Genomic DNA, 72,089 nt, shown 5'->3' with positions numbered 1-72,089 from the left:
TAGTCCGGCTGCTCCCGCTGTCTCTTAAGAGTTTTGCCGGTTCGCTTTCACGTTCTCAACTGCATTCACAGAAATTTTTCATCATCCTTATGTGATTACACAATGTCGTACATAATACCTCTTAGTATTGTCTTTCACAATTTTTCAGAACAAAGTGAGACTTAAGTTTTTTTTAAATAAAAAAATTAGATGAATCGACAATATAAAATAAAATTTAAATGACTTGACAATGTAAAAAAATAAAAGTGAAATGACTTGACAGTATAAAAATAAAAATTTAAATGAACTGACGATATAATATTTAAATCCACATCACTAATGTGGTTCACTTACGCTTTAATAAATCAAATGCTATTTATTAATTCACTAAAATGAATAGGATTATGTCTTGTGCAAGTATAGGTCAGGACAGCATAGGGTTCACATGTTATTTACACACACATACATGCACACCTGTTGTCTATTCTACAAACTAACTACCCATAAACATGCATTACTCAATATTCTACTTCTATCCACTACTAGTTAACCCAATAAGCTACTTCAATGCTATTTCAACACCGTGTATATACCACTACAACATTGTTCTAATTCGTCCTCTTCTTGACGCTCGCGGCATACGTCTTGTCACATGATAAATATGGAGAACTTTCCTTAAACATACACATTAAAAAGAACAATGGTTATTTACACGCCAAAACATTTATACCAGTTCGCACACCTGAAAGGAGACTCGCAATTATACATTTATCATACTCATATATTCACACATAAAACAGTAAGAAAATTTCACCTAAAATTACGTTATCACAACAATTAATCACGCAGATGACTCTGAGAAGGTTAAAAATATTTGCATTATACAGGTTATATTACATTTTCTTACCCATTTTGCTGCGATTTCGTTCCTTCTTTACGTTACCTTTCGCTTCCAAATCAGTTATTTCGCCTGTGGTGGTTATTCTGGATTCATTTCTCATGAATGGCAAAATTGTGGTCACCTCTATTCTGTAAAACAGTATCATCTTAACATATTGAACTTACAACAGACACAAAAGATCCGAATCCTCCTGTAGTTTAAATGACAAATGTTTTGCTTTATCCTTATTACCTTAAACCAAGCTTTCCTTCGTTCCTATAATCAAAATTATTTAATCATCCTCTACCTTCAAGAGGGAAATTTCCTCAGTACAAATCATATAGGCTGCAGTGCATCCCGCACCAGCGAAAACAGTAAGCTGTAATGCTCACAGCATCAGCAAAACACATAAACGTCGCTTTTCTAGGACAAGTATTAACGCGGAATAATTTTTTTAGGCTTTGGTTCAACATCAATCAAGACTACAAAAAGGATCCATATTTCCGTTCCATTCTCCATTTGCTGAAAAGCTGCTCGTATTTGACTACCACAATAATATTTCAGAGCCACGTAAATTACACAAACCACAATTCTTCTTTCACCTTGAAGGGAATCAATATACTTACGAAATCCACAGACAGCACTTTACGTACTCAGCTATAAAGAACAAAAAAGACATATATCATCAATATTAACATATCATCGCATATTGGAAGCCAATGGTTCAACAATCGTATCATCGCATCCTGTTTTCAAGATTCCAAACTTACTCATTCCTTTCTCAGAGTTCTCCTATCTTAAAATATTCATACAGCTCGCATACTATAGTAAGAGATCCTCATTTATACTGACAGATATAGAATAGTAATAGATAGATAGTAGCACTGAAAGCAGAAAATCGGAAACAAGGCTACTAACAGCTGGGGACCTGGGTTTGCCAGACCCATAATACCCACAGATCGGATATTCCCCTGAGTTTCTTGCACTAATTCAGCACAGATCTTGCTTCTCTCAGGAGCGACTCTTTTCAATTTACACAAAAAAAAAACATAAACAGCATTTTACTAGTTCACAAAGAAACCTTTTATCTTCACGTTTGAATCAAACTAAATCCTAATTGCACAAGGAAAGAAAAATAACTAAAAACGTCACTTCAATCAATCACATAGAAACAGCTTTATCATTATTTTTACTAACATATTATTCAAAATTCATACGTCACAAATTTAAACTAATCAATTCTTTCTCCTCACCGTCCTCTCTACTTCTCACTGTCCTTTCTACTCATTTGCCATGTCGCTCATTTGTTCCGATTGGGCGCCTTCTGCGCTGATCGTTTGTCATTGCCGGTTTCGTTCATTTCCATTTGCTGGATTATGTCTAGGATTAGCCGGCCAAATTTCAACATCATGTGGTGCTCCGCCTACAGTCCTATTCCCACCGTGTTCACCATGATATCGATTCTGGTTGCCGTAACTGTTCCGTTCACGATTCTGTCCACGTCCTCGATCATTTCTGTTGTTCCACCTGTGTTCGCGACTGTTACCCCAGTTTCTATACGGCCTGTCCCGATTATTGTTCCGTTCGCGTCGCGACGACCAGTCACGCCGTTGATTAGTACTACGGCCACTACTGCGATCGCGCTGCTGTGCCCCGTAATAACTTTGTGCCTGATTAGGCGGGCATTCTGCTGTATTATATTCCAAATCTTGTAGAAGTGTTTTAAACGTTTCCACGTCCTCTTTGCATCGTCCCGCAAGAATGACGTGCCGCAAGTGCATCGGCAATTTGGTGATGCATATCCTAATTAGTTCCGCAGGCCCGTATGGGTCGTATAAAAATTGATTTGCCTGCAGCATGTGGTCGAATAGACGTGCAGGGCTGCCGAAACCAGACTGGTTCAAATTTGGCAGCATAATTATGCCATGTTTGACCCTATCTTGTGCCGCTTCCGACCAATAGGCGGAGAGAAAGGCTTGTCGAAACTCCCGAGTGGAGTTGCAGTGACGCGCTGCCGACCTCATGCGAATCGCCGGTTCGCCTTCCAAATAGCCACACATATATTCTATCTTATGTGAACTTGCCCAGTCGGGAGGAAGACAGAACTCAAATTGCTCGAGCCATGCTCGTGGATGTATTCCTTTTTGCGAATTTCGGAATATCTCAAACTTTCTCACCGTAAGGAAATGTTTGAAATGAAATCCCCGCATTTCCTCCTGGCGAGGCCCTTGAATGTTTCTATTATTCTCAAGTCTGCCCCTCAAATTACATTCTTCCCTGTCGTCAAAATCTCCCTCGTGGCCGGAGTCCCTCTCTGCACTGTTCGTACGGCTATTTTTAGTGCTATTGGCGAGTTTGGAATCACACGCCATGCGGTTTTCCACATGCGCCACGCGTTCTTGTAATTCGCCTGTTACAGCTTTGTGTTGTCTGTTCACTTCAAACTGTCCCTTCTGAAATCTAAGAAGCGAACGCACTTCTTCGGTCTCTGCGGCCGCTACCGGTGTAGTATTGTTCTCGCTTTCCGTCAGCTTCATCGTGCCTACAGTGTCCGCTAATGCCGCAATCTTATCATCAATTTGTCTCTTGTCCTCCGCCCCAGTCTGCTTCAATTGTTCTATTTGCTGTTCCAACGCGTGGATCGCTAAACTGTTGTCCGCTATTGTGTTGCTAACGGACGTGGGACAATGCGTTTCCGCCTCTTGGACCATCGAGATTACCTGCTGGTGTTCCCTTTGGCATTCTTCCCTCAGCTCTTGGAAATTCCTAAGCAGCTGTTCTTCGCTTTCTTTAGATTCGGCATCGCCCCTTCGCTTGCTCTGTTCTAAGGCTTGCAGACGATCATCGATTTGTTCAAATGTACGGCCTAATTCTTTCATAATATCACTTTTTATCTCACTTGCCAGATTGTTTATTCTTTGTGAGATATCATCGGACACTCTCTGCATCGACTTGTCGACTTTATTTGTCTGCTGGATTAGTTTTTCGTCTATTTGTTCCCCTAGCTCCCGGATCGATTTTTCAGATTTCTGCGTCATTTGTTCGCCTAGCTCGCGGATCGATTTTTCAGATGATTCTTTTTGTTCTCGGAACGATTTTTTTTATTTCTCTGCGTTTTCTTTATTTTGTTGCAATAAGGCTTTCATAAGTTCTGCTACATCAATTTGGTTAGTTAGAGGCAAATTAATTTCTGGCTCTGATGTGAGCCCGTTCGTGCTGTTTTGCATTTCGTCTGAAGTATTTCCCATTGTATTTTCGGAACTGTCCGACGCATTAATATTCGAAATTAAATTATCCCCTTGGTCCATGTTGCTTAGGTTGTCAGACCGCTTACTTTTAGTTTGGTTACGTGTCTGCATTAGTGCAATTTATAACCGGTATGCGACACACTAATCAAAATAAATGTGTCCCACAAAAATTACGACAGTTACACGAAAGATACCCAACCTAGTACGCACTTTTTCACACGCAAAACAAATTTTTATCTTAGATCGAAACAGTGGAATTTACAAGCGAGAATAAAAAACACACAGACATATAAAACACACAAGTATAAAAAACAAAACAAGACAAACAACGCAACGCCGATCAACAACGCCGTGAATCTTTTGAAAGTCTGCTCGGAAACAACACAGAAGTTGTTTGAGCGCTGTAGGAAAAAAATTAAGATTATAACACGCTCGCAATCTAACGTTTCAGAGATTCCAGAGTCTAGCGGAATCACAGAACAGGGTCGCCATGTGTAATGTTGTTACTTTATTTTGCTATTCTGATGTGTAAGGTTGTAACTTTAATTTGGTATGCTGAAATCGGTGCTAATTGAGAATGAAAGTGGGTTAAAAGCCGTGATCTGTCTGGGGACGTTAACCGTGGATTACTGGGCAACTGTTTCATCAGATATTTAGTCTAGGTTTACGAAGCAGACTAACATTAATGATAATCTTTTAATAGTCATACAAAACCGGTAAAATATATATATATAAAAAGGAGAATTTAAATAAAAAGAAAGAAATCAGTTTATATTTGGAAATTTATTTTAAGATTGTTCATTGAAATTTCAGCATATTATACGTGAGTTATAACTGAGCTGGTGCCTTATTTACGATTGAAAAGAATGTGAGATTGTAATCTTACGGAACACATAAAATATGGAGCCAAGATTTGGAAAACTGCATACAACACTCCATTCATAAAATAACACACGAAGAACATTGAAACATAAGCAAGAAGAAATTAGCCACAACCAACAGATTCAGTTTTTACCCAAAGAAATTACGTTCATACCACAATCCTGTCCGTCATGTAATTACCACACACTGGTATACTAAATTCATATTAACTCTTTGTGAAGTCTTCGCAAAAAGAATAGCTGAGGGCTACTTTGATGATTACACCACATGCTCCACGTGGTCAACTTGGTTTACACAAAGCGTACAACTCCACAATAATTTTGATAATTAAAATACATTAGATCGAAAAGCAATTGACAAAAGAAAAACCTTGAACTGGTTACTAACGTCTTACTATTAACCTGATGGGTCAAACAGTTATATAAGCACGTGGTACTGGTCTCGCAAAGTACACCCCACGTGGGTTGAACGTAAAGAAAAGCATAAAGAAAAGTTGCTATATTAAAAAAATATTCTCAAGACGAGACGTTATAATCTCACGCACATTCGGATTTAAGATTGATGAACTTAGTTAGAGTTACTGATCAACACGTGGTTCCACTTTACTCACAAAGTAGTAACAAAGCAACTACCAAAAAATAATCTGAACTTCACACGATAATTACACTGCCCTGCAATTTAAGATAACATCGGATATTTTAGACCTAAACCCGAAATAAAGGTGATTAAATTTTCAGTTAGGCTGAACTTAGGAAATCCATTGTCCTACGGACTTAACAGACACACGCTTAGCCGGAGATCTTACCACTTCAGACGCTCGCCACGGCCACCCTGCAACTGCCCTACTGCCGAGCGTACTTCCTGAGGGTGGCTCACAAAGACCAACGGAAGTGGCCAGAGGGGCAGCTTCCTATACCAACATGACAACGGACGGACAGGACCATACTAAGGATAGAAACCTCTTTGCTTTTAGGAAGCGTAGCTACCTGTTCCGACGTTGGTCCTACTGTTCTCTAGCAGACAGCCTTGTCTGCTACCCTCAAGCATGCAACTAGAAATACATATGCTCATTCATCCTCTCACACAAAAGGGAAGGGGGATGACAGTATCTTATCATATACAGTATATAAAAGAAAGCGGATGTAGGTTCCGTATGAGACTGTGTGACATGAATTACATATAAGAATTACATATAAACTGTGCTTTAAAGTGTAGTAGTGTGACAGATCGTTCTTGTTTATGTGTAAAAGTAACACGTTCCACTGCTCAGTCTCCTCCCAGATAGTCAGAAACGCCACAGTACATTTAGAAGAGGAATTTATTCCATAAATGGCAACAGATTTAAGAAATTAAACATGAAAGGAATCCAACAGAGATCTTTCAATGTAAAAGTTTGACGTAATCTTTCAAGAAGTTATCGATATTTTTGCTATGTACGTTTCCTCTTTATACATTACATATGTATTTATGTAACATGTATAAATGAAAAGATATATAGACTGTGTAAATACTTGAAGTAGATCGTTCAAAAACTTTTCCTTTCTCCATCTCAAAGTTTATTTGAGTATCGCGCAAAAATTTTTGCTTACAACGTTTTCCCTTCATATACCGCATATGATAAAAAATAGTAGCCTATGTCTGTCTGAAAATTTGCTATAGTAACGTGGTAAATTTTTACCTTTATTTAGTACATACATGGTTACGTATTAAAAATGTGTGGCCTATCTACGTCTGAACATTTATAAGAGAATTGTGCAAAAATTTCAAGTAGATAGGTCACGAACTTTTCGAGGTTTTCGGTTTCAACGTTAAGCATCGACTTGTCTTTGTATAACTGTATAGATTTTACGTATATATACATACAAGATGGTCCACTGATAGAGGCCGGGCCAAATATCTCACGAAATTAGCATCAAACGAAAAAATAAGAAGAACAAATCTGTTCGAGTATGACGGGGGAAAACAGATGGCGCTATGGATGGCCCACCAGACAGCGGTGCCATAGTCAAATTGATAGAAACTGCGTTTTTTTAAGTAGGTAGCCCCATTTTTATTACATATTCATGGAGTACGTAAATAAATAGGATTGTTTGATTTGGAACTTTGGTTTCGCTTTGTGGTGGATGGCGCTGTAATATTCTCACAAATGTACCAACGCACCCATTAACACTGTGTGCAATACATTACTTAAATTAGGTATGATAACATGCTTTTCCAGTCATAATAATCACGTGGAAGACATTATCTTGCTAAAATGGAACGTTTAACAGTCGCAGAAAAGGTAGATATGGTGTTTATTAATGACTGTTGTGGTCAAAATATCCAAAAAGCTTGTGCTATGTATGTTTGCATGTATGTTGATCGTTATCCTGACAGACAGCATCCAAGTGTGTGGACCTTTTGTAGGATAGTTAATGTATTTAAAGAAACTGGAAGTGTTAAGCCAAAGAAGAAGATGCACCCAAGAAGTGCAACAAATGAAGAGACCCAAATAAGTGTGTCAGCTGCAGTTGAGGCTAATCCACACATCAGTAGCAGGCAAACTGAGCGGGAATCGGGAATTTCAAAAACTTCGGTTTTGGGAATTCTACATCATCATACATTTCACCCTTACCATATTTCTATGCACCAGGAGTTGCATATATATCCAAAAATACGTAGCCTGTGTCCATCCGTACGTTTATTAAAGTATCGTGTAAAAATTTGAAGTAAATTGATAAAAGACTTTTTGAGATTTTTGATCGTGCATGCGTAAAATCGGAGGTAAAAGTATTATATAAAAATATAGTTTATATATAATTACACAGAGCTATATTACAAAAGAGTCTCTTTAAATTAACACGCGTCATCCAGACACGTGCAGGAAAATGGTGATACACATTTGAATATGTGTATCAATTACGAATGCGCATAACCTGCGTGCACTAATAATATAACAACGCATGTTTCATTTGGATTCCATATTATTTTGTAAAACAAAATTATTAACATTTCCTGTAATGTAAAATTGTAGTTTTTCAACTTTTTTAAAAATTACAGTGGGTGCAGCAGCACCATAGGAAACTAATAATAGGCAGCCATACGTGCATGCGCTCATATACAAGGGCGACGTCTAACAAGATATCCTGTTGACTACTTAAAGTTATATTTGTCAGTTTGGTTGTGTCGTTCAGGTGTAACGGTAGACACCTAGGCAATTTTATTCAACGTGAGTGCTTGTTGCTCACAGTTTGTCTTTCTGAGGCAAAAGCTATTCGTGCCTTCTGGCACCGTGTTGTATGCCTCGTTACGGCTAATAACGAGATATGTTTAGAAGCATATAAGTACTTGTAATACAGACATGCATACTTAAATTAAACTCTAATGTACGACATGTACTTTATAAGTTTTAGGTGTGTGGTTTGAGAATAGGCGTGTCAGTCCGAAACAAGTAACCACTGTAGCAAAGAACTGTATAGTCATGCAACTGAGACAGACAAAATGAAAAAGTACCAAATTTGCTCAACTTTCTGTGAGCCCTAATTTTAAGGACGTTATTCTACCATTCAGAGACGACTCGAGTTTCTCAAGGTAATCACATTCCTCTTCATCGACAATGCTTATGAAGGCTCACAAACTGCAATTGCTGCTTCCGGGAGAAAATATCAAACAGTTTGAGTTTTGGGAGTAAGTTAACCCCCATAAGGAAGAAAGAAGTTTTTTCATCTTGTTTGTTATTTCAAATAACTGAACTTCTCACATGTCGCCCATACCAGCAGACACCATGTGGTATTTTAGGGACATAACATTTTGGTTTAACCACTGCTCATTATGTTTTTTATGGCAATGGTGCTTACGTAGTTTACACGTGTTTCTTCTTTACTGATCAAATTATCCGAAGTACTTCCTGCCCTAATTCGTGTCTAAACTGTCTAAATAACAGTCAGGACTAAAATAATACAATTTTCATATCCGAAGGCTTCCTAATGCTTTTACACCTAAAACTCTGTTATCATGTTCTCGAAACCCATCCCTGAAGCTGGAACTCGAGAACAAGGGGGCAAGACCTTATTCTTCGTCTTTGACCTCCAAGGTAACCTGACCCTTCTCCACCTCATTTCTATTTATGGACTGATGTCAAAGGTAAGGCTTTTGTATAGTCAATGCCCACTTCACTTTGACGGCTGAGCGTTTGCATTTGTCGTGCTGCAAAGGGCGCTCACATACAGGTCTGTAGAGCCTTCCTCAGCGTATACAAACTTTAGTCCTTATCATATCTGTGCAATAAAATGTTAAATTCTGCCCTTTTAAAAAACTCTGTATAACAATGTCAGACTATATTTAACACACATTTTTGTGTTATTACGAAAAATGGTTAAGATTTCCACATCGCGGTACAGTAAGGACTACCATCTCGCTGGAATAAATTTGAAAGACATCGAAATACCTGCTTCTGAAATAGCAAAAAATAAATAAAACACTGTGTTAAATTTATTCATGTTTCATCGTTGCTAATAACTTTTGATCTTTTAATCGGTGTCTCGTTTCAAGGAAACAGAAACCTCACTAATGTTACTTCTACCAGAATGCCAGTGTTCATACAAAAAAAACTATTATTAGTAGTAACTGATCGTTAAATTGGAGCACAATTTGAAATAAAAATATATTAAGAATAGAGGAAACCTGATACGTCTCAAATGAAACGAGTATAAGCCCTCTAGTACGTATTCTTCGAATAATTAAAAACGTAAAATTTTGACTGTTTACATAATTCGATGAATATAAGACCCACTCGGCCTGAAACAATTACTGATATTCAGCAAACAAGTAAGCAAAATTCCTTAATGGCTCCTCAGTACTACAGTGTGACGAATTCTAAGATGTAAACAAACACAAGCCAACACCCAACTACCACATTTAAAGTTTTCACTAAGTCGAAATGCTTCGCCAACCAACACCGATCTACCCTTTCCTGATTGACCGTAGACAACAGGCATAATGACTGACACTATACTAAGCGCTTATCTTACTAGCACATTGCATTAAACAACTTGTAATTCGACATGCAATACAGATAAATATGCAAAAGAAGGAAGCAATGCTCACAGACGCTGCAAAATGAAACGAAACGTGAACTCCCTAAATTGCTCGTACAAGAAACTGACCGTTCTTATACAATAAAAGTGGAGAAAATCTGATATGTATCAGATATAGGTCAGATTCAGAGTTTACACTCGGTCTGAATACTTCAGCAGTGAACTCTATACTACAGTTCCCAGACTAGCTGTAGCCAACTAACTTAAGGGCAGACACTAGGTACACAAAGCGCGTTTTTCTCCATTATATTACAATAAACAGCACAGATACCGACGTATAAGTGGATAAACATGCAAAATGCAGGAGTAACACTAACAAATACTGCAAATACACACGGCAATGTAGCAAAAGGCGAAGGAAACGAAAACGGAAAAAATTTGTATCACTGCCGATAGTTACGGAGTACCCGTAAATGTTGCAAGAACGAAGACTGTGTCGTAAGATAAAGTACTTGCAAAAGGCAGTACCGGTTATGGAAGGTTATTTAACAACAGAAACTGACTTCGGGTTAAGATCTAGAGGTTCTGAGTGTTATTCGAAATGATTGGGATTTGATTTACGGCTTAAAGGTAACAACAATGAGAAGAAGCAAAAGGAAACCTTTGTGTGATTAGTGCGCGAGAGAAGATCTTCCTGACGTTAACGAAATTCTGTGAATAATCACTTAGCTGATGTTACTGGCGTGTCATCGTCCGGCACTGTCGGCCCGTAAACAGTACGTGTAATCCACGTAATAATTGTTGATTTGATCTTTGCGCACAGTTTTCCATAGCACTAAATTCAGTCGATGAGCGAAACGGTGAACGAACATTGCAACACAAAACTGGTTTATCACTTTTGATTGGAATCTTTTCAAATGAGCAGCCGCCACTGCAGCTCCTTCCCAACTCGGAAGATGCTCATGAATTTTAAAAGCCTTAAATAGAATTGGATAAATACTCGGTTTACTAGCCGCATAAAATCAGACAACGCCCCCAGTATTCGACGATTAAGCCTCATCGTCGTCGTCAGGGGCTATAGTTGATTTAATTCGTGACGACAATTATAGAGGTAGTCAGCGAAAGGTGGACGTTTTATCTAAATCTGATCCAGTAATGAAACAGAGACATTTTTTATCCAAGGACTCCGTCACAGAAATATTCGTAGCCCTTCATGGATTCGAATATCAGCTGTGACAATGAAGTTCTCAGGAGACTTGTTTAGCTTTTGCATATTAAGGCATCCTAAGAATCACTCGTTTTTGTTGTAAACTTTTGTACTGTAACGCCGTATGCGAGATTTCAGGTATCTAGTATCACTATAGGCCAATCGCAAAATTTACGAAAATGAGTTAAAGTTCTCAATTTAAATTAACTGTATATCACTACCAGGTGAAACACGGAGAGGCTTCATACGGCCATGTCCTCGCGTTACACAGCACTGAATTCTTGGCCGTGCATCAGCAAAGGGGCAAACCTTGCAGGCAAGAAACTCATAATCACTCACGTCAAGGACAGAGCAACAGTCTTCACGCGGCAGCATTTTCGTTTGGATTTTCTGTTGTTAGATTACTGCACCAATTTGACCACCTCAGTAGGCAAAATAAAACTATATATTTATATTCTTTGAAGTATAATATTTCATTTGTACATTTGCAACACTATTTGGGGCGAAAGCAATCTTGTTTACTGTGTGCTTGTATTTCGTCATTATTGTATAGTGCAACGTGTAGATTGTTCCGAGGAGTGAACTGAAAAATTAACTTTAATACCTCGTGCTGCGTAATTGATACGCCAATAGACGAAACCCTTAGATACTGCCATCTAAATGAGAGAAAGCTGAAGACTTAATCAACGATATTACTCAGTAGGTGTGAACAGTGTCTATCATAATAATGACTCTGTTAACAATTATTATTTCCTGTTCACTTTCTTTCTATTGTGTTCAAGATGTAAGTGAACTACGAACTTATAGTAAGGGAAATCCTGTTTCGTATTCTCCTCAGTTTTCTGGTGTTCTTCTTGGTATGTTGCCATCCAATTTACGTTAAAACACTTTCTTTATTTTCATTAAGAAAAGTTACTGCAATGTTTATTTTTATTTAATTGCCTTTTCACAAGGTTTTGGAGTTTTAAAGGAGCCTACTTCATAAAAAGGAGTAAAATTATATGAAACTGCAACATAAACGGCCAAATCAAAAATTAAATTGACAAAAAAATCCGGGTAAGAGCTCGCTCACCTGGGATTCCGTATAAAAGTATTATGTAAAGAGACAGTTCATTCAAACCAGAGAAGTCAAGAATGTCGACGATTTTTACTGTTATCGACATCGATACTGGGAAGATATGGGTTACGGGAATTCCCAGACTTCCGAGAATTAAAAAAATATAATCAACAAGTATTGGATTTTTTGCTTTACTCGTATAGTGAAACCATGCTGCTTGTCAAATTTCATGATTCTAAGTCAAGGGGAAGTATCCTATAGGTTTTGATAAGTGAGTTTGCGAACATCATAATATCTTTCGATAGCATTGAATTCGAAGGGTAAACTTTAAACAACGCCAAGAGAAAATACACCTTAGTACGCGACACAAATTTTAACGTAATACGTCCATGCGTTCCTGAGAAAAGAGGTTTCAACATAACGACAAATACGCAGCCGGGTAACAAATGACAAACAATATTTTTTGTGTGATCTAATTGTGAATTAACAACTTAAGGATTTTATCCTTTACTTGTACTGTGAAACCTTGCTTCTTGCCAAATTTCACGAATTTAGGAAAACTGTAAGTAACCTATAGGTTCTGAGAATTGAATTTGGGAATATCAAAATACGTGATAGAAATGGCTATCTTTTGGTTGCATTGACTTATGAGCTTCAATTTTTTACACCGCCCAGGGACCTTAGACCTTAGTATGTGAGCAAAAATTTCAGCTCGATACGCCCATCCGTTCCTGACAAAAAGGCTCGGACAGACAGACGGATGGCAACAAAGTGATCCTATAAGTGTTCCTAAAAATGCGTTCATTATGAATCAGATTACGAAAACAATAGAACTTAAAAATAAACCATTAAAACTGTAACTATGAAAGAAAACCGTTTGTGAACATGATTTTTTTGGTCTCTAGGGGTTTCCTTATCCATATTGAAAAATATGTTTTCAGTGAGTTGGTCTGTTTTGATAGTACATGCCTCAATTTTATTTCACTTACGATGCACGATTCCGCTGTGGGATTAAACAATTGCGTTACGTTCTACTCTTCTTGGAAATAGATAAAACCTGTGAAGAATTCCAGATCTTAAAATATGAAGTCAATCTTATTCTTACGTATGAATATCATGTGACAGACGCAGTAAGCGTAAGTATTTAATGAATAGGCAAATTATGTACTGGAAACATTTAAATAATGTTAATTAACAATCGCTTGTGAATATCGAACGGTATTAACTTCTCGTACGCTGGTACAGGAAACAATCTGCTGCAGGGTGATCGGACTGTGCATTTTATGGCTCGCATTGTCCAAAGTAAACGCTACTCCAGGTACAAGTTAGCACAAGCAACCATCCGACACTGTCTGAAAAGATTGGAAATTTGTCGTAAGGTCTTATGGGACCAAACTGCTGAGGTCATCGGTCCCGAAGCTGACGCACTACTTAACCTAACTTACGCTAAGAACAACACACACACCGATGCCCGAGGGAGGACTCGAACCTCCGACGGGTGGAGCCGAGCGAACCGTGACAAGGCGCCCCAGACAGTGCGGCTACCCCGCGCGGCGCCGTGTGAAAAGTAATATCGGAGGTATGATCAGGGTTGTCTTCCGACAGACGCAGTCTTGCACCCTGGTGGCACTACCAGGGTTAACGACATGTTCCTGACGTAAGGAGAACCCAGTATGTAAGCGGTGAACGGTGAACCTCCTTACAACCTAGTGTGAGCCTACCTATAAAAGGTATACTTACGAAACCATGCACATATTATTGTCGTAACGCACATGGAATGCGTTTCAATCAGCAATTGCTCACGCCCCTGGTCAACATGCTTGAGTAATTCTCGAGGAATGGAACAGCTTGCAAAGTGGAGATGCTTCAGATCAAAGAGAAACGATTTATAGCGCTGATATTTGTTAGCGATATTTCATAAAAATGGAAAGGGTTCAACCTTGACGTTAACTAATTTTTATACAAATGATACCATAATTTATGGGTATGTGTGTTTAGTAGAGTAAAAAAGCATAATATATCTGCATTGACAGAAAATTGCAGCTGAAAATTTCAGAAGAAACAAAGTACATAGCTGTCATATCAGCAGTAGAAAATGTTCCAGGTTGACACATATAATATACGTTCAAGATACTGAGGAACCATAATTCTGAATCTTGTAAGCTGATTAAATAACATGTATGAAACTAACAATATATAAAAAAAAACACGAGGAGGAAACTTAGAGAACAAGGTGTATGATGCAATCAAATCCGTTTTAAGCAACATTACGTCAGTATACATTGTTGTAGCATAGGTATTATTATTACGCACATCCAGTGTAAGAAAAGTGTATATTCAGAAATTATGCTGTCATTCGTAAAAAAAAAAAAACTAAATGGTTCCTCGATATTGAGGGATTAAACATTTTCACTTATATGAACATAGCTAACCAAGACTGTACAATGTAAGTGCTGCGCCATTCACTAGTTATTGTAAGTTGACCTAAGGCATCTTCACTTTGTCAGGTGTTCCACTTCACGAAAATTGTTCACTTTCGTGTTGAACAGTGGGCTGAGCGGATGCTAGTTAAAACATCTTCTATGTGGGTCACTACAATTGTATGTTCATAGTTCAGTGTCTGCATAGGTTGGCTGTCATTAATCAGTCAGTAGTACGTGCCTATGGTATTCTTCATACGTCGCACAACGTTAATTTCAGTAATTTGTGAAAATATGAATTTTAATAAGCAAATTGGTATATTCGATTCTAGTTGCCGGCTTTGACATATGATTTTTAACAACAGGACGATACTCAGGTCGCACTCCAGCACTGCGATCCGGAAAAAAGCAAATTACAGCTGTGAAACATTGGCGTAGCTTTACGCGTATTACGTGCTTCCTGGAAAGCTCTCTTTTCACTCTGAAGATATCGCAAATTATTCACAATTTTGTTTCATTTTCTTCGTGATACACAGTCTATAAATATAACATTATTTATCAGTTACATCAAACTGTTTAGTGCCACTAATCTTAGCTGAAAAAACGCGAACATACGCACCATATTTTGTAAAATTTGTATAATTTAATGGATTATATAAAGATAAGTGGTCAGCATAGAAAATATATTGCATCAACAACCCAAACTTCAACACACTATCCAAGACCAGTTTACAGTGACGGTAGCAATCCATTTTGAAATAATTTGTTATGATATCTTACAATAACAGCCTTTCTTCCCTAAGAATCCACAGCATTATTAAATCTTATTTCGTTTCTTTTATCGATAGAACAACATTTTGTGTAAAGTGAACTTACCGGACGGTCGATTAACTCCAGAGAAATGTCGCAAACATTCGTAAAGATCCAGAAATGAATGTAAGATAAAATTTTACAGCAGCGACAATCGTTCGTTACACACAGACACACACACACACACACACACACACACACACACACACACGTACACATTGTCTGTCACGCTCTCTATGACATTTATTGCGTTATGATCTGCACTTGGCGTCAACACAATGCCCAGTGCACTAAAGAGAAGAAAGATCGTTGCTTCCATCACAGTTTTCAATGAGATATAACAGCTATCATAAGATTATTTTCTACACGTAATTTAACCTACTACATCTCGTACTATTTCATGCTGTTCAGTGAATTTCAAATGCAAAGAATCACATTGATCAATATAAAAACGTGGTGTGAGAATAAATTTATTCTTCAATTAGCGAACTTAATCTACAGATTATATGCCGCTGATTACAGACATCGAATATCGTATCAGACAACGTTATGTGTGTTAGCTTCGGCGAATACTAACTTGAAGATTTGTTTCACTTCCGTAACGACTGAACATATCGTGGAATAACTTATTTCAAAAGACTCTGCTCGATCACTGACTTTATTCGTCAGATCTAAAACCTGTAGATCACGTTTCGCTCCCACATGATAACGACTCCCTTTGGTTGGGTTGTGGACATACTGAGACGTGTGAAGTGTACGCAAGCTCCACGTGAACTGGCGAATTTTACGAAAGTACTCAAGAGCTTCATTATTAAATTCCACGTCAATATGTGAAATTTGCAAATGCATCCAAGAGTTCAATGTCCAAATTAACGCATATACTGCTGGACAAGGAAATCGTGAGACAATAACGAAATCATTCAAATTCAATGAAACCGGTTCCCCTTATCAACTGATAGTAGTGTAAATAAAACGTTTCTACGTCAGGTCAGTGACACTAAATTACTACTTTACAACCAGTATTTTTCAAGCTGTTACATGCAGAACTAAGACCTTCTAAGAATCACATGTCAAATTCAGGAATATATGTAGTACTTCCCGAGTATTCTTTTCCAGACTGCAAGGGGAAAACAAAGACTCCTGAAGTGTAAGAGCACACCACATGTTTAGCGTGGCTATACATGGTGAGCTAGGAGTATCAGGAACACTGAAAGAGTTTCTTCACCATTATTTCATTTTTTTTTCTTTTCGCTGTTTCTATCTCACAAACGTTTATGTCTACATACAACAAAAAAATGTGAACCAACTTTAGATAGCTTCTTGTGTCTAATAGCATTATAAACACAGTATGTACTGCATCTACAAATGAGTATCCCATTCACAAATACCGTCAACTCCGTTTCATAGAATTTTCTTTCTTTCTTTCTTTTCTTCTTTTTTGAGAGTATAAATATTTCCAAGTCAATCTTGACTTCCTAATCTACATTTTTTTGCTATGAATGTCTATAGAACCTAGAGAACCGTAGCTTTATAAGAATTCTATCACCTTATGGAGTAGACCATGTTTGGGAGTAAAACATATTTCTTTCCTGCTTTTGACCAGGACACACGCTTCAAGCCGCAAATCAGTCTTAGGTGTATGATTTAAATGGCCAAGTTACTATTTTAAGTGAGACAATGATAAATAGTATAATCACTAGATAGTGACTGGTCTCACTGAACAATGCAAGCAATTGATGTTTTCGGACACTTTCCATAAATATTAGAGCAGAAACAGAGGTCCTGATTCCTCAGATTGGTTGATTTTGTAACGCATTAGTTGTAGAGAGAAAAGTTTTTTTTTTTTAAGAAACAGATTCTCTGTCACTAAATTAACACTACTATCGCCAATTTTTCAGTCGCTAAGTACACACGGTGATTTTTTTTTATCTTGATACAACGAAATATTTGAAACGCTACTCATCAGATTAAAAACTGAAAAGTATGTTTCCATTTACTTTTTAAAATGCTATCCGACGATGCCAGTGTTGATATCCCCTGCCCCAGTTTTGAAACCTTAAATATGAAAGTTCCATTTTTATTATGGATTCGAATTCTACGCGAGAAAATGCGTAACTTTTGAATATAACACTTTTCTCGTTGCTTGGCAGATGGAGCTGTAATCGACAAAAAACGAAATTGAGTTACTAAACAGTATTACCTCGATAACAATCCACTGGATTAAAAGAAGAAAACTGGATTTGTTCAGTAATTGTGGGAAAAGCTTGTCTGAGGTGCATCCTTTCACCTCTCACCAAAGGGGTGCTCGTTTGTAAGAATTATTTGTCAGTAAGTGCTGAAAAATGTCGCCACCGAATGATTTGACACAAGTGAGAAGTGTTTCCGATCTAATCTGCTGACGTGGATTGGTGATATGGAGAGTCATGTTGTCAGCGCTTCATTATAAACTTCACTCTTCAAATAAAATCACAAACAGAACTTAGGCGAAGCAAGACCTGGCGCTATTGCAGGCCAAGCCACTGAACGTCCTCTGCCTACCTACCGACGACTGTACACGCGATCTGATACTTCCTGTGCTATTGTGCTGGACAACTATTATGTTGAAACCACATTGCCTGTTGCAAGTCCAAGAGAAGGCCTGCTACCAGTACTGGAAGATCATACTCCATGCATGTTAGATATTTATCACCAATTAAGGTGCCGCCGATGAAGAATGGACCAATGGGTTTGTCACCAATCATTCCACGCCAAACACTTACACGGACGCTGTTGTTCAACTAGGTATAGCCAGTGTGGGTTTTCCACCTTTCGATAATGCATTTTGTGTCAATTAATCGTATCGTGGTTCGTGAAGGTCGATTCGTCAGAGAGCAACATTCGAGAAAGGGAAATGAGTTCACCCTGTATTTTCTGAAAAGACCACTAGCAAAATATTATACGGTTCTTCATTGCCATTAAATTCCTGATGGAGGAAAATATCAAAAGGATGATCTTTTCTGCGTTTAAAAATTCGGCAAACATTAGTTTGACTAATTCCCGATTCACGACTTATTTGCCGAGATGTAGAGATTGTGATGCACTGCAGCTAATATCGCTATTTCACTATTCTCTCCAGCAACTTTTCTTCGACTGTTCCTTTTTTGTGATTGTACAGTTACCTCGGTGGAAAAGTGTCGAATAAAACGATCACAAGAAGCGCGAAATCACACCTTGTCTGGGAAACGTTGACCATAATCTGTTACAGCATCACTGACATTCCTGCCACATTCCCCATAATGAAAACCACTCCATTTTTCTCTTCTATCGTAATAGCCTACATTGTAACTAATAACACAGTTAGGTCATGAGACAATGTATTTAAAAACTGAGGGACGACGTGCATGAAATTTCAAATTACATAATAAATGAATTAATGTTTCACAACAGCCACACAGAGGAAACTGCAAAACACGGAGTCGTTTGCCATACACGTCTATTATTATGTTTTTTATCGTATGCATTTTTCTCGACATAATAGCTGTTTGAAAATCAGTTGTCTTATTTGTCGATTACAGCGTCATCTATCACTTCTTCTTCTACTCAGCGATCACAGGCCCTGTAGACCACGCGCTGCATCAACGATCTGCTTCCATCGCCTTCTATCTCTCGCAGTCTCTTTCCACCCTACGGAAATTCCTAATGCTGCAATGTCCTCCTCTATGTTATCTTTCCATCTTGTACGAGGTCGACCCAATGGTCTTGTTGCCTGAAGAGTTCCTTCAAATTCTTTCTTGGTGATTCTGTTGTTTTCCATTCTAGCCTCATGTCCAGCCCATAGCAGTCTCCTACTTTTTAATTTCTGGATGGTAGTGGGTTGCTTCATTAACCGATAAATTTCATTGTTCTTTCGAATTCTCCATACGCCATTCTCCAACACAGGTCCCAAGATTTTTCTCATTACTTTCCTTTCGAAAACATTCTGTTTTTCTCTTTAATTCTTGGTAAGCGTCCAGCTTTCTGAACTGTACAGTACTATGGGGCAGACGATAGTGTTGTATATCTTCATCTTTGTGGTGATTGACAAAGCTTTACTTTTGAGTGGATTGCTTAGTGAGTACAGACATCTTGACTCTGAGGCTATTCTTTCATTTATATCCATTGTTACGTACCTTTTGCTGTTGAAACGTGGTCCAAGGTATTTAAACTGAAGAACTTTTCTGAATTTAGAATGTTCGACAATTTCAAAGTAAGGATTTGGGTTTATGGCTCGACCTATTTCCATATATTCATTTTCTATTGGTTAATCAAAAGCCCCATTTTGCTGGCACTGTGCCTGAGAGATCTGTACATGTCTTTCAGTTCTTCTTCAGTTTAATCAGCACTATATCATCTGCATAAGCCAGGAGCTTTACTTCACTGTGTTCGAATCGGAGACCATTGTATAGATATAAATTGCTCTCCCGAACCACTTTCTCTAATGCAAGATTGAAGAGGACAGCCGGCCGCGGTGGCCGAGTGGTTCTAGGCACTACAGTCTGCAACCGCGGGACCGCTACGGTCGCAGGTTCGAATCCTGCCTCGGGCATGGATGTGTGTGATGTCCTTAGGTTAGTTAGGTTTAAGTAGTTCTAAGTTCTAGGGGACTGATGACCTCAGAAGTTAAGTCCCATAGTGCTCAGAGTCATTTGACCCATTTTTGAAGAGGACACATGAAAGAGCGTCTCGTTGTCGTAAGCCTGTTTTAATTGGAAAAGTGGGGGATATGGATCCTCTGAACTTCACTGGGAGCCATCCGTGCACAGTTGTATCATCTTGCTGTCATAGGTCCGCTGGAAGTCAATGAAGAGACAATGGATGTTTTTTGTTAAATTTCCAATGTTTCTCAAAGATCTGTCGTATAGTAAACAAATTATCAGTTGTGGAACGGTTTGTTCGAATTCCAACCTGGTACTCTTGTATAATTTTTCTGCGTAAGGTTTAAGTTTTTCCAGAAAGATCATTGACAGGATTTTGTATGTTATGTTCAGCAAACTGATTCCTCTGTAATTTCCACATTCCAGTCTGTTTCCTTTCTTGTGTATGATCAAATTATTGCAGTTTTCCTATCTTCAGGTAGTGTTTAAGTTTTCATTATTACTGAGATAAGGTTATAAATTTCTTTGTGTAGTTTGCTTCCGCCCTATTTTAACATCTCTGGTAATATCTGGTCCTCCCTTGCTGCCTTGTTGTTTCTCAGCTTTTGAATGGTGTAGATCACTTCCTGTTCTGTGATTCTACATTCGTCATTATTAATGCTGTCACTCTCAGACATTGTGTAATTGAAGGTTATGTGCGGATCAGTGCAATTTAACAGTTCTGAGAAATACTCTTTCCATCTTTCTAGGATACCTTCCGGCTGCGTTAGCATATTTTGATTTTTTTCTTTTATGAATAGGTTTTCACTTTGATAACCTCCCTTACTTTTCTTTGTATACTGAAACAACTTCTTTAAGTTTCCATTCCTGCTTTCCACTTCTATAGATTCCAGTACCCCCCTCCCCATGAACCATATACCATGCCATTAGTGGGGAGGCTTACGTGCCTCAGCGATACAGATAGCCGTACCGTAGGTGCAACCACAATGGAGGGGTATCTGTTGAGAAGCCAGACAAACGTGTGGTTCCTGAAGAGGGGCAGCAGCCTTTTCAGTAGGTGCAGGGGCAACAGCCTGGATGATTGACTGATCTGGCCTTGTAACACTAACCAAAAACGGCCTTGCTGTGCTGGTACTGCGAACGGCTGAAAGCAAGGGGAAACTACAGCCGTAATTTTTCCCGAGGGCATACAGCTTTGCTGTATGCTTAAATGATGATGGCGTCCTCTTGGGTAAAATATTCCGGAAGTAAAATAGTCCCCCATTCGGATTTCCGGGCGGGGACTACCCAAAAGGACGTCGTTATCAGGAGAAAGAAAACTGGCGTTCTACGGATCGGAGCGTGGAATGTCAGATCCCTTAATCGGGCAGGTAGATTAGAAAATTGAAAAATGGAAATGGATAGGTTAAAGTTAGATATAGTGGGAATTAGTTAAGTTCGGTGGCATGAGGAACAAGACTACTGGTCAGGTGACTACAGGGTTATAAACACAAAATCAAATAGGGGTAATGCAGGAGTAGGTTTAATAATGAATAAAAAAATAGGAGTGCGGGTAAGCTACTACAAACAGCATAGTGAACGCATTATTGTGGCCAAGATAGATACGAAGCCCACGCCTACCACAGTAGTACAAGTTTATATGCCAACTAGCTCTGCAGATGACGAAGAAATTGAAGAAATGTATGATGAAATAAAAGAAATTATTCAGATAGTGAAGGTAGATGAAAATTTAATAGTCATGGGTGACTGGAATTCGTCAGTAGGAAAAGGGAGAGAAGGAAACGTAGTAGGTGAATATGGATTGGGGGTAAGAAACGAAAGAGGAAGCCGCCTCGTAGAATTTTGCACAGAGTACAACTTAATCATAGCTAACACTTGGTTCAAGAATCATAAAAGAAGATTGTATACATGGAAGAAGCCTGGAGATACTGACAGGTTTCAGATAGATTGTATAATGGTAAGACAGAGATTTAGGAACCAGGTTTTAAATTGTAAGGCATTTCCAGGGGCAGATGTGGACTCTGACCACAATCTATTGGTTATGAACTGTAGATTAAAACTGAAGAAACTGCAAAACGATGGGAATTCAAGGAGATGGGACCTGGATAAACTGAAAGAACCAGAGGTTGTAGAGAGTTTCAGGGAGAGCATAAGGGAACAATTGACAAGAATGGGGGAAAGAAATACAGTAGAAGAAGAATGGGTAGCTTTGAGGGATGAAGTAGGGAAGGCAGCAGAGGATCAATTAGGTAAAAAAGACGAGGGCTAGTAGAAATCCTTGGGTAACAGAAGAAATATTGAATTTAATTGATGAAAGGAGAAAATATAAAAAATTCAATAAATGAAGCAGGCAAAAGGAATACAAACGTCTCAAAAATGAATCGACAGGAAGTGCAAAATGGCTAAGCAGGGATGGCTAGAGGTCAAATGTAAGGATGTAGAGGCTTATCTCACTAGGGGTAAGATAGATACTGCCTACAGGAAAATTAAAGAGACCTTTGGAGAAAGGAGAACCACTTGTATGAATATCAAGAGCTCAGATGGAAACCCAGTTCTAAGCAAAGAAGGAAATGCAGAAAGGTGGAAGGAGTATATAGAGGGGTCTATACAAGGGCGATGTACTTGAGGACAATATTATGGAAATGGAAGAGGATGTAGATGAAGATGAAAAGGGAGATACGATACTGCGTGAAGAGTTTGACAGAGCACTGAATCATCTGAGTCGAAACAAGGCCCCAGGAGTACACAACATTCCATTAGAACTACCGACGGCCTTGGGAGAGCCAGTCCTGGCAAAACTCTACCATCTGGTGAGCAAAATGTATGAGACAGGTGAAATACCCTCAGACTTCAAGAAGAATATAATAATTCCAATCCCAAATAAAGCAGGTGTTGACAGATGTGAAAATTACCGAACTATCAGTTTAATAAGTCACAACTGCAAAATACTAACGCGAATTCTTTACAGACGAATGGAAAAACTGGTAGAAACCGACCTCGGGGAAGATCAGTTTGGATTCCGTAGAAATGTTGGAACACGTGAGGCAATACTGACCCTACGAATATTCTTAGAAAATAGATTAAGGAAAGTCAAACCTACGTTTCTAGCATTTGTAGACTTAGAGAAAGCTTTTGACAATGTTGACTGGAATACTCTCTTTCAAATTCTAAAGGTGGCAGGGGTAAAATACAGGGAGCGAAAGGCTATTTACAATTTGTACAGAAACCAGATGGCAGTTATAAGAGTCGAGGGGCATGAAAGGGAAGCAGTGGTTGGGAAGGGAGTGAGACAGGGTTGTAGCCTCTCCCCGATGCTATTCAATCTGTATATTGAGCAAGCAGTAAAGGGAACAAAAGAAAAATTCGGAGTAGGAATTAAAATCCATGGAGAAGAAATAAAAACTTTGAGGTTCCCCGATGACATTGTAATTCTGTCAGACACAGCAAAGGACCTGGAAGAGCAGCTGAACAGAATGGACAGTGCCTTGAAAGGAAGATATAAACATCAACAAAAGCAAAACGAGGAATGTAGTCGAATTACATCGGGTGATGCTGGGGGAATTAGATTAGGAAATGAGACACTTAAAGTAGTAAAGGACTTTTACTATTTGGGGAGCAAAATAACTGATGATGGTCGAAGTAGAGAGGATATAAAATGTAAACTGGCAATGGCAAGGAAAGTGTTTCTGAAGAAGAGGAATTTGTTAACATTGAGTATAGATTGAAGTGTCAGGAAGTCGTTTCTGAAAGTATTTGTGTGGAGTGTAGCCATGTATGGAAGTGAAACATGGACGATAAATAGTTTGGACAAGAAGAGAATGTTATATCGTACCACTAGTGCTTGATGGTTATGTAAGACATTCTTTTGTTAATGGGATGGAATTCCTTAACCTGATTAACAATCCTGTTCTTAACAGAAAAATCAGTACCAAATTCATGATGTTTTTCATCTCTCCCATAAAAAATGACACAATTATCCTCCGTGTGTATCCCTTCTCCAAGCCGCCTAACTTCCTGTAGAGCTACAATGTCTGTCTTTTAAGCTTTTAATTTAGATATCAAAGTCGCTGCCGCAGCTGGTTTCGTACGACTGCGAACGTCTCATGTCCCAAATGTGAAGCAGTGTTTCTTGTTTCCATCTCGTGAATTCCTGCTCCATAGCCTATGTCCGTTTCCTTTGAATCCGTTATCCGAGGCAAGTCTTTGATGTGAGCCAGTAGGTACAGGTCCCCTGGCTGCGCAGGTTAAGCTTGGCGATGAGGCTGCCACCACCACAGCTTCCAAGCTCGCTGAGTAATACCACGTGTTTTGGATTACCATTTCCCAGGCTCTGAGCTCCGCCTGCCCCGTAGAGATGCCTTCCACCTCTTCTACCGTTGGAATGCTATTAAAAACATTCTCTTCCGGCATCCGAGCCGTTGACTTTCTTTTCACTGGTTTTGGTCCACCCCTGGTATTTTATTTTCCCGATACCATACTTCTTGTCGTAGAATCCGATTCTACAATACAAATGAGATGTTCGTAATTATCGACAGTGGTATCGCCGGGTTGGCTCAAGATACAAAACTCATCCTGCGCATTTAAATTCATCATAAGCTTTAATACAGAAACGACCTACAACTCGATTTCGGAAAACAAAAAAATTTGCTCATGTTCCTAAAATATTATTTTCTTGTTTGTGTGCTTTGTTTCAGTATAAGCCAGCTTATAAAAATTATTTTAATGTTTTTTGAGGGCCACGCTGCGTAACATTTTAGTTTATTTGCGAAAATATCCTTTCTTTTAGGTGTTTTATATTATTATGTAGATGCTTGTCCACAATATACCTGACGCTTACTATTTAATGTGAGAATTTATCAACAAGACAGTAATCAGTTATAGCAGTTATATCAACGATTTAAAACTCTAACATAGCGTACAATTTCTGTTTCAAGTACATAATTCATCAATATCCTTATGATAAGGAAACAGCTAATTACTAAGTTTTTTTATTTTATTTCTGTAGGTCATTCTTACGAATTACAAGATTGCCTGTACCTTCACTTGACTGTTTTTTGGCGTTTAAATGTCCTACGGAACAGCTGCATTTTCGTACATCATGATACAGTGTGGTAGTACAAGAACAGGAAGCTATAAAAGGAAGCAAAAAGTTCTGGTGTTTACACATCCTGCATTTTTTATTCTGAAAGCTAACAGTCGCCATTAAACTTGACTCACATTCCTGACTGAAATTTTGAAACAACTTTTAACCTAATTTATGGTCGTGTGACAACACTATCCGATTCGAAATATTCGATGACAATGGTCAAACTTCCGCCGTCGCAACTTAAATTCATTGAGGTGTTTCTGAAGGAAACAGATTAGTGAATATTATCAACGAATTCTGCAAAGCTAAGGAAATATTCAAGCAGTGATGAGCATCATGTAAACGAACATATGTGCAGTCCAAATGTATTTGCCATCTGTATGATCTGAAGCTGAAGTATCCAAGAAAGTGAAGTATTGAACTCTAGCGATTATTGACGAGATTACGAAGAAGGCTGATCTGAAGATGTTGCTGCCGGCAGAACTACATTCAACAACAAACGCGACCCCAGTACTTACTGTGGAGCTGAAAATAATTTCGTAGAAGAGAAGCATAATGCATGGCGGAACAAAGAGAGTGCATTTCTTGTTGCAAAACAACCGTTAGAAGGGACCATGTATCATGAATCGCCAGTCTTGGTCGTGAATATGCGAAGCCACTTGATTTCATGCACAAACAAAAAATGTTCGTAATATAATGAAAAGAGAAATACCGACATTTTTGCAAAGGTGATCCAGTATTCAAGAACCTAAATTATAGATTGGGCAGCCCTCTATGAGCGATTCCAAACTTTCTGAGATATTACATAAGGGCCATAAAATCCATACTCTAACAGCATGAGAGTAGAATAACATAACCAATCAATCTGCTTACTAATAAGTGTGTGTGAGAGAGACTGAATGTCACGAATGAACATGGATGTGACTAGACATCGTTTCTACGTGGGTCCAAGATTCCTCCGATCCGATCACAAAGGAATGCTGATATTCATTTCAATTTCAACAAACACGCGGTGAAGAATTTACTCCGCGTGAACAGAACTCGGAAAAAAACACGTCCTGCAAGCAACGTTAGTGAAACATGTGTCAAAAGCGCGGTTTAAGCCAAGAGCCGGTGTAGATCTCACCCAGCGTACGTGCGGCAGTATGATGCAACTGCAGACCGGTGTCCATTTATACCATACACAAAACTTAGCCCAGAGAAGGTCCGAACGAAGCAGAATACGTCTTTTAAGTGTTAAGGAACAAATTATGTGGCTTTAGTTGGTTACATAATTGTTAGATCCACGGTTTCTAGTGACGCTTTGTATCTCACGAGAATATTGTTTTCACCTACATCTGCATCATACTACGCAACCCACCTACTGGTGTGTGGCGGAGGGTACTTTCTGTATTACAAACTTAACCCTCCAACCCTGTTCTTCTCGCGAACAGCGCGTGTGCAGAATGATAGTCGGTAAGCCTCTGTATTGGCTATAATTTCTCGAATTTTCTCCTCGTGGTGATCACGCGAGACGTATGAGGGGGGGGGAAGTAATAAGTTGTCCGACTCTTCCCGGAAAGCTTTCTCTCCAAATTTCAATAGTAAATCTCTCTGTGATACACAACGCCTCTCTTGTAACATCTGCCAATGGAGTTTGTTGAGCCTCTCTGTAACGATCTCGCGACGGCTAAACGATAGCGTGACGAAACGCGCCGCTCTTCTTGGGATCTTCTCTATCTCCTCTATCAGTCCTACCTCATAGGGATCCCGGATAAACGAACATTACTCAAGAATCGGTCGAAAAAGGGCCTTGTAAGTCACTTCCCTCGTGAATGAGTTACATTTCCTTATTAAGATTCTTCCTGTGAATCTCAGTCTGGCATCTGCTGTCGCACTATTTGTTTTGTATGGTCATTCCACTTAAGGTCGCTCCGGATAGTTACTCCTAGATATTTTACGGTAGATACTGTTTCCAGTGGGTTGCCATCAATAGTTGCACAGTAGGGATTTCTTTTCCTGTGTGTGAGCAATATGTTACATTTATTTACGTTCAGGGTCAACTGCCAGAGCCTGCACTATTCATCGATTATCTGGAGGTCATCCTGCAATCGTTGCTGGTGTTGCTACTTTGTTGTAGACAATCGCACCATCTGCGAACAGCCTTAAAGAGCATCCGACGCTTTTTACTGCATCGTTTATGTATATTGTAAACATTGACGGTCCTGTCACACTTCATTGGGGTACAGCGGAAATTAATTTTACATCTGTTCCGTTAAGAGCGACGTGTTGTGTTCTATCTGCAAGAAAGTCTTGAGTCCAGTTGCAAATCTGCTCAGACACTCGATAAGCTCGTGTTTTTTTTTTTTTTTTTTTTTTTTTTTTTCTAAACGGCATTGCGGGACGGTGTCATATCACTTCCTGGAGTCCAGGAACATGGCATCAACATGAACACCGTATTTTTATAACACTTTCCTCCACGTTTTATAACATCTTTTAGATAAAAACAGGTGTAATAATAGTTAACGTGCTATTCAACCGGATATTTTCTGATGACAGCTTTCTGTAAAGCCAAGACTTTGGTGTATTAGGATTTTGTTGAGAGTACAAATACACAGTAATATCAACACTCCTCAATATTTTCTGGAGAGCTATAGTTTTTTAATTTGTTTATAATACCATCATAGTGTGATTTATATGATATCATTCATGAGTAGAGTGTATGTTGTCATCTAGTTACTGCAAGTCTCAGCACTGGCTTGGTGTTTATTTTACAACAGCATTTAACCATCAGGTTTGTGCCTCTGTTAACGTTCTGAAATGTTAGTAATTGAATACTATTCCTGTACTTAAATTTCTTATTAGCACTAAGCACGCAGTAATTCGGGTTACAGATTGGAGAAGAGGGAAAGTATGTCATTTGACACTATGGTTAAATTTTCTAGTTTCGTTTATTTTAACTCTTTAAATATTCGTTCTGAGAGAATTTTCGTGTTGTTTATTTCAACTGACTGCTCATAATGATTTGTACTTTGTTGAATTTTGCGGCTGCACTTTTCTCCAGTTACGTCAGACACACATCATCAGCTGATGTTTGTGACATCCGATTACATTTTGTTGGGTAGTCAACACATTTTAACACCATAGTTATCACTCAAATTAAAACAAACTATAGAATAATAGCAATCTTTCGGCGTATTAGTTCTCAGGTAAGGAATCAATGTTACGTGAGTATTTATTTAAGTTTAGTAGCAGTTCTAAGAATTTTAGAAAATTGTTTAACTCATTGTTTGATTGATACAGGCATAATACAAGAATAATGCTTGCCTGTCAAGATAACTTTCTCGCATCTTGAACGAAAAACGCATCGAAGCAATTGTCCTTTGTCGACACCCTGACATCCTTTATTTAGCTTTTTCTAAATATGTGGCGTCCCCTGCACTTTGTGTTGAGTTCTTCAGAATTCCACTGCCGGAAAAAAATGCAATTTGCCACGGTCGTGCTCAGGAGGCCTGTCTGTGCGTCTCTGCTTTGATTCTGCTGACTTTAAAGTGAACAGCATTCATTGTAGGGAACAGCTATGCCCCACCGGCGAGTACGTGCTCGTGATGGACGGCTCCAGTCGTTCGAACGGTGTCACACCGGCCGCCTGCGGGAGGCTGGACGGCCGTGGTGAGCGACTGCATCCGTGGACTGTCGCTGTGGATCGTTCCCTCGGCTGCAGACCACGTTCTGCACGTCCTCGTTGTAAAAACGACGCAGCAGTGGCCGCCCAAATATCATCCGGGGACGAAATCAGGGCGCGCGTTGCACCTGCTGTGTCAGCAGAGGCCATCGGGAACCGTCTGCTCGCATCATGTGTGACTCATGCCTCGCTGCCACTGACAACACTCTGGTGTCGAGGAAGAGTTAACTGGAGCGTGGAGTGGCACTCTGTTGTCTTCAGAGTACATTCTGTCTGCATGTGAGTGGTGGATGCACAAGTGTGTGGCGTAGACCTGATGAGCTGGCTATTCCACGGCCTGAGGTCCCTTCCCAGGCTGCATGGGGTTACAGCTCGCGGTGTTGCTGCAGATTAAAGTAACCGGCGCCTGCTACACTGCGCAGGTTGTTGTCCACGTGGTACTGCCCTTTCTTCTACAGGAATATGATGAGTTTTTCCAGCAGGACGGAGCACGACCACATACAGCTGCTGTGACACAACATCCTCTTCGTAGTGTGCGACAACTGCCCTGGCAAATTGAGCACTTGTGGGACACGATGAAGCGGGAACTTTCTCGTTCACCATTGCCTGCATGGACCATTGTCGAATCGCAACATAGACGTAAGATAAATTGTTGACGCTCTACAGCACCGTATATAACAGCTGCGGTCTCCAACTATGTCCGTATACGACAAAATTGCACGAAGACGTAAGATACGTGGAGCAATCTATCGCAGCATGCCATTCGGCACCTTTCTGATCGTTTGGATGCGAGAATACGCGCCTGCGTTGCCGCCAGAGAGGGGTAGACTTTGTATCGGTGCGACTGTCTTGGCATCATTTACTGTTATTAGTGAGTTTCATTTGGTCTGCATTTGTTATCATACACTCCAACAGTGATGAACTGCCTGTAACCTCTATTATCAATAAAATGGCCTTGTCCTAGAGGACGTTACACTTTTTTCGGGCAGTGTTCGTTTCTCTTTTATAGTTCTGTAGATAATGAACATCTGAATCACTTCTTTCAAAGTATGTTCTGTTACACAAGCGCATGCTGAAATTCACTAACTATTCCCACTAGAGTCTCTTCAAACTTTCATGATTCAATCGAAACATTTTAATGGAAACTGCTTATACTGAAATCGTTTATATTCACATCTACATTTAATATATTATGTTTCCCTTGTCAAAATGGCTCTGAGCACTATGGGACTCAACTGCTGAGGTCATTAGTCCCCTAGAACTTAGAACTAGTTAAACCTAACTAACCTAAGGACATCACAAACATCCATGCCCGAGGCAGGATTCGAACCTGCGACCGTAGCGGTCTTGCGGTTCCAGACTGCAGCGCCTTTAACCGCACGGCCACTTCGGCCGGCTTTCCCTTGTCCATGAAGGTCATAATTCAAGTCACTGAATATATGCACCTGTGGACTATGCCTGTGTTTGATTCATATGATGTAATTGTATTTTCCTGTTTCCCTGCTGTGTCTTTGTAATAAAAATATCCTTAAGATGTGAGGCATGACTTGTTTTTCTCTCACTTAGGAAGTGATATAACTGTGACTAATGTTCATACAATGTAAGCTTTCACGGCCGGTATTGTCTTCACTTAAAACTTCCGGGCTGATAGGCCGTGGTCGAAGTATAAAACTCTCTCCTGACGTTTCGTCTCCGACTGCGGGAGACATCCTCGGAGGTAAAGCGGCGAACCGCGAAGAGAACTCGAGGAAGCGCTGATTATATAGGCAGTACAGAGGGCGCCACAGTCGATCAGGTGGCGTCGGCTATGAGATTGTCTCTGGTAATGCCAACATTCTTGATTGAAAGTAATCGATCGTTACGCTTGCGGTGCAACGCTGACATCCAGATTTTCTCCAGTTGAACACTTTCGTCTTTCCTGTTAAAATTATTACGGTGTTTATCAATCTCGATAGCCTCTCTATACAAGCGTGCATAATAATGCGAGGTTTTTGAAATGACGCTCGTCTCGCTGAATTTTATTTCATGATCACCTTCCTGGTAAACATGTTCCGCTACGGCCGATTTATCCGTGTGACCCAGGCGACAATTCCTCTTATGTTCAACAAGACGGGTGTTCACATTTCTCTTTGTGGTAACGATATAAACCTGTCCACAACTACGAGGAATTTTATATACCCCTGGGGTAGCCAAAGAGTGTCGTGCATCTTTTGCCGACCTTAAAAATTCTTTTATTTTCCTGGTGGGTCTCAAAAATGGTTCAAATGGCTCTGAGCACTATGGGACTTAACTTCTTTGGTCATCAGTTCCCTAGAACTTAGAACTACTTAAACCTAACTAACCTAAGGACATCACACACATCCATGCCCGAGGCAGGATTCGAACCTGCGACCGTAGCGGTCGCGCGGTTCCAGACTGTAGCGCCTAGAACCGCTCGGCCACAACGGCCGGCCCTGGTGGGTCTGAAAATAGTTTCTAACCCTATACTTGCTTAAAAATTTCCCAATGCGATCTGTGACCTTACTAATGAACGGAAGAAAAACTTTGCCCTTGGACGACTGTTGTTCGTCGTTACTCCTGATTCTCTGCCTAGAGCGAAGTGCTCGATCTATATCCTTGCTAGAATAGCCATTCTTCACGAAAGTTGACCGTAGATGTTCAATCTCATCTTTTAAATAAACAGGTTCACAAATTTTGTACGTCCTGTCTGCCTAGGTTTTCATTACACCTCTTTTTTGTCTAGGGTGGTGGTTTGAATCTTTATGTAGATAATGATCTGTAATGCTAACTGTGTTCAAACTGGGGCTATGGTGTTAATATTTGTGTTGTTTCTCAGTCCTCCTATTTGCAACAACAGGTATTTGGCAATGGATAGCAGTATGCCTTAACTTCGCCTAGTCCCTCATCACCAATTTTGATGTTAAGTTTCTTGCTATTCTCATTTCTGCTACTTTTCATTACTTTTTCTTTCTCTAGTTTACTCTCAATCTATATTCTGTACTCATTAGACTGTTTATTCAACTGAACGGATCCCGTAACACTTCTTCCCTTTCACCGAGGATAGCAATATCATCAGCGAATTTTATTATTGACACCCTTTCACCCTAAATCTTTATCCCACTCTTGAATCTCTGTTTTATTTTCGTCATTGCTTCTACGATGAACAGATTGAACAGAAGGGGCAAAAGACTGCATCCATTTCTTACCCCCTTTTTAATCCGCGCACATTGTTCTTGGTCTTCCACTAATACTGTTTTCTCTTGGCTCTTGTACACATTGTATGTTACCATAGTTCCCCACAGCTTACTCCTATTTTTCTCAGATTTTCGAACATATTTCATCGTTTTACAATGTCAAACTTTTTTTCCGGGTCGACAAATCCTATGAGGGCGTCTTGATTTTTCTTCCATTTTGCTTCCATTATCGAGCGCACCATCAGAACTTCTCTGATGCCTTTACTTCTCCTAAAGCCAAATGGATAGTTATCTAACAAATCCTCAGTTTTCTTTTCCATTCTTCTGTATATTATTCTTGTCAGCAGCTCAGATGCATGAGATGTTAAGCTGACAGTGCGATAGTTCTCGCACTTATCTATCCTTGCTATCTTCCGAATTATGTGGATGATATTTTTCCTAAAGTCTGGTGGTACGTCGATAGTCTCATAGACCACACACAAACGTGAATAGTCGTTTGGGTGCCACTTTCCCCAGTGATTTTAGATGTTCCGATGGAAAGTTATCTATCCCTTCTACCTTATTTGATTTCAAATTCTGACTCTAACACTGGATCCCCTGTGGCTTCCATATCGACTCCAATTTCTTTTTTTATTCCCTCACAGAGGCCTTCAGTGTAGTCTTTCCATCTGTCCGCTCCCTTCTCTGCGCTAAAGTGTGGAATTAGCGTTATTTCAGTGTTAATGTTACCACCCACGATTTTAATGTCGCCAAGGTTGTTTCAACTTATCTATTTGCTAAGTCAGTCATTCCGACGGCCATTTCTTTATCGAGTTCTTCACATTTTTCCTGCAGCCATTTCGCCTTGCCTTCCCAGTACTTCATATTTATTTTATTCCCAAGTGATTGATGTTGCTGTGTTTCTGTCTTTCCCTGAACGTTTTTATACTTCCTCCTTTTGTCAGTCAACTGAAGAACTTCTTCGAAGTTACCTTCCTTGTACAAATGTATGACCCTCCAGTCTCTTTTTAGGGATATCCACTTCTCTCCAACTGAACGGCCTACTGAGATATGACGGTATCCACATCCCTAGCGAACTTCAAACGCGTCTTATCATCCTCAATACGTCACTATTCACCTTCCACATTCTTTGGGACGATTCTGTTAAACTTCATCTTACTATTCATCATTACTAATTTGTGATCTGAGTCAATATCTGCTTCTGGGTACGCCTTACAGTCTAATATCTGATTTCGTAATCTATATCTGACTATAATGTACTCCAACTGGAATCTTCCCGTGTCTTCGGATCTTTTCCGAGTATATCTCCTCCTCTTACGATTCTTGAACAGAATATTCGCCATTACCATTTGATATTTATTACAGAACTAAGTCTTCCTCCTTTTTCATTCCTACTGTCAAGCCCATATTCTCCCCTAAACCTTTGTTCCACTCCTTCCTCTACAACCGCGTTCCAATCCCTCGTGATTATTAGATTTCCAGCTCCCTTTACATACCGACTTACCCTCTCCGTACCCTCATATACTTTCACTGTATCTTCATCTTCTGCTGCGGTGTCAGCATGCGCACCTGAACTATCGTTGACGGCGTTAGTTTGCTCTAGAATCTGATGAGAACCTTATCACCGAACTATTCACAGTAGCACACTCTATGCCCTACTTTCCTTTCCTTAACGAATCCTACTCCCGTTATACCATTTTCTGATGTTGTTGATATTATCCTAATTCGTCTGACCAGAAATCCTTATCTTTTTTCCATTTCACTTCACTTCACTGAACCCCGTTACATGTAGATTGAGCCTTGCCTTTCCCTTTCCAGATTTCCTAACTTTCCTACTACGTTCAAACTTCTGAAACTCCATGCTCCGACTCGTAGAACGTTATCCCTTCGTTGATTATCCCATTTGATACAGCACCCCCTTATTTGTTATTTGATCTACCCGTCTCAAGGATACATTTCAGACAATTAGCCTCAGAAAAGACTTCCTAACACTTAAATTTATAATATATGTTAGTCTTTCATCTTTCTCATTCCTACTGCCAACCATATATTCTCAGAAATCCTTTCTTGCTATAGTCAATCTACATTTTGAATATCTTTGCTTCGGCTGTCATCAGTTATTTTCCTGCCAAAACAGCAAAACTCATCTATTATTCAGGGTCTCATTTCCTAATCTCATTCCCTCAGCATCAACTGATTTAATTCGACTAAATTGCATTACCCATGTTAGGCTTTTGGTGATGTTCATCAACAATGTCTTTTTCAACACACTGGCCATTCCGTTCAATTGATGTTCTAAGCCCTTAGCCGTCTGACAGAATTGTCATAGTAAAGTTTTTATTTCATCCCAGTGGACTTTCATTCTGTTTCTGTTTCGAAATTTCTCCTTGTTTTCCTTCAGTATTTACTCAATGCACAGACTGAATAATATCGAGAGCAGGCCACAACCCTCTCTCAGCCCCTTCTCAACTATGGCTTCCCTTTCATGCCCTTCGACTGTTATAACTGCCATCTGGTTTGTGTACAAGTTGCAAATAACATTTCCATCTTTGTGTTTTATTCCTGCTACTTTCAAAATTTCAAAGAGTGTACTTATGCAAGATTTTTCTATATCAACAAATGTAAACGTAGATTTGCTTTTCTTCAACATATGTTCTAAGATACGTCGTATGGTCATTGTTGCCTCATATATTCGTACATTTCGTTGGAATCCAAATTGATACTCCCCAAAGTCGGCTTCTACCTGATTTTCCATTCTTCTGTGAACATTTCACTTCAATATTTTATAAACCATGCCTTATTAACCGATGATTCGGTAGCATTCAAGCCTGTCAGCTTTCGCCTTCGTAGGGATTGGAATTATTACATTCTTCTTGAAGTCAGAGGGTATTTCGCCTGTCTCATATATCTTGCACACCAGAGAAATGGTTACGACTGGCTCTTCTACGGATCTCAGGGGACTGGCTCTTCTAAGGATCAGTAATTCTGAGAGAGTGTCGTCGACTCCTGGGGCCTTGTTTCCATTCAGGTCTTCCAGTACTCTGTTAGATTCTTCCCGTACTATCAAACTCCCAGCTCATCTTTACCTACTGCCTCTTCTCTGTCTTCGTTGTCGACGAGTTTCTTCCCCTTATATAGACCCTCTATATATTCCTTTCATCTTTCAGCTTTCCCTTCTTTGCTTATTACTGGCATGCCATCTGAGCTCTTCATATTCATGTAAATGTTTCTGTTAGCTCCAAAAGTATCCTTAATTTTCCTATGGGTGGAATCTATTTTTCCCGTAGTTATGCATGCTTGTATAACCTAGCTTTTGTCTTTAGAATTTGCTGCTTAGCCATTTTGGGCTTTCTGACATTTTTTCGCCTGCTTCGTTTGCCATATTTTTATATGTCTCCCTTCATCACTTAAACGCAGTATCTCCTGACTTATCCAGGAATTTCTACTAGGCTTAGTCCTTTTACCTACTTGATCCTCTACTGCCTCCCCTATTTCATCTCTCAAGGCTATCCATTCGTCTTCTGTTGTATTCATTCCCCTGTAACAGTCCAGCGTCGCTTAATGTTCCCTCTGAAACTCTTGACAACCTCGGTTTCCATCAATTTATCCAGGTCCCTTCTCCTGAATTTTCTGACTGTTTGCAGTTTCTTCAGTTTCAGTTCTAGTAGTTCAAGTTCAGTCGCGTTGCATAATTTTTTGTGTGATGCCACTACATTACAATAAAAATTATCCAAAGCGACTGAACTTAAAAAACTTTCAAAAAGTGTCTGACTTCGCTAAGATTCTATGAACTAGTTTTAATCCTAGGACAGCTACACGCATGCGCTTAATTTTTAAATTAGATGTAGCACCATTCAACTGAAATGAAGTCAAAACACGAACGAGGCCAATGTACGTTCAGGCAGCCGACTTCCTTGTATGACGCGACCACCGGAACTTGAAATTTATTTGGCAGCTGGGAGAATAAGGCCCAGTCGATTTGTTTACTTGTCGATTTACCCGACATGTGGTGGAACGATATGTAGTCGAAATGATTCACTGGTTTTCAAAAGGCGACAGTACGCCCTGTGTTCAGTCGGAGAGTCTCTGCAAAGTTGTAAGTTCATAGCCCAGATAGGAGACGCATGTGGATTTCGACTTCAGTTTTGTCGATTCAGAAATATTGATGTGAATCACAAGCTAAGTCTCGTGAAGTATTGAGAGAATAAACGTAGCTTCTATTTCCGCCCGTGCATAAACCCAAGGAATATAAACTCGCTAAGTCACTATGAAGCACTTGACCTGCATTGAAAACAAAAGTAATAATGAAACTTATCCAGCGCAACTGAAGTTGAACAATATTTACAACCTGCGTAAGTTTCCTGATATCCACTGAACTAGTTTTAAAGTCCTTACATGACCACTTACACATAATTAATGTTTAATTAACTCGAGCTCCCATTGAATTGAAATAAAGTCCTGGTACAACTCCTAATAATGTATTCGGGTTGAAACTATGTTGAACTATAAGTAATTATTTCACTCTGCAAAGATAAAATTGTATATTACCACAATCATATTTCTACAGCCATCGTTGCTGCTTTTCGTCATTCATTTGTCAAGACAAGAGCGGCACGAATAATTTCCTATTTTCTGTCTGTCTCTTACTGCATCTCAGAATGTAATTATCTCTTGTATTTGTTCATAAGAACTTTAGGAATAATAACTGGAAACTCTGATTTAGCCAGTGTTTTATTTATCAATATGAGATTCTTACTTTCACTAATGATATGCAGAGTCTGTTATATTTCAGTATCAATTACGTTGGAAAGAGATCAGTTAGGTGACGTGTCGACTCGCGCGTCATCTGCTAGAAATTAGGTGCAGATTTGCACTATATAGAATAAGTGGGAACTTATTTCTTTAACGAATTCCGATTTTCGTCTTTTAGTGCGATGCAAATCGTTTTGTTGCGTTATAGTTCATACAAACACGCTCCGCAGTCGGCAAACTCATCTGCTCGGCAACAACTATCTACATCTACATCTACATTTATACTCCGCAAGCCACGCAACGGTGTGTGGCGGAGGGCACTTTACGTGCCACTGTCATTACCTCCCTTTTCTGTTCCAGTCGCGTATGGTTCGCGGGAAGAACGACTGTCTGAAAGCCTCCGTGCGCGCTCGAATCTCTCTAACTTTACATTCGTGATCTCCTCGGGAGGTGTAAGTAGGGGGAAGCAACATATTCGATACCTCATCCAGAAACGCACCCTCTCGAAACCTGGCGAGCAAGCTACACCGCGATGCAGAGCGCCTCTCTTGCAGAGTCTGCCACTTGAGTTTGCTATACATCTCCGTAACGCTATCACGGTTACCAAATAACCCTGTGACGAAACGCGCCGCTCTTCTTTGGATCTTCTCTATCTCCTCCGTCAACCCGATCTGGTACAGATCCCACACTGATGCGCAATACTCAAGTATAGGTCGAACGAGTGTTTTGTAAGCCACATCCTTTGTCTATGGACTACATTTTCTAAGGACTCTCCCAATGAATCTCAACCTGGTACCCGCCTTACCAACAGTTAATTTTATATGATCATTCCACTTCAAATCGCTCCGCACGCCTACTCCCAGATATTTTACAGAAGTAACTGCTACCAGTGTTTGTTCCTCTATCATATAATCATACAATAAAGGATCCTTCTTTCTATGTATTCGCAATACATTACATTTGTCTATGTTAAGGGTCAGTTGCCACTCCCTGCACCAAGTGCCTATCCGCTGCAGATCTTCCTGCATTTCGCTACAATTTTCTAATGCTGCAACTTATCTGTATACTACAGCATCATCCGCGAAAAGCCGCATGGAACTTCCGACACTATCTACTAGGTCATTTATATATATTGTGAAAAGCAATGGTCCCATAACACTCCCCTGTGGCACGCCAGAGGTTACTTTAACGTCTGTAGACGTCTCTCCATTGATAACAACATGCTGTGTTCTGTTTGCTAAAAACTGTTGAATCCAGCCACACAGCTGGTCTGATATTCCGTAGGCTCTTACTTTGTTTATCAGGCGACAGTGCGGAACTGTATCGAACGCCTTCCGGAAGTCAAGGAAAATAGCATCTACCTGGGAGCCTGTATCTAATATTTTCTGGGTCTCATGAACAAATAAAGCGAGCTGGGTCTGACACGATCGCTGTTTCCGGAATCCATGTTGATTTCTACAGAGTAGATTCTGGGTTTCCAAAAACGACATGATACTCGAGCAAAAAACATGTTCTAAAATTCTACAACAGATCGACGTCGGAGATATAGGTCTATAGTTTTGCGCATCTGTTCGACCACCCTTCTTGACGACTGGGACTACCTGTGCTCTTTTCCAATCATTTGGAACCTTCCGTTCCTCTAGAGACTTGCGGTACACGGCTGTTAGAAGGGGAGCAAGTTCTTTCGCGTACTCTGTGTAGAATCGAATTGGTATCCCGTCAGGTCCAGTGGACTTTCCTCTGTTGAGTGATTCCAGTTGCTTTTCTATTCCTTGGACACTTATTTCGATGTCAGCCATTTTTTCGTTTGTGCGAGGATTCAGAGAAGGAACTGCAGTGCGGTCTTCCTCTGTGAAACAGCTTTGTAAAAAGGTGTTTAGTGTTTCAGGTTTACGCGTGTCATCCTCTGTTTCAATGCCATCATCATCCCGGAGTGTCTGGATATGCTGTTTCGAGCCACTTACTGATTTAACGTAAGACCAGAACTTCCTAGGATTTTCTGTCAAGTCGGTACATAGAATTTTACTTTCGAATTCACTAAACGCTTCACGCATAGCCCTCCTTATGCTAACTTTGACATCGTTTAGCTTCTGTTTGTCTGAGAGGTTTTGGATGCGTTTAAACTTGAGTGAAGCTCTCTTTGCTTTCGCAGTAGATTCCTAACTTTGTTGTTGAACCACGGTGGGTTTTTCCCGTCCCTCACAGTTTTACTCGGCACGTACCTGTCTAAAACGCATTTTACGATTACCTTGAACTTTTTCCATAAACACTCAACATTGTCAGTGTCGGAACAGAAATTTTCGTTTTGATCTGTTAGGTAGTCTGAAATCTGCCTTCTATTACTCTTGCTAAACAGATAAAGCTTCCTCCCTCTTTTATATTCCTATTAACTTCCATATTCAGGGATGCTGCAACGGCCTTATGATCACTGATTCCCTGTTCTGCACTTACAGAGTCGAAAAGTTCGGGTCTCTTTGTTATCAGTAGCTCCAAGATGTTATCTCCACGAGTCGGTTCTCTGTTTAATTGCTCGAGGTAATTTTCGGATAGTGCACTCAGTATAATGTCACTCGATGCTCTGTCCCTACCACCCGTCCTAAACATCTGAGTGTCCCAGTCTATATCTGGTAAATTGAAATCTCCACCTAAGACTGTAACATGCTGAGAAAATTTATGTGAAATGTATTCCAAATTTTCTCTCAGTTGTTGTGCCACTAATGCTGCTGAGTCGCGAGGTCGGCAAAAGGAGCCAATTATTAACCTAGCTCGGTTGTTGAGTGTAACCTCCACCCATAATAATTCACAGGAACTATCCACTTCTACTTCACTACTGGATAAACTACTACTAACAGCGACAAACACGCCACCACCCGTTGCATGCAATCTATCCTTTCAGAACACCGTCTGTGCCTTTGTAAAAATTTTGGCAGAATTTATCTCTGGCTTCAGCCAGCTTTCTGTACCTATAACGATTTCAGCTTCGGTGCTTTCTATCAGCGCTTGAAGTTCCGGTACTTTACCAATGCCGCTTCGACAGTTTACAATTACGATACTGATTGCTGCTTGGTCCCCGCATGTCCTGACTTTGCCCCACATCCTTTGAGACTGTTGCCCTTTCTGTACTTGCCCGAGGCCATCTAACCTAAAAAACCGCCCAGTCCACGCCACACAACCCCTACTACCCGTGTAGCCGTTTGCTGCGTGTAGTGGACTCCTGACCTATCCAGCGGAACCCGACCACCCTATGGCGCAAGTCGGGGAATCTGCAGCCCACACGGTCGCAGAACCGTCTCAGCCTCTGATTCAGACCCTCCACTCGGCTCTGTACCAAAGGTCCGCAGTCAATACTGTCGACGATGCTGCAAATGGTGAGCTCTGCTTTCATCCCGCTAGCGAGACTGGCAGTCTTCACCAAATCAGATAGCTGCCGGAAGCCAGAGAGGATATCCTCCGATCCATAGCGACACACATCATTGGTGCCGACATGAGCGACCACCTGCAGATGGGTGCACCCTGTACCCTTCATGGCATCCGGAAGGACCCTTTCCACATCTGGAATGACTCCCCCCGGTATGCACACGGAGTGCACTTTGGTTTTCTTCCCCTCCCTTGCTGCCATATCCCTAAGGGGCCCCATTACGCGCCTGACGTTGGAGCTCCCAACTACCAGTAAGCCCACCCTCTGCGACCGCCCGGATCTTGCAGACTGAGGGGCAACCTCTGGAACAGGACAAGCAGCCATGTGAGGCCGAAGATCAGTATCAGCCTGAGACAGAGCCTGAAACCGGTTCGTCAGATAAACTGGAGAGGCCTTCCGTTCAGCCCTCCGGAATGTCTTTCGACCCCTGCCACACCTCGAGACGACCTCCCACTCTACCACAGGTGAGGGATGAGCCTCAATGTGGGCAGTATCCCGGGCAGCCACAGTCGAAGTCCGATTGGGGGATGCGTGGGACGAGCTGGCCGTCCCCGACAAACCCCCATCCGGACCCCCACAGTGATGCCCATTGGCAACAGCCTCAAGCTGTGTGACCAAAGCCAACACTGCATGAAGATGGGGGCCTGACGGCCGTCCACGCAGGTAATTCAATTAATTAAAGTCGTCCGTCCGTAGTAGAGATAATACTAACTGGCATTATCATTTTTAATAATGCTTTTCATACTTCGTTCCTGCGGTGGTCATTGTGACGCGTCCCAACTTCCGGACAATTAGGCTTCGGAAGAATGCAACATCAGCACTTCAGTCTAAATTCTGAATTATTTTCGCAACATAGTTACAGAACGCAAAAATAAAAGTCATCTGGTTACTGCTGGTTTTCTTCTAAGTATTTGCACTACTCCTGGTAAGAAAAGTTAGAGTCCGAAAATGGTCTTCTTCCGAAATATCGGACATTTCGCGATTGTACTGTCGCACCGAATTACAAGTTCATACAAGCTCACAGTAGATCACTACCTACGTACCACGTATCATATCAGTTTCGTAAGATTTTTTATTCTTTTTTCAAGTGTTGTTACGCACCTTTTTCTCGTTATTATCTCAATTAGTTTCATCTGTTTACATAGCTAATTTCTGCCCCTAATACTATGTCCTAAATGTTACTCAAGTATATTAACTTATTCTGTTTTGCGTGTTCGTACATCTACTCGTTATCTGTGTCTAGTTAGAGCATTGATTGAGTAATGGTTATTCGTACCTGCCGACTAAACAAATATATTATAGTGAAGTTCGCCACAAAGTTTGGTAGAGCTTGGCAAACGCCGGGCATCTACATCTAGCAGTGTTCGAATGGTTCAAATGGCTCTGAGCACTATGGGACTTATCATCTGAGGTCATCAGTCCCCTAGAACTTAGAACTACTTAAACCTAACCAACCTATCACACACATCCATGCCCGAGGCAGGATTCGAACCTGCGACCGTAGTAGTCGCGCCGTTCCGGACTGAAGCGCCTAGAACCGCTCGGCCACCGAGGCCGGCTCCAGCAGTACCCTGTGGCATTTTTATAACAGTTATCAAATTTCGAAGCAAAACCAAACTTTAGAAAATATGGCTGCAACAGCTCAACAAAGGGCATGGCGATGTCACGCGTCAAGAATGTTATGATGCGGTCAACAATTAGGCTCCTTGATCTGCCAGTGTCTAGGGAATTACCCGCCATACATGCTGTAATACCTGATCCGCTTTGTGAACGTAAGGGATGCAAGTTCTTCGTTACTTGGCTGACTAATGCAGTAGGTTTGAAGACACCAGTAACTTGGCACCTTGCTTCAGCTTATCCTGAGACAGATGGTCTAGAACTCACCCACTTTCCACGTCTGGAAGGAGTTCCTCATTATTTGTAGCATTTCTTTCCGTTTTGCGTATTCTACTTACGAGTTAAAAGCGTATACGTGGCCGTGTCTTTGATGGGTGACTAACCAGTCTGCCGAGTGCTGTTGGCAAACGGGGTGCACTCAGCCGTTGTGAAGCAAACTGAGGAGCTATTTGATTGAGAAGTAGCGGCTCCGGTCTCGTAAACTGACGTACCGCCAGGAGAGTGGCGTGCTGACCACATGCATCCAGTGACGCCTGTGGGCTGAGGAGGACACGGCGGCCGGTCGGTAAGGTTGGGCCTGCATGGCCCGTTCGGGAGGAGTTTAGTTTAATTGGTCCCTGTGCCTACTTCTAACCAGGAGCAACATGTTGTTGATGACCGTAATGATGCAAGAGAAAGAGAATCTGTATGATGATATGCATTGCTGGATAGCAATGCATAGTCTTGGATTCGATTCTTTGTGGCTACTTCACAGTTTTCTGCAGTTTAAAGGAAAGTCTTCTGAAGCCAGCCGATTAGCTAGCTACTAGGTTGAAGAATTAGCACGGCATCCACAACGCAAATTATTATTATGAAAAAGGTCTGTTCGTCAAAGTAGACATCGTTACCGTTTAACAAACGTGAGGATTTGCGAATGTGTTTTGTAGTCTTCTTAGTCCAAAAGCTAAATCTGCCGAGTTGTATTGAAACCGCTTCTACAAGGTCCATTCAATAATTAACCCGTAAAGTTGTATAAAAAATACAAAACTTCGACAAAGTTTGTGCTTCTTTGTTACTTTTTGGTGGTATCCTAGAACTATTATCAGCCCAGCAACCCCTGATTAGGGGGTGCTGCCCCGGCACGCCTGCCTCGCGAATGGAATGCTAGGAATCAGTGAAACAAGATGGCGGAATCCTTGCAGGTTTTCACTAACATAGAGCAGCGGAGTGTAATCAGATGTCTGTTAGTCGAAGGGTTGAAAGCAATCGAAATTCGACCTCGGATGGCAAAACTATACGATGAAAGTCGTCTGAGTCGAACACAAGGGCAGATAGGTTCAAACGGAATGCGACAAGTGCTGAAGATTCGAAGATTCGCCACGCCCAGGCCGCACTGTCCGTCTGTGCAATCGCGGACAACAAGACTGCGAGAGTTGATGAGTCGATACTGGGAAACAGGCGTGTTACGGTGGGTGACTTCCAGCAACGATGAACTCTCGTGTCGGATCAGGCAACTCTATCGTCTTCGCCTTACCGTAACGGGAGAGGAAATTTGGCTGTATGCTGAACTCACTGAAAGAAGTTCTTAGTGGCTCAAGGTTCGCTGATGATGAGGAGGTCCAGGCAACAGTGCATAATTGATTGCAAAAGATCCCAAGAATTCTTCGGACGTGGAATTGAGAAGCTTGTCGAGCGCTGGCTTAGATGTATAAAACTTGACAGGGATGAGGTTGAAAAGTAAGAAAGTATTGCATTCCATTCTCGTAATAGTTTCTTTTAAAAAATGTCCAGTTTTTATTGAAAACATCTCGTATATGCCCATAAAATCTTTCCGTTCGTATAGATAAATCACACACAATAAAGAGTGTTGACTTTCAGATATGGCATCATTGTTAACTAGTACGAGCCATAACATGTTGTTGTTGTTGTGGTCTTCAGTCCTGAGACTGGTTTGATGCAGCTCTCCATGCTACTCTATCCTGTGCAAGCTTCTTCATCTCCCAGTACCTACTGCAACCTACATCCTTCTGAACCTGCTTAGTGTATTCATCTCTTGGTCTCCCTCTACGATTTTTACCCTCCACGCTCCCCTCCAATACTAAATTGGTGATCCCTTGATGCCTCAGAACATGTCCTACCAACCGGTCTCTTCTTCTGGTCAAGTTGTGCCACAAACTTCTCTTCTCCCCAATTCTATTCAATACCTCCTCATTAGTTATGTGATCTACCCATCTAATCTTCAGCATTCTTCTGTAGCACCACATTTCGAAAGCTTCTATTCTCTTCTTGTCCAAACTATTTATCGTCCATGTTTCACTTCCATACATGGCTACACTCCATACAAATACTTTCAAAAACGACTTCCTGACACTTAAATGTATACTCGATGTTAACAAATTTCTCTTCTTCAGAAACGCTTTCCTTGCCATTGCCAGTCTACATTTTATATCCTCTCTGATGACCTGTGTATCAAAATGTTTCAAAACTTTGTTTACCTCCATTTAGCCAAATTCATTCAAACAAAAGCCATAACATGTTCAAATGTTACGTGCTCCGAATGACAGACGAAAATATTTCGCTAGCAGCAGAAGAGAGATTTAGTTATGAATCCAACGTTATTAGTACGCTTCTAAGTGTTTTCAGAGCCTATTATGCTGTGTATCAAAATGTTTCAAAACTTTGTTTACCTCCATTTAGCCAAATTCATTCAAACAAAAGCCGGCCGTTGTGGCCGAGCGGTTCTAGGCGCTTCAGTCCGGAACAGTGCGACCGCTACGGTCGCAGGTTCGAATCCTGCCTCGGGCATGGATGTGTGTGATGTCCTTACTTTACGTTTAAGTAGTTCTAAGTTCTAAGGGACTGATGACCTAAGATGTTAAGTCCCACAGTGCTCAGAGCCATTTGAACCTTTTTTTTTCATTCAAACAATTTTACTGTGACGTAACAAACACAATGCCTTTCCGAGTCCTGACGGAGTACCACCTATGGAACTTTGACATACTCGTACCAACTAATCTCCACGCGTGTAAAGTCAAATGAAAAGAGAGTCTTTCGGTCGGTGCTCGCATGTGGAAACATCCCACCAAGAAATCCAAGGTCCAGGTTCTCGTTAGCGACTACTTGATTTCCAGCTTCGCCATTTGTGCCTTTCTGCGCTCCCTCCAGCGGTCGGATAAGCAGACAGTACGCCTCCTTGTCGGAGTCCGACCATCTCGTTATGGAACGAGCTGCCTGCTCGCTCTTACTTACCCTTTAAAGCCGCGACTCGCAATGACAGTCAAGTGATACGACCAGCTGCCACTCGTTCAACGCTTTCTCAGCGACCAGACATCGAGGCTCGGTGGATTAGCAGTACTGGTACATCCATCAGTACGTGCTGTTTTTCTTTTATGTCAATCGTGTAGAGCCGAACAACACATCAGCAAAACTTAGCTCCAATGCGGGATACTGCATACATGATACTTTTGTCGTGCAAGAGTTACTTACGTATAACTGTATAACTGATTATTTGTATATGTAAGCCGCGTCATAACGTAACACGATAAACCCACCTTTCGGCTACTACTTGAACTGTCCTTCATAGGACTCTACCGTGTTACTGCAGCCGCGCAGCTTTATTATACTGTCCCCATTCCTACCCTTACATTCCTTAGAAAGAGCGTAATTAAAAATAGTTGTCGGCGACGAAAAATAAGACATTTTATCTTAAACTGTAGTTTGGATGCTTCCATTTGCTGGTCAAGTTGCACAGAAGAAATATTTGCCTCGCCAGGATGTGGAAAGAAAGAGGACATACTGTAGATATTAACACTCCGTCGGTAAGGATGCACCTATATACGAGTACGTACGATCGCTTGACAGCAGTTCCGTACACTCCGATAATCAATTCTATTTTTTCTTAACTGTCTCATTTTTACGTAATAAAATGTTACTTTCAGGTCTGTATTCTATGCGCCTGATCACGCGAATGTGATTAGACATATGTCAGTGTATTTAATTTCACTCACTGTAATCAATGTTTTTAAGAAACCTGTAAATCTGTCATTAAGGATTTGATTAACAACAAAATATTGCACCAGATGGGTTTTCTCACGCACAACGCGACACGTTTCGGCAATTTCCCCTGTTGTGTGTCGCAGTAAGCCTAGATCTACTTTAGAGGAGGTCGGGCGGTTACCACGTTGTTGTTGTTGTGGTCTTCAGTCCTGAGACTGGTTTGATGCAGCTCTCCATGCTCCTCTATCCTGTGCAAGCTGCTTCATCTCCCAGTACGTACTGCAACCTACATCCTTCTGAATCTGCTTAGTGTATTCATCTCTTGGTCTTCCTCTACGATTTTAACACTCCACGCTGCCCTCCAATGCTAAATTTGTGATCCCTTGATGCCTCAGAATATGCCCTACCAACCGATACATTCTTCTAGTCAAGTTGTGCCACAAACTCCTCTTCTCCCCAATCCTATTCAATACCTCCTCATTAGTTATGTGATCTACCGATCTAATCTTCAGCATTCTTCTGTAACACCACATTTAGAAAGCTTCTATTCTCTTCTTGTCTAAACTGTCTATCGTCCATGTTTCACTGCATACATGGCTACACTCCATACAAATACTTTCAGAAACGACTTCCTGACACTTAAATGTATACTCGATGTTAACAAATTTCTCCTCTTCAGAAACGCTTTCCTTGCCATTGCCAGTCTACATTTTATATCCTCTCTACTTCGACCATCATCAGTTATTTTGCTCCCCAAATAGCAAAACTCCTTTACTACTTTAAGTGTCTCATTTCCTAATCTGATTCCCTCAGCAATGCCCGATTTAATTCGACTACATTCCATTATCCTCGTTTTGCTTTTGTTGATGTTCATCTTATATCCTCCTTTCAAGACACTGCCCATTCCGTTCAACTGCTCTTCCAAGTCCTTTGCTGTCTCTGACAGAATTACAATGTCATCGGCGAACCTCAATGTTTTTATTTCTTCTCCATGGATTTTAATACCTACTCCGAATTTTTCTTTTGTTTCCTTTACTGCTTGCTCAATATACAGATTGAATAAAATCGGGGATAGACTACAACCCTGTCTCCTTTCCCAACCACTGTTTCCCTTTCATGCCCCTCGACTCTTATAACTGCCATCTGGTTTATGTATAAATTGTATATAGCCTTTTGCTCCCTGTATTTTACCCCTGCCACCTTTAAAATTTGAAAGAGAGTATTCCAGTCAACATTGTCAAAAGCTTTCTCTAAGTCTACAAATGCTATAAACGTAGGTTTGCCTTTCCTTAATCTTTCCTCTAAGGTAAGTCGTAAGGTCAGTATTGCCTCACGTGTTCCAATATTTCTACGGAATCCAAGCTGATCTTCCCCGAGGTCGGCTTCTACCAGTTTTTCCATTCGTCTGTAAAGAATTCCCGTTTGAATTTTGCAGCTGTGACTTATGAAACTTATAGTTCGGTAATTTTCACATCTGTCAACACCACAACACACACAAAATACTGGTTAACTCGAGTAAGACGCTTTAAAGTCGAATACTTAACTTGGATGCAGTACATTTTCGTTTGAATGACTATGTCATTAGTACTGTCGCTTAGCACAAGAAAAACGGTTTGTAACGTTGAATAGTACTAATTGACATTGACGTATCAGTTTACATCTGGTTATAAACTTCGGTACACAGTTCTGAATAATAATACTAGCGCTGTCAGAACTGAGCTGTGATGTTTCTGCTCCCATAATCGACTATCACCTGGTGTGGCAGGCCCTCCTGTGCTCTGACGTAAGTAGTCTTCCGGCAGCGGCGACATACTGAACCTCTTCAGAGCTTACCTTCGCCGAAGTCTCTAATTCGTGGCTGCTTCTGGCAGCGACTGACTTTAGTTAATGGTTCCGTCGTGAGGTCCTTTCAGAGTATGCTGTTGCGATAGCTCCATACTTAACAATCACATAGAACCGCTCGCTCGACGAAAGACCCGCACCCAAAGACTGGAAAGTTGCACAGGTCACACCAACATTCAAGAAAGGTAGTAGGAGCAATCCACTAAACTCCAGGCCCATATCATTAACGTCCATATGCAGCACGATTTTGGAGCATATATTGTGTTCGAACATTATGAATTACCTCGAAGAAAACAGTCTATTGACACACAGTCGCCGGCCAGAGTGGCCGAGCGGTTTCTAGGCACTACAGTCTAGAACCGCGCGACCGCTACGGTCGCAGGTTCGAATCCTGCCTCGGGCATGGATGTGTGTGATGTCCTTAGGTTAGTTAGGTTTAAGTAGTTCTAAGTTCTAGGGGACTGATGACCTCAGATGTTAAGTCCCATAGCGCTCAGAGCCATTTGAACCATTTTTGACACACAGTCAACATAGATTTAGAAAATATCGTTCTTGAGAAACACAACTAGGTCTTTACTCGCACGAAGTGTTGAGTGCTATTGACGAGGGATTTCAAATTGATTGCGTATTTTTAGATTTTCAAAAGGCTTTTGGCACTGTACCACACAAGTGGCTAGTAGTGAAATTGCATGCTTATGGAATACCGTCTCAGTTACGTGACTGGATTTGTGGTTTCCTGTCAGAGAGGTCACAGTTCATAGTAACTGACGGAAAGTCATCGAGTAAAACAGAAGTGATTTCTGGCGTTCCCCAAGGTAGTGTTATAGTCCCTTTGCTCTTCCTTATCCGTATAAACAATTTAGGAGACAATCTCAGCAGTTGTCTTAGGTTGATTGCAGTTGATACTGCCGTTTATCATCCAGTAAAGTAATCAGAAGATCAAAACTAACTGCAAAACTATTTAGAAAAGTTATCTGTATGGTTCAAAAATTGGTAGTTGATCCTAAATAAAGAAAAGTGAGGGCATCCACATCAGTGCTAAAAGGAACCCGTTAAACTTCGGTTACACGATAAATAAGTCAAATCTAAAGGCCGTAAATTCAACTAAATACCTAGGAATTACAATTACGAACAACTTAAATCGGAAGGAACACACAGAAAATGTTGTGGGGAAGGCTGACCAGATTACGTTTTATTGGAAGGACACTTAGAAAATGTAACAAATCTACGAAAGAGACTGCCTACACTATAATTGTCTGTCCTCTTTTAGAATACTGCTGCGTAGTGTGGGGTCCTTACCAGATAGGACTGACGGAGTACATCGAGAAAGTTCAAAGCAGGGCAAAACGTTTTGTATTATCGCGAAATAGGGGATAGAGTGTCACTTACATGATACAGAACTTGGGGTGGACATAATTAAAACGCCGGCCGCTGAGGCCGAGCGGTTCTAGGCGCTTCAGTCCGGAACCGCGCGACTGCTATGGTCGCAGTTTCGAATCCTGCCTCGGGCATGGATGTGTCTGATGTCCTTGGGTTAGTTAGGTTTAACTAGTTCTAAGTTCTAGGGGACTGATGACGTCAGATATTAAGTCCCATAGTGCTCAGAGCCATTTGAACCAACCATAATTAAAACGAAGGCGGTTTCGTTGCGGCAGAATCTTCACACGAAATTTCACTCACCTACTATCTCCTCTGAATGCGAAAATATTTTGTAGACGCCAGCCTACATAGGGAGGAACGATCATTTAATAAAATGAGGGAAATCAGAGCTCCAACGGAAAGATATAGGTGTTCGTTTTTCCGCGCGCTATTCGAGAGTGGAATAACAAAAAAGTATTGTGAAGGTGGTTAAAGGAACCCTCTGCCAGGCACTGAAGTTTGACATGCGGGGTATCCATGTAGATGTAGATGTAGATGTACCCAGCGGCGTGGCGCAGCAGCTACAGTAGTGGACTTGGATTGGCGACATGTTGATTCCAACGTCCCGTCCCCGATTAAGTCCGCATCACAGTCACAGTCAACACAGAGCAGAGACATACGTCACAGCACAAGTCCTAACGTTTTTGTGTTGTCGTACAAGTGCAGTTACATCCAGAGAATGGAGCAGGTCTGTTGACTGAGCCTTTGCGGTATATTTGTTTACTTGCAATACAACACAATAGGATCTCTGCGGCGACAGACACATTTACACAGGTTATGATGGTGACTGTGAAGCGCAACCATACACATTCTGGCTGTGCGTCTTTACAAAAAGTGTTTTGAATTTTAGCAACCTAGTTGGTTTCCTTTATAATGATTTACTGCTTGCATTTACACACATCAAAGGAACCAACATTATTTCTTCTTCAACCAAAATAGTCACTATGCAAAATCTTTTAATCTATGCTCTCTGCTCTTAAGTGCTTTGGTCTAGCCAGAATAGGTACAGACATTGAAATAGTTGTGAATTGCACTTCTCGAAGGTCGCTGTCGAACTGATTGTATTGAAGACTAAATATGCATGCTTTAGTATTCAGATATACTCACGACAACAGTTTCTTTCTACCGTTGTTGTTAGTCTAGCGAATAATCAATTTTCTCAGGAGTCTTCACGATGTACACTCATCAGAAATGAAAGTCATTGAAATTTTTTATATGTTATAATCGTGTTAGTGTGTGGTGGAAGACCAGGTGTACATTCACTGCCTGACGAAGAAAATGAAGCACGTAGAAGTCACGGTCAGATGTCAAATTACGAGGATTGTCCGTAAAGTAAGGTCACAAATGCGCTCCTGCCGCCAAGGAGCGACCTAGCTTGAATCTGACAACAGCGCCATGTTCCTGGCTTCACACACCACAGCACTATTCTCGCCAGTCCCCACCTCTCTGCAACGCTCATTCTTGGTGCAGCAGCCGTTGGAAATGGAAATGTCGTGTGGCTAGGGCCTCCCGTCGGGTAGACCGTTCGCCTGGTGCAGGTCTTTCGATTTGACGCCACTTCGGCGACCTGCGCGTCGATGGGGATGAAATGATGATGATTAGGACAATACAACACCCAGTCCCTGAGCGGAGAAAATCTCCGACCCAGCCGGGAATCGAAACCGGGCCCTTAGGATTGACAGTCTGTCACGCTGACCACTCAGCTACCGGGCAGCCGTTAACAATGTAAGAGAAAATCGACCCTCCCGCCGGATTGCGTTCTGTGATTAAAATTCTGTGGTTCAAGGAGTCAACCTCTATTGAAATTCATCGCCAGTTGACCGATGGGTACGAAGAAAAGTGTATGGACGTTTTACGTGCGTAAGTGGTGTAGGGGGCTCTCAGACGGCCGTACAAACGAGCACAACAAGACTGGCCGGAAGAGACAGCAATGAAATTCGAACCAGTTTTGCTTACGGATCGGCGTGTGATTGTACGAGAGATTGCCGAACTGATAGGGGACGTCTGTAAGACCACCGAGCAAGAGATTTTCTCGGATATTTTGAAGTATCACAAGGTTTGTGCCAGGTGGGAGCCGCGGATGCTCACTGATGAACACAAAAAGAAGCGCATCGAACGTGCCCGCAAGTTTCTACGCCGTTACTAGGAAGAAGGTGAGGAATTTCTGGATTCAGTTGGAACTGTAGACGAGAATTGGGTCAACTACTTCACGCCAAAGACTACAAAACAATCAAAACAATGGCGGCATTCTGGTTCTCCAACTATCAAGAAGGTGAAGCAAACGCTGTCAGCGGGGAACGTGATGGCTTATGTATTCTGGGATAGGAAAGGCGTCCTGCTGGTCGACTACCTGGAAGGAGGTACAACAATCAACACGGCAAGGTACTGCGAGATACTAACGAAGCTACGCCGGACCGTACAGAACAAAAGAAGGCGTCGTCTGACAAAGGGACTTCGTTCGCATAGTGACAGCACCACGGCAGATCTCATCACCAAATTCGTGTGAGAAATCCTTGACCATCCTCCATACAGTGCTTAATTGGCTCACAGTGACTACTACACTCCTGGAAATTGAAATAAGAACACCGTGAATTCATTGTCCCAGGAAGGGGAAACTTTATTGACACATTCCTGGGGTCAGATACATCACATGATCACACTGACAGAACCACAGGCACATAGACACAGGCAACAGAGCATGCACAATGTCGGCACTAGTACAGTGTATATCCACCTTTCGCAGCAATGCAGGCTGCTATTCTCCCATGGAGACGATCGTAGAGATGCTGGATGTAGTCCTGTGGAACGGCTTGCCATGCCATTTCCACCTGGCGCCTCAGTTGGACCAGCGTTCGTGCTGGACGTGCAGACCGCGTCAGACGACGATTCATCCAGTCCCAAACATGCTCAATGGGGGACAGATCCGGAGATCTTGCTGGCCAGAGTAGTTGACTTACACCTTCTAGAGCACGTTGGGTGGCACGGGATACATGCGGACGTGCGTTGTCCTGTTGGAACAGCAAGTTCCCTTGCCGGTCTAGGAATGGTAGAACGATGGGTTCGATGACGGTTTGGATGTACCGTGCACTCGTCCCTCCATTCACGCCTGTCGCGACACCACTGGAGGCGGGCTGCACGATGTTGGGGCGTGAGCGGAAGACGGCCTAACGGTGTGCGGGACCGTAGCCCAGCTTCATGGAGACGGTTGCGAATGGTCCTCGCCGATACCCCAGGAGCAACAGTGTCCCTAATTTGCTGGGAAGTGGCGGTGCGGTCCCCTACGGCACTGCGTAGGATCCTACGGTCTTGGCGTGCATCCGTGCGTCGCTGCGGTCCGGTCCCAGGTCGACGGGCACGTGCACCTTCCGCCGACCACTGGCGACAACATCGATGTACTGTGGAGACCTCACGCCCCACGTGTTGAGCAATTCGGCGGTACGTCCACCCGGCCTCCCGCATGCCCACTATACGCCCTCGCTCAAAGTCCGTCAACTGCACATACGGTTCACGTCCACGCTGTCGCGGCATGCTACCAGTGTTAAAGACTGCGATGGAGCTCCGTATGCCACGGCAAACTGGCTGACACTGACGGCGGCGGTGCACAAATGCTGCGCAGCTAGCGCCATTCGACGGCCAACACCGCGGTTCCTGGTGTGTCCGCTGTGCCGTGCGTGTGATCATTGCTTGTACAGCTCTCTCGCAGTGTCCGGAGCAAGTATGGTGGGTCTGACACACCGGTGTCAATGTGTTCTTTTTTCTATTTCCAGGAGTGTATTTGTTCCCCAACTTGAAAAACACTTGGGGGGAATCAAATTCTCAAGCGACGAAGAGCTGAAGGCAGCTGTCCATTCCTTGCTGCACGAGTTGGCGGGAGAGTGGTACGACGCGGATACAGAAAAGCTTCTGGAGCGTCCCCGAAAATGCATCGATCGTGACCGCCACTACGTTGAAAGATAGATAAAAGTCCAAACTTTCAGAATCTGTAATTGGTTTTGCAATAAAATTATGTTTACTATGTGAAAAGGCATTGGAGACCTTAATTTAAGACCAACCCTCGCAACGTCATTCGTGTACACACGTTCTGCAGATATGTAAATGCATTTATCTGTGGCAGGTAGACGGCCATCAGAGTGCATTAAGTGTCGTTTGTGTTTAGTGCCGTTACCAGTCTGGTAGGGTGTACAAGTGACGTGAACAACGTCAGACTGAGTGACCACTGTGAGAGACACGGAGGTGCTGTATACTTGTGTGAGACAGCAGCATCAGTACCTGACAGAGTTTAGAAGGGGCCACACTGTGGGCCTCTATTTGGACAGCGGGTCGCATCGTGGAATTTTCAATTTTGTGGGGTATTCAGATGTGGCAGTGGCTGTACGCTGGACTGCTTAGGAACGTGAGCTTCCGGTCGACCACGCCTGACCATTACGAGAGAGGGTCACTGCGTTGTGCACCAAACACACTGTAACACTTTCAAGTTTGCGAATGCCATCGGAAAACAAGTAATGGACTTTCTGCCGCATTCTGTATCATCCCACGCCACTGGTCGGAGACTAGCAGAGCCCGGACTAGTAAATACTGTCCCGACTTTAGGCTGCCGTTAACACCACAGCACAAACGTCTGTCTGGAGTGATGTCGTGCTTACGAAGCATATATTTCTGATTGAAACATCTCTCATTAACTGCAGACGTGGCTAGTTGTAACAAACGAACAGTTTACGTGAGACTTGGAGGTGGACATGTACAGTGCTAGGCTTTGTCGCCAGAGTTATGATAGTTCATCTTTTATGTTCTAAACTTGAGTCCATCTTGCAGAAGATCAACCACCATTACTTTCCAGTGATGAGTACTTACATTTTTCAGGGATAACAGAAATTTATTCCACAGTTGCAATGCTTGATGCAACACATGTCACAGTTACTGATATAATTACAATTAACTCCTGCTACGCAATATCAAATGATTGCACAATGTTACCCCTTCACATAAACTACTGCTTCGGCAGTCATGCGACTGTGGATCCAACAACCATCTGGTTGAAGCAACGGACTTGGCAATGCTATTAAAGGCAGAAATAAATCATATCGTTTCTGTTGATATGGAAATGTTGGGTGACTGTTTGACTGCAGACTTTTTTTTTAGATTATAAGAACATTGCCGAGAACCAGTTTGGTCCCATCAATTTATATTTCCTTCAGCGACGGTAATGTAATTACAGTGGAATTCTCGTGGAGTATTTTGCCCCTCAAGGAGGTCTAGAACTCCTCCAGTTACACCATATCATCTAGAAACTCTTGTTAGCGAGTAAGTTTCCTCCGTCAATTTTCTCAGGACAACCTTCTGGTGCACCGACCCATTGTTTCTCAGACGAAAACAAACGTATGTCCACAAATGTGGTGAATTTATTATGCGAATGATGAACAAAATTAATAATGTCCTCCTTATGTCACTAAAAATAGTCAGTGTCAAAATATTCGGGGATTGAGCACAGTGGAACAGTTGCAGGAATCCAGCATCTTCGTTTTTAGGGGAGCTGGTAGGACATTGTCTTTCTCCGACCTGTTGCACGATATCAAGTGTGTGTCTGTGTCGTGTGGATGACTTTGATCAGTGCTTGTCTAATGCAGAGATGGGCTTGTGTTGTTATGGATGAAGGGAAGGGAGAGGATGAATCTAGTCTGTTTCATCACAACATTAGGGGATTGAAAAACACGACAGATGAGCTTCTTGTCTGTCCATAACATGTGCGAAATTCTGAAGTGACAGATACTCAGTACCTCTCTCCAAACGCCATATAACCACAGGAATAGTGACGTTAAATATAAAGGATTGTAGATAAGCATCAATCTTGTGTAGAGTGGACGTGGAGAAAGAAGAAGTTGCAACATGTGTACAATTTGGACACAAAGTCAAAAATATTGATATAAGTAATTGTTCTGTAGATCAGAATCTAGAAGCATATGCCTGTGAGATGTTGCTTTAAACAAGACAACCTCCATACCTGATTCTGCTCGTATTATTGTTACCCGTGTCTGAAGAATTGTACATAGGCGCGGAGTTGGCTGTTGCATTGCAGTAAGTCGGTGATGTGTGATGGTGTGAAACTGGAGCAAAATTCGACGATGTATATCACAGTGCACAGCAAGAAGAATCGTTTTAAAACAAATCGGTCTGCAGGTTCTAACATGAGCGAAGTACTGATTCACGTAATAGCTCGCGGATGGAGCTGCGTCATCACAACTCATGCTTCACAGTGGTAATGAATAACTGAAGCATTAAACCCATACATATAAGAAATTGGGGATACGGGACAGCTATGTCTAAATAACATTAGCATACAATACGTGAAAATTATGATAACCATTACATAGAATTTAAGATTACTACAATAGACATCTCACATTCTGAGTAACAGAAGAGAGAGAGAGACGAGTGTGAAGGACCCGAATCTATGTTCATTTGCCTTCGAAGAAAAAAGACGACTGAAAATCTCACAAAGATACGTAGGCGAATCTCTGATAACCGATACGATAAAAAGTTAATCTTTTAGACACCAGGATTGGAACTGTTGTACCTCCGTGCAGAGCGGCGCTTCGCAGGCGTACGTTAACTGAACATAGTGTCTGCAGCGGATTGTCTCGCTTACGTGGTATTTTAGCTTCATTTATTTTCGTTTCTTGTTATATGCTAGAGTTCAATCAAATTGTTAAAAGTTACCGCTTACAAAAAATTATATAAAGCGACGACGTCTACACCCACTCCATTCCCACGCAATTAGACTGTCACACGATATTACATTTACATTACGTTAAGACTTGTGCCGTAGATCATGAATACCACATTTTGCAATGATGTGGAAAATGTCAGCTTAACATACACTATGTGATCAAAAGTATCCGGACACCTGGCTAAAAATGATTTACAACTTCGTGGCGCCCTCCATCGCTAATGCTGCAATGGTGTTGGCCCACCCTTACACTTGATGACAGCTTCCCCCCTCGTAGGCACACGTTCAGTCAGGTGCTGGAGGGTTTCTTGGGGAATGGCAGCCCATTCTTCACGGAGTGCTTGCGACCGAACCGCTGAATCTTTCCATCAGTAGATGGGGTATGTTCTCCACTGACTCGGTTGTTTTAACCCCCTCCACTGACGGAATGACCCACTTCCCAATTCCGTATGTATAAAACCAATACGGACTTGTAGCTGTCACGCCTTTGCGCTTACTGCTACGTATTTTAACTGTAAATAGCTCAGTCCCAATGGTAAGAGGCAGTAGTGAATTCACGTAGTTAATATTTGAATCCAGCACAGCTGCCACAAGCTCAGCTCACTTTTACTCCACTCCTACCCTCGCCATTGCACCACATTAACTAGGTGCTACGTGGACCTTGCTAAATTCACTTGCGTATACATTTTTGACCGTTACTCGCCAGTATTTACCTAATGATTAGTACACTCCTAACCGGACTATTTCCCTAAGAGCTGTGATGATTGAACGGGTTCGATCCACGGCCTACAGTGCCCTACAGTTCACACGGTAACACTGCCTACCTGACCCACTTAACTTGGTAGTGAGCTTATGTATCCAATCACCACTGCTAGTAGCAGTGGATAATCCTATCAGCACGACGAGAGCAGCAGACTTACCGTCGAATCCTCCTGAAAATACTTATAACTACGGTCGCCAGCTCTGAAGGAGCAAAAGAATAAATCAATTTTTGGCTCGTTTCAAAGTGAAATGGCTTGAGTTGAATTTAAACTTAATTCTGAATATTACTATTTCTGATCATTCTAGATGATTCTACAAAGCAAATACTCTCTCAATTTCTGTGAGTTGGCTTGGTAATTACTACCAAGACAGTTTATGCAACTTCGGTTAACAAAATTCTATCCTTCAACTTATTTAATGATTTTGGATATTACTCTTTGGACCATTGATACAGAATTAGTTAAGTGACTTTACTTGAAAGGTTGCTCAGAAAAATTTAAGTAACTATAGATAGGCGACTCATTCTGGTGTGACCATTGCTCTTTTCAACATTCTTATATGCTAAAGTATTCTACAACCAAAAGAATTGTAAATGAAAGAGGCGATGGTGGACTCAGTCTGATTTCACTATACTATGTTTGAGGTTACTACACTTTACAATGAACAACATGCGTCGTAATTTTACTCATTACTATATTCTGTCCTCTGCACTTGCATAAAAGAAAACTGGTATTCTCCTTTTACATGTATACAAAGTTCGACTTAACAATTGCAAGCAGTCTTGCCTTGGGTAGACGTGTCGGTGCTGGTGGTGAGATGCATGTGGCTAACGCAGCTCTTCACGCCTCATGCCCTTAATGGCGGCTGGAAATACGAGCTGTAGCACTCGTATAAGCTACTGCACGTCCGCCATAAAATCTGGGCACAGGAACTCTCACAATCAGCCCCAGTGGCATAGAGGCGGCTTCAACAACCATTCGTCGCGTTTTACTCCAAAAACGGCGACGATATTCGCCTCTTCGCTGTTGCACAATCACTTTTGCGTGAGCACAGTTACGCACGTCCGATCACATCAACACTCCCCAGGCCATTCCATTGTTCAGTCCCTGTGTCTCCAGCTACCCCTAGCTACGCTCGTATCACCAAGAGTGGGGGCGTTCCCCTACCACCTTTTTACCGAAATCATTTAGTATTTAAGAATATTTATATTTACTACCCTGGAGTCCATACCAGTCATAATAATTTACTACTAGCGCTTTACAACATTAAATTATACAATAATAACTTATAATTACCAAGAAAAATAATACATTTGACTCCGAGAGCTTAGTGCATTGTCTGACAGGCAGCGCTAATTCCCAGTTTCGCCAATAGATGGCATCAGGGTGCACTCCCTGGCAGTCTCACACAAGCGCGCCCGTTTCCGACGCGCGGGCTCCAAATTACTGTCAGCCCACCATCATTTCAGTTCCGTTACATGCTGCACTGAGGAGAGGTATCGATGTCGGTCGGTGAGGCCTGGCACGAAGTCGGCGTTCCAAAACATCACAAAGGTGTTCTGTAGGATTCAACTCAGGACTCGGTGCACGCCAGTCCATTACAGGGATGTTACTGTCGTGTAACCACTCCACCACAGGCCATGCATTATGAACAGGTGCTCGATCGTGTTGAAAGATGCAGTCGCCACCCCCGAATTGCTCTTCAACAGTGGGAAGCAAGGATGTGCTTAAAACATCAACGTAGGCCTGTGCTGTGATAGCGCCACGAAAAACAACAAGGGTTGCAACCCCCTCCATGAAAAACACGACCACACCATAACACCACCATCTCCGAAATTTACTGCTGGCACTACACACGCTGGCAGATGACATTCACCGGGCATTCACCATATCCACTTCTGCCTTCGGATCGCCACATTGTGTACCGTGATTTGTCACTCCACAGAACGTTTTCCCCCGATTCAATCGTCCAACGTTTACGCTCCTTACACCAAGGGAGGCGTCGTTTAGCATTTACCGGCATGATGTGTGGCTTATGAGCAGCCGTTCGACCATGAAATCCAAGTTTTCTCACCTTCCGCCTAACTGTCATAGTACTTGCAGTGGATCCCGATGCAGTTTGGAATTCCTGTGTGATGGTCTGGATAGATGTCCGCCTATTTATACATTACGACCCTCTTCAACTGTCGGCGGTCTCTGTCAGTCAACAGACGAGGTCGGCCTGTACGCTTTTGTGCTGTACGTCTCCCTTCACGTTTCCACTTCACCGTCACATCGGAAACAGTGGACCTAGAGATGTTTAGAAGTGTGTAAATCTCGCGTACAGACGTTATGACACAAGTGACACCCAATCACCTGATCACTTTCGATGTCCATGAGTTGCAATCTATTGTTCCAATTGAACGGAGTCTTAGCATGGCTAAAGGTTCCGGTTTACAAATCTTATGAACTGTCCAGCACGAACCCAAACTTAGGAATTATTAAATCTACGAAGTCCGATAAAGAAATATTTTCAGAGGAGTCACTCACGGTCAAACTTACAATGAACGGACCTTACGCAAAAGCCATTGTCAAGCGCCCAAAGTTTGTATTAAGCACCATTAGAAATTTATACTCTGATCATATACTATTATCATTATCTATTATTATTTGTCTGTTGGCTGATATTCCGGAAAAGCCAATAAAATCAAACTGGAGACTTCGTGTCTGGAAAATCAAACTGGAGACTTCGTGTCTGGACCTTTTATTGTATTTGCTACATTGTTTTTATTTGTTGCATGGATAATGGGATCGTATCTGATGAGCCATTGCCATTGAATATTTATGAAGACCAAACAAAAAGACGAACCATTCGAATTGTTGCTGAAACCTGGAATCTAGACTGCATACTTGGATCCAAGTTAAGACATCGAATTTTTACATTAGTACGGTAGTCCAAATGCTTTCAGTAATTGTATCTTGTTTCTAGCTTTTGTCAAAATTGTCCGTAACCGTAGCAGTCATTTCTGCGCAAGATCGCGTATTCCAAATAATTTTTTATTATACAGTTTATTACAACAATACAGTCATACCAGTCCACAAAATGGCCGAATTGTGTCATGTGCAACGTAAAATGGCAAGCAGCCATTAATGTTAATTATTTCACCATTAATTGCAATTCTTGTTCAGTTAAGCCAACATTGTTGCTATACGGAATTAATTTCATGAATTAGTTCTCAAACGAGTTTAAAGATATTTCTTGCAGTATACAATACCTGTAGCATGGTGGTAACACGTAAACAATTAGCAAAAATGGAACATGACGGACAACAGACGCAAACCGAATACAACTTAGACATTGAACAAAACATTGGCAATGACTCCAGAGTTGATTCCAATAGTAACGATCACTCAGCAGTTAACATACCTAGTGCCCGAAATTTTGTAAATAGGCCGACCACTAGTCAAATAGCTAAATCCAGCTCAGAGCCCATTCTTATCCACGACGTCTTGTCAAACGACGTGGCCGGGGGCTGAGCAGTTTCACTTCACGAATACTGCCAGTATGTTTGACACTATTATCAAGCAAATGACTGAAAACAATACAAAATCAGATGACTGAAAACTAAAAAGACATTGACGAACACATGACAGTTTTAAAAACGCAACATGACGAGATTAAGGCTGAATTAAGTGCATTAAAAACATGCATTTACACAACACGAGACTAAGCGGCCAAGTGTCCGAGCTGGACTTAAAATTTTTCGAATTGAACTTACAGCAGGAAAAAAAAACCACAAAAGACGTAAATGATATTCAAACTGAAGTCAGACATTCAAACGCCACATGCGAAGTTGTTGCCACACAAGTCAAATCTTATCCATAAGTTCATGACTCAATAAAAACACGCACTGCTCTAATTGAAGGCAAAGTTAACACTATGGATAAACAACTTACAGACAAACTGCAATTACACACTGACAACCTTTTTCCAATATAAATAAAGAATTTCATGACTGGGTTGATCAGAAAAATAAATATTTTGAGCTTTGTGTAGAGGAAAAATTACCGACGGTTGTGAACGACACCGTAGCCGAATTTGTCAAAAACAATAAACATGTCATCGCTGAGGCAACTCAGTCCAACGCAGCACAACAGAAACAACTAAACGGTGACATACGACCGGAGTGTAGTAATGCTAATAATCAAAATGCTCGCTTTGGTAATGAAAGCAGATACATGTATGAAATGTATCCTCCGTACACAACACACACCTCACAATAACAACAGCACACACCTGTACACGTGACACCTAATTACAAATTTCTGGAAATTTGTGGTAAGTTTCTATGGGACCAAACTGCTGAGATCGTCGGTCCCCAGGCTTACACACTACTTGAACTAACTTACGCTAAGGACAACACACACACACCCACGCCTGAGGGAGGCCTCGAACCTCCGACGAGCGGGAACCGCGCGGACCGTGGCAAGCCGCCTCAGACCGCGCTGCTACATTTACGGACAGTACATTCCTTTCCATTCACCAGCCGATCACTACAATAATTACAGAGAAAGAAATAGACATTACAGTGCCACAGAAGAAGAAAGTCTGATTAAACGTTCCACCCCAGGAAAACATACTGTACATCCTGTAATTTTTCGGAAAGCGATTAGAAATGCGTTCGCACGAGCATGGAGTGCCCGAAAGAGAATTTCTTACATTGTAGGTTACATCCAGGGTGACGCAGCCATCTGGGCATATAATGAAGCCGACAGATGTGTGACAAATCAGCAATGTGAAAGAGCTTTTCTGGCCAAATTTTGGCCGCAGTCGATAGAAGAAAGTCTTGGGAAACAGTTGGGGAACCAGAGCCTTTCAACGCTAAACATGGCAATTTGCGCCGGTATTCTGAGTAATATTTGAATACGGGGCACTTTCTTGATGAACCTGTAGCTAAGCGCGATATACTCCGCGCACTGAAAGACCGATTGTCTTTTAACAGTAAAGAGAGGTTACTGGCCATTCCAGACAGTGATGCAGAATATTTTCTGACTGTGCTCGATTCTGTTGATATTTTATATGAGGATCAACGTTCCGTTCGGCAAAACAGCTGTCACAATTAAGGCTCCTATAAGTACGAGCTGGCGATCCGCCATTTTGTTTCCAACAGCTCTGAAGCGTACACGTTCTACGGTGCTATAGGATTTGCGTCACGGCACTTTAGCGCGAAATTATGGATGGTTGTGCTGCCATAAACTGTTCTAACCATTCTAGATGTGGATTTAGAATGGTTCGTTTCCCAGAAGATTCGGAGAGAAGCAAAAAAAATGGACTGTAAACTGTCGTCGCGAAAACTGGGAACCCGGACGGAGCACACATTTATGTATTGTAAGTAAATAATATTTACTATGACCTGAAGCAATATTTGATAGTAAAACCGATAAGTGAAATTCGAACGTAGGTTTTTGGAACGCTGTTTCGAAAGAAAGAGTGGCGTCATATATTTGTTAAAATGAAGCAGGCCTACTAACAAAATGTTAATTTGGTTTTCAAAAAGGCTTCTCAACAGAAACTGCTATGTATGCTTTCACTGATCAATTATTAAACGCTCTGAATAAACGAACATCACCCACTGGGATTTTTTGTGAACTCTCAAAGGCTTTTAACTGTGTTGATCATGAAATTCTTCTAGATAAGCTTAAGTATTGTGGTACGAGTGGGGCAGTGCACAAATGATTTGCTTCATATTTAACTGGAAGAATGCAGAAAGTTGAAATTAACAGTACAGATAGTCGGCCTTTTGTCAACTTTAGCAGTTTTCATATTTACACATAATTTGTGCTTCAGCTTGGAGAAGGAATTGTGTAGTGTGTAAGTGTTAAGTGTGTTTTCGTGTGTCCTGGAAATTTAACGAAGCAAGCTTTCATTCCATTAGAAGTTCCGTGTTTGCTGAGTTTCGTATTTATACTTAGTTAATGCGCAAATATGCACTTTAGGTGCAGCCGCGCCAACTCGTACTTATGGGAGCCTGGTACATGATTTAATAAACGTCATTGTCGAATCTTCTTCTCCTTCTGTAGTGGTCAATCCAAGGATTGGTTTGCAACAACTACAATGGCAGCTTGTCTCCATTCTGTCCGTCTTTCAGCTTTTCTCTTCATTTCTTTATAGGTGTTACATCCCACATCTTTCACGATTTGATCCATGTACCTCAGTCGTGGTCTTCCTCTTGGTCTTTTTCCTTCGACATATCCCTCTGTGATTGTGTTCAGGAGGCCTTTATATCTTAATAGATGGCCTGTAAATTGCACTCTTCTTTTAACAATGAAACTCCAGAAGCTTCTCTTCTCACCTGCTCTTTCCAGAACCACTTCGTTTGTGACCTTGTCGATACATTTTATTTTGAGCATGCGTCTATAGCACCACATTTCAAAAGAATTTAGCTTCTGGTCTTCCTCTGTCCCGAGAGTCCATGTTTCACACCCATAGCATGCCACACTCCACACATACGATTTCAAAAATCTTTTCCTGATTTCAAGGCTGATGCTCTTAGATGTTAAGATGTTTTTCTTCTTGTTAAAAGCAACCTTTGCTTGAGCAGTATTACTTCACACATTATCAAATATTTAATTTGAATTCCGCAAAGAAAAAATGGTTCAAATGGCTCTGAGTACTATGCGACTGAATGTCTGAGGTCATCAGCCGCCTAGAACTAAGAACTAATTAAACCTAACTAACCTAAGGACATCACACACATCCATGCCCGAGGCAGGATTCGAACCTGCGACAGAAGCAGCTACGCGATTCCAGACTGAAGCGCCTAGAACCGCACGGCCGCAAAGAAAAAAAAAACATAAGCATAGTATGCGATTCTATCACAGAAATATACATGTTTTTTGCAACTTTGTTCTTCATTCGGACAGCAAAGAAAAGCAGCAATAAGCAAATAAAACGAGTGATTTTTATGTGTAATTCACATATCGGTGTAAAAATCGGCGGAATGAAAGCTCAAAATAGCACGATCTAAGGTTCTATGCAGGACACTTTTTAGAAAACTTGAACAAAACAACACAGTTCGCATAAGCTACGTGCTGTGTTTAGCATTCGTTGAGAAAAAATGGCGGATGCGCCAGCCTGTGTTTTTAGGAGTTCTAGTCACAATGTTTACGTCAGTGGTATGCAAAACGCGCAGGCTAGCCAACTTAATCCTGGTGCGCTGCCCGCTGTCAGTTACGTAGCGCAGCAGAATCAACAGCTTCCTCCCGCAAACCAATACACGTACCAAAATCAGCAGACACACCTCATTATGAGCAATAATCATAACGTATCATACAAAACAGGAGGCAATCCACACAAAAGGCGCCGCAACAACAATAATGGGAATAACAAGGACTAGAACAAAATCAGCAGAAAAACTGGAACAATAACTGTGGTAATGCATACCAAAATACTGGTCCACCAACATCAACACAGGTCCGTAGCAAATGCCACCACAGCCTGTCAGCCTGTACAAAATCAAAATTGGACTTTACCAACCAATCAGTCAAGGTGCTCAACCACAAAAGCCATAACAGATTGAAGAGTGAGTACAAAAAAATGGCTCTCAGCACTATGGGACTTAACTGCTGAGGTCATCAGTCCCCTAGAACTTAGAACTACTTAAATCTAAGTAACCTAAGGACATCAACCACATCCAAGCCCGAGGCAGGATTCGAACCTGCGACCGTAGCGGTCGCGCGGTTCCAGACTGAAGCGCCTAGAACCGCACGGCCACTCCGACCGGTAAAAGTGAATACACAGTACCTTAATGTAAACATAATAGAAGTGTCAAGTGAAGCTCCACCTCTGCCTGTATCATCACCTGCATCAATTACGATGACGTCAAACTAAAGACAGTCACTACTTTGCCACGGGTCGTGGATGAAGAATATGATGATTTGAAAACACTGATTAGCCATCAGTTACGTGAAACCACTGCTACTACTGGTGCTTAACGCAACGAGCTTTATCAAGTACTATCTAAATATATATAGGTCTTTACCAAATTACCAGGTGTTATTAAGACATATGTTTATAAAATTTAAGTCAAGCTTCACCAAATTTTCTATCACAAAACCAATAACGTACTACTATCTCAACGATCTGCGATGTGGAAAGAACTTAAACAGATGTTACAGTGGAAGATCATCGAAGCTTCCACATCTCCCTACAGTAGTTCATTACTAGTTGTCAAGAAACCTAACGGAAATATTAGAGTGGTGTTAGACGCACGTGCATAAATGAAATTATAGAACCTGTACGCACAAAACCAGAAAATTTAGAGGAAAAATTACAGAAATTTTTAGATGCTAAGTACTTTTCCACGATCGACTTGACAAATTAGTTTTGTCAAGTGGCAATGACTCCTGATTCCAGAAAATATACTGCTTTTATATTCGGGGGCCAACATATCAATTCAGTGTTCTTCCTTTCGGATTGAGTGTCAGTTCAGGCGTATTTATTACTGCCTTGGATACTGTGCTTAGTGACGAGTTAGTTGAAACTGTTACACATTACGTCGATGATCTTTTGATAGCCACTAAGACTTGGAATTAACATCTTACCATCCTTTAAAAGATTCTGTATAAATTTGCACAAGCTGGTGTGACAGCTAACCTAAAGTAGTCAAAATTTCCTTGTAATGAGATTAGGCGTCCTGGACACATAATTAACGCACAAGGTATACGCCACTGAAGCGTCTCCTTAGAAAAATTTTAAAATGACAGTGCCGGAAAACCTCTTACGTTTATTTTCAAACAGCTGAGCGAAACTGAATGTACTCAGACATTTCTCTCTTTACTTATTCGGATCATCACTAAACTTACACACGATATTTTTAGCGCAACGTAGTCTGACTTTCAATAATCCCCACAAAAGAATATCCCTGACTAACAATAACCCTCATGAATCACTTACCTCACAAAAATCTTTGTTACTCGAACTACTGCAATACAGCGAGCGCCAATACTACCAGCTAAATAAAAGATTCTAACTACTGAAGGCACTAACTACTGATAGGCATAGTTAGCAAATGAAAGATTTTGATAGAGAACAAACAATGTATTTACCTTAATTATGTTCAAAAGTCATCATATATATATCTATCAATTCATGACATCCATCTTTACAAATTTCCTTTTTCTGGCGGACACCCGTCCAGGTCGTCCGCGAACCTCTCAAAACTCTGGCATCTCTCTCTCCACATCCACCACTGCTGGCGGCTCACCTCCAACTGTCCAACGCTACGCGCTGTTCACAACCGACTGCCCAACACTACAATAGCGAATATTCCAACAATGCCAACCAGCCACAAACTGCACACAGCACAGTCAGTGATTTTCATACAGAGCGGTACGTGACGTTACCAATAAGAAAACCTAAACAGCCTACTTACAAGACAACATCATTGCTGATGCCTCGTCTCGTCTTCCACAATATTGATCTTTATAATGCGAACGACTACAGATTACTCCTAATGCAGGATAAACAATGTTACATTGATTTGTGTAGAAACATGGAAACTTTACAAAACTCTGATCCGTAATGGAACAAGGTAAGAACTTTAGTCACAGATCAACCTGACCATGTCCTGTCTAGCCATTATCTGATACATAATGATATTTTATTCTACCCTCGTCATCCTGATGGCTCTACCTGGTGTGTGTGTATTTCCAAGGACTCTGAACACAACGTAATCTGGCACACACACTTGGTTTGTGGACATTATGGAACGAAGAAGTGACTTACAAAACTTAACACGTATTGTTATTTCACTAATATGAAGCTAAAGATTCATAATGTACTTAAAACATGCGTATCTTGTCAGAAACCTAAACCTCAGAACCTATCTTCAAAAACAGATCTACATTCCATACTACCCAACAAACCTCTGGAGACTGTAAGTACGGACGTAAGTGGTCCACATCCAACAATCAGTGGTGGTGTGAAGTATATTTCAGCATTTTATGGCATATTTTCTAAACATGTTAAGCTGTACGCCATGAATCTGCAACTGCTAATGCAATCATCAGACGATTCTCGCGTGACTACATCCCTCACATGGGAAAACCCAAGACAATTTTATCTGACAACGCCACATACTACACAGGGTACAAATGGCGTAAAGTTTTGAAGAATAATAGCATTAAGGGCATCTTTATCTCGAAGTTTAGCCCACAATCTAATCCTACTGAACCATTTTTCAGAGAACTGAACAGATTCATGAGGTTATATATACCTACACACCATTCTAATTGGGTAAGTTCTTTGTCACTATTTGAAGAAGTTCACAACAACCTGTATATAAGCGGCACCACCTATGCAAATAACGAGATTATGATCGACCGCAAAGAATGAAATGAGTAGAGCTATCCGTTGCCAAAGTTTTCACTTCAGCAGCTGTCGCATGATGAAATGGTAAGAGAAGTACTAACCACGCTGACACAGCATGCTAACACAAGAAACAGATACTACTCTAGTGCTATCAAGGGAAAGGAATTCAAGGTAGGCATCCAAGCACTGTTGCGTACTCACCACAAATCTTCTGCACTAAAGCGGCGCAAAGCGAAGTGGCGTCTGCTGTACGACGGACAACATACCGCAGCCTGGTGCACGCCTGTTGCAGAACCCAAAAACAAATAGAATCATTGGGCTTTACGCTCGTCGAGACTTGAGAGTATTTCATTCTAAGCAGTAAATGTAAATCTATAAGTAATGAGTAAGAAAACAGTATATCTATAAAACACACGCACCTCTCAGTAATACTGCAAGGAAATTAGGTAGCATAAAAAAATTTATTTCAGCTGATCCAGCCATCAGCAGAAGAAGAAAGAAGAGATTTCGACTTCGATGAACATATATAAACAACATCGGCCTAAATTTTAACGCAAATGTTATAATGACATTTACGCAAGTGTGATGAAAATATTTTTGAGCGACATAATTGACTAAATGTAGCGTCGGTCAAGGACTTTTCATGAATGAATGACGTGTACACGAAACCACACGACAACCAAACACTATCACCTAGGAGCGGGTCAGATGCACTTCATACTGCGTAACACATGTTTATGTGAAGCCAATGCCATATACACACTCTACACACACTAGTAACGCGAGAATTTTGTAATTTTGAGTTTATTGTGTTGCTTTAGACGTTTGTCCTTTAGTATATGTGCGCTTGGGCTTGTTTGCTGATGCATCCAGATGTTGTGTCTAATGTTTCCAGTTTCAGGTGACATCATTCATGAATGCAAAATTTGGTTCAAAAATCTGTAATGTTTGTAAGATTGCGTAAATACTTGTATTCCGTGTAAAGCCAAAATGTAATTTTTTTATGTGTAATTATCTATATTGATGTAAAGCAAAATGTAATAAGTTTGTATTAAATGTGATCAGAATTTGTAATACGTATCAAAATGTGTAAAACAACGAGATTTATGTGAAAGAGACTGCTTTAAAGACATTCTACATACATTGCAATGTATCTTGCAAAGGCTCTTGCATTCATGTGCAATATTGTTAAAAACTATTCTTCATATATCGCTATGAGAATGACCGCAATGATATATTTATGTAAAAACTTCTTAACAAACATTCTTTCTACCTCGCCAGATAAACTGCGAGCTCGATGGAACTGTGCATGTCAAGTGCAAAAACATTTGTAATGCACCGCCTAATGACATTTACCGCGATGCAGCTGTGCAAAATAAGGAAGTGGCAAATCACTAACTTACGGTCGTGAAGCATAACAGCAATGAAGACAACTCCACGCGGGGAGGAATTTTGGATGGGACTTCAGGGAATGTAATTTTCTCAGAATACGACGGCCTCTCTCACCTGGAAAAAACGAGGATCGATGCCAGCATTTTGCTGTCCGAAGTCTCGCATCTTTGCCTTCACGGAAAGGAAATCCACAGGTCTTCAATCACGCGGCGCACGACCTGGGAAATACAGTGTTATCAGCGAAAATAAACAGTGCAACGAATGAACATACCCACATATCGGTTGTCAAATCTGTAAACAGTGACGTCGATATGTAGTAACATTTGCGTTATGCAGACTACCAAAGAAATTCTTACCTTTGCGTTGTTATTGTATGTCTTATGAATATGAACTGCAAACGACGACACATCGTGTAAAGATAGCTGATCTGAAACAGAAAGACATTTTAAATGCAATACTGTCCGTGAGAGGCAATGACCAATAATGAAATGTATTTTGCTTTAACATATGTAGTAGTTTTAAGATAATTGCAGCTGTTTTAGATGTTAGTTCGAATTTTTTTATAAAAACTTCACGGAGTGTCGTGTCACAGTGAGGGTGTTGCGCACACGTACATGACAACTGTACATAAACTGCGATCACTGTGTCGCGAGTACATCTAACACACTAGTGCAGTGGTCGTCAAACTTTTTTGCTCAAGGGCCAAAACTAACAATATGATGTGGCACCTCGGGCCGCAGATTTCCAGATCTTTTTATTAACTGGCAAACCACGTAAATGGTGTCTTATGAACCTCCAATAGACTAGCTATAGTGATGAAGCGAGAGAGTTACCACTCACTTTCCAGCACTTATTTGTTAAAGTGTATACCATTCGGACCCCTATGTGTAGAATGTTCTCTGTTTCAGATTGTTGCAACCCTCAATGACCCGTAAATTGTAACACTGTAATTGCCCGACGAAATGTTGCTGTATTGTCTTTGTGAACAGATGTTTAATAACAGCGAATGGAGTTATACTTAAATGTATTATGTAACATGAGACACGATCACAATTGTTTTCTACATATTATGAAAGTCATTTTTCTTCAACTCACTTGACGGAACTACAACAGCCTTAATTTTATTTCATACTAGATGAGGTACCTGGCATTGGCTCGATATGTATTAATTCCAATCTTATGTTATTCTGTCTCTTCCTTCACTCTCTGTCGTCCATCTCGACTCTCCCCTCACTCACCACCTCTTCACCCCTCTGCCTGTCCATTTCGCACCCCCCCCCCCCTCCTGTATGTGTCCATGTCCTCCTCCCCGTTCTCCCTCCACATTACCATGCCCCGCCCGAATAAGACGTTGCCTTTGCTTACCCCACAATATTTCTGTACAGGTTGAAAATAATATGTGTATCAGTGTGGTTGAAATCGATCCGACGGCTTCATAGGAGAAGTGGAGGATAAACACACACACACACACACACACGTTTTTAACACACACATTTTTAAGAGCTAATGACTAATTATTTCTTTTAACAAATATGTACCGCATATGAACTTCTCTATAATGCGTATTCATGAATCCAACGCACTTTCATTTAAGATTGATACAATAACAGATAATTGGTACGAGGCACACGCGCCCATTTGTTGTCAGAACTGAGAAACAAACAAGAAAACATTTCCATTATTACGTCCCTTCCACCGCAACAACAAATATATCTGCCCCTGTACCAAGTGGCACCTGTAAAGGTGATAGAACAACTTCACGTGCTCCTACTTACAATTCTTCCAGTATATTTTTCATTTGACGAAGGAGACAGGTACAGCTGACAGCTGCAAACCATTTATTATTTCAAACTTCCTGGCACACAGTTTTAATCTGCCAGGAAGTTTCATATCAGCGCACACTCCGCTGCAGAGTGAAAATCTCATTCTGGCATTTATTATTTACCTGATTAGGAAACTGTAAACATTAGCACTTGAAATAGTTCTTTCGGAAACAAACCACTCGCAACTGTTGGACGTATGTGGTTCCTTCGCCAAATAACATTGCTGTGCAGTTGCTGACAACAATAAGCCATGTTTATGACACTGAGATTCTGCAATACAAGGAAAAAGATTTTTAAATACCTGTCCGCCGGTTTCACAACTGTTAGATTATGAGGCATATATTCGTAGGAGACATACGAGTAGCTGTGTCACGTTGTCAACAATTACATTTTTAGTCAGCCTTCACAGGAGTCGAGTGTTGAGACCAACTGGAATAATGAGTCAATGATGACATGTGCCATTCACAGACTTTCACAGAGTGACTATCACCATGTTTACGAGTGTTGAAAACTGCATAAAATACTGGTGATCAAATTTCAATAAACTGGAAAAAAGCATACAGCGCATCTATGAAGGGTGAAGGGAAGGAAGGGATCATTAGTAATTTGGAGCCACTACCAAAAACAAATCTGGGATCAGTGTATCTTCTTCCTAAAATTTATTTTTAAAGTACTTTCATGCGAGATAGATGTATTATTAAAATATTATAATACATTATTCAAATGGCCACAAAAACTTTATTATAATTGCATTAATCTCAAACTTTCAAAAAATGTAGAAATAAATAAGAAATTTAAAAAATAAGAAAAGGGCAGATGCACTGCACATGCAACAGGCTATATAAAAAGCTACAGGTCTCTTATTGAATCTGGTTTTTATTCATTATAATTGCAAAATAAACCTAAATACAAATATAAAATTTTTCATTAATGTGACTTGTGATGTTGAACTTTTTTGGCTATGTCGTCTATATCTGCGTCGCTTGGGCTGCATGCAATCCTCATTGCGTCTTCTAAATGACTGGACAACCGATGACGATATTTATTTTTCAGGTACTTCATTTTTAAAAATGAGGCTTCACAAAGGTAAGTTGAAGGAAATAGTGTTAAAATGAACTGTGCACAGTCTCGTAAATTTTTATAATTGTTAGGCACATATTTCCAAAATTCAGTGTACTGTTATGTTTCACAATGTTCTATAAACAGAGCTTTTAGCTGTCTGTCATGCTGAAGTTCGATTATTTCATTTAGCAAATTAGTTTTAGGAAATCCAAATTTGCAAAATAATTTCAGATTATCATGTCCAACATGCCAAGGGTTCTCTACGAGAATGAAACAGATTCGGTTATTTCTAACATCTGCAAGTCTGTTTTTTGTTTCCTCCAAACAGGCTTCCAAATATTCTTTCATGTTTTGGTAAATAGTTTCGTCGATGGTTAAGCCTGATCGGAGCCTAGTAACAGTTGGAAAATTAGATCTTTTACTTCGAGTTCATTTATATATGATTGCAGTTTGGCTTCAAATGCAAATATTTTGTTAGTCATTTTCCCAATTATCTTGTTTGGTCCTTGTAATTCCATGTTAAGTGAGTAATTTTTGTGTAATATCGGTCGAAAAAGCTGTAAGTATCCACCATTCATCATCATCAAGTTCAGGATAATTTTTGCCACTTTGTTGTAAGAATAAAATAATTTCAGATTTCAAGTTGACAAACAGTTCCAGCACTTTCCCTTTGCTTAGCCATCTGACAGCAGTATGTAGGAGAACATCACTTGTAACACCATACCTCTCACAATCTTCTGATTTATTTTGCTTTTGTTTTATTTAATGTTACATCGTTGAACTTCTGCAAATCTTGTTTGATTGAATCGATAACACTAAATTGTATACTCCTTTCTTTGTTAAAACTTTGATGTTGTGGTTCGATTCTATGCAATATAGTATAGCTATCATTTAAATT

The sequence above is a fragment of the Schistocerca cancellata genome, chromosome 5 (genome assembly GCF_023864275.1).
Source record: "Schistocerca cancellata isolate TAMUIC-IGC-003103 chromosome 5, iqSchCanc2.1, whole genome shotgun sequence".
In the NCBI taxonomy this organism is placed as follows: domain Eukaryota; kingdom Metazoa; phylum Arthropoda; class Insecta; order Orthoptera; family Acrididae; genus Schistocerca; species Schistocerca cancellata.
This window is presented reverse-complemented; position numbering follows the sequence as displayed.